The sequence below is a fragment of the Diadema antillarum genome, unplaced genomic scaffold, assembly GCF_040938485.1.
Source record: "Diadema antillarum isolate AM-2024a unplaced genomic scaffold, OU_Dant_1.0 scf00000140, whole genome shotgun sequence".
In the NCBI taxonomy this organism is placed as follows: Eukaryota; Metazoa; Echinodermata; class Echinoidea; order Diadematoida; family Diadematidae; genus Diadema; species Diadema antillarum.
The window spans coordinates 873,707-934,654 of record NW_027271029.1 but is presented as its reverse complement, the minus strand read 5'-3'; the positions used below and the strand labels follow the sequence as shown (position 1 = coordinate 934,654).

The 60,948-nt window shown below is 38.4% G+C and overlaps 2 protein-coding genes across 2 annotated transcripts; one reads left to right on the top strand and one right to left on the bottom strand.

Moving 5' to 3' along the window:
* Positions 1-600: 600 nt before the first annotated feature.
* Positions 601-31,461, bottom strand: LOC139721234 (acid-sensing ion channel 1C-like). Its single transcript, XM_071632556.1, has 14 exons — positions 30,875-31,461; positions 29,768-30,261; positions 17,559-17,584; positions 14,716-15,349; positions 11,731-11,906; positions 10,984-11,087; positions 9,395-9,558; positions 8,410-8,514; positions 7,494-7,608; positions 6,675-6,747; positions 5,829-5,886; positions 5,085-5,161; positions 3,212-3,287; positions 601-2,562 (listed from the first exon to the last, which is right to left on the bottom strand). The coding sequence occupies exons 1-14, from the start codon at positions 30,948-30,950 to the stop codon at positions 2,323-2,325; spliced, it is 2,418 nt and encodes an 805-aa protein (XP_071488657.1). The 5' UTR covers positions 30,951-31,461; the 3' UTR covers positions 601-2,322.
* A 19,319-nt stretch (positions 31,462-50,780) lies between these two features.
* Positions 50,781-53,868, top strand: LOC139721233 (uncharacterized). Its single transcript, XM_071632555.1, has 3 exons — positions 50,781-50,892; positions 52,652-52,782; positions 53,653-53,868. Exons 1-3 carry the CDS (start codon positions 50,781-50,783, stop codon positions 53,866-53,868), a joined length of 459 nt encoding a protein of 152 aa, XP_071488656.1.
* The last annotated feature ends 7,080 nt before the right edge of the window (positions 53,869-60,948 follow it).

The window sequence follows — 60,948 nt, the reverse complement described above, 5'->3', positions numbered from 1 at the left end:
AGACAAGTGGAACGATCCGAGAGACGTGTATATAAACGCAAATACAATGATATATAGGCTTGCTCTATACTTTTTTGTACATCATTCAAGTTTGACATGGAATTTATCAAAGCACCATTGTCACCTTGGATTCTAATACTCGAGTAAGATGAACATACACCTTAGTTGTATTTAAACCTATACACGCGCACAAGGAGAGAGATTCGAGTCTATATATACGGAATGGAGTTTATGAAGAAAATGAATGGATCGTGATTGATATTGCCTTGAATGAATGCAAAGAAAATCCATTTACGAAATAAGTAATGGTTGAGCTCAAGAAAACAACTCCAATAGAATCCGTGTTAAATCTTACACAAGCAGGTTCCTTTCTTCATCGTTAGTCCGCTTTTGTTCCAAATTTTGATTTTAAATAGGTAAATTTTATAAAACAAAAGTTACGCAAATTGAACTGATTCTAGCTTTCAGCAGGGCGACAACTCTGCAGTGACGGGGGGGGGGGACGTAATTTCTGCTCGTAATTTTTGCTGTTTTGAAGCAAATATCACCACACAAGTATAACTTCAGTAACCGGTTTTTTTCCTACTACAATTGTACGAAAGTAAGCGTGCAACATTCTCCTGCTATTTGTTGGATATTACCATGGATCTAGTAGCTCCATGATATTAGTAATGTCAAAAGACTTACGTGTAGATATGTTGCCATAACAAAACAATGAAATCAGTGATTATCATATTAACGACAAAAATCACAATCTCTGACGACTTCGTTAGAGTGTTTGTTGACATCCATTTTTCTATTGAAAATATAATCATAGCAGATGGACTTATATTTCACATAAAGTATTATAAATGCAACTACAGGAACAGGAACATACACTTACAAAATAAAAACATAAATATGTATCAGAAAGTATGGTAACCACGTAATAGTGTTTCAGAGGTTTCATTTCTTTTAGGTCACCACATAAACATCACTTTGCCCTTTGACCTTATAAAATTGATATTAGAATTTGATTTTCCATAATTGTTATTCGTCAAAAGGCATCCTGCATATGAGAGAGTGTTCCTCATCTCTGGTTATACCGTCATCAATATTCTTTCCCACTTTTGATAAATTAAAATGACATTCTATAACACTGCATCATTGATATTCAACATAACCTTTCTTATTTTGTCTAAAACGCCAACTTCTTTCAAGATGAACATTTTCAAACCTTATGCAACGTATAACGTACACTGGTCCATGATTTCGTTCCGTTGTGCATTTCACAAAAAACACGAATTAAACTTCTGTCACGCACGAGCTATAAAAAAAAGAAGAAATGCGAATCTTACACGAGGGAAACATAATGATATTGCTCTCCCTGACTTCTTGTCTGACTTAAGCGCTCTAATAATGATTGTCATCAAGCATTAAAGTATAAGTTAGATTTTTCGTCCTGATATTTCAGCCATTTGCCATAAAGATGTAATGAAATGCCCGGTACGCCTGGTGAAACGCAGTTCTCTTTTAGACTCTCCACTATTTTGTGGAACAAGAAATGTGAGTATCGTATACATGATAATATAACTGACAATCTTCTGCCCAAAAATGCAATCAAGCTGCTATGTTGTAGAACCAGCACTCAGCATCATCATGTTCCGAACGATTACCATGTGTAGCAATTCCTCAATTCTTAGTATATCCGTTCCAAATCTGTATTGCACTTGCATTACACCGAAAAACTGTTGCATCACTTGTATCGCTTTCTTAAAGCACATCAGCCTGCAAGTTCATAGTTAGAGAACTTTAGAGCCATTCAAAGGTAATGCGAGAAAATGTAACTAAGGCTTTGTAATGTAATATGAAATGTAACTTACTGACTTTTAAATGCCGGTGTTTATGGAATCTTGATGCATTTCATTTCGTTATCAATTCTTCTTTTACGTGAAATGATAAAATATTGCATTGTTATATCCGAGTTGTTATAATAAACAGTGATATACCTTTGGCTCTTATATATAATTCTTATTTACAGGATTAATTTCTCTGACTTGTGCAATCTGTCCCTTTCAGCAATAGCGAGTTGTCCTTTTTCATGGTGGTTACAACCTTGTTGCAAATACCACACTACTCACTGCGCGTGCGCACAATTCCTGAAAAGATTCCTCACCAACAGTATCCATTTTGTGTTTACCACAAGGTCATCAGTGTCACCATGTATTTGTTCCAGCAAAGCGAGGAACTCTGAAAGTCTATATGGCGATCATACGCCTTACACAGGACGTCGATAAGTGTCTCTTCAATTCATCACAGATATATATCCCCGATTATTGACGGTCACTGAAATCCTTGTGAGAAGACTACGTTCTTTTCCCCAGAGCCAGCGTTTTTCACGTCCAGCGACATGACGTCATTCCGAGAGGCGCCGCTCCTCTTTTTCAACCGCGGATCCATCATTTTCATGAAGCAGAGTTTAAACAGGTCGTAGACCAGCTCGACGAACTCGAAGATGGTCAAGACGGACACGCCGATCCAAAGCCCGACCTGGCCGCCGAGGTCACTGACCAGGGAATACCACTATTGGGGGGGGGGGGGGGGGATGCGAGAACCGGTTACAGAATACAATAGGTATAGTCATATTTTCACACTATAAAGCTTGTCTGTGTAATTACAGAGAAAGAGAGAAGATGAAAATGATTGAAAGAAGAGATTATTAAGTCATGAAGAAAGAAGGCTTTCGTTATGTGCCCTATGTAGTGCTTACTTTGAGAGATGAATTCTTTGCGGATGAAGGTAACAAAGAAAACATCAAATGATATCTGGTACACCAATCATTTTACAGTTTCAATTGATATATCTTTGATGATATCTTGTTTTTTTCTCTAAGACCCGACTATGATATCCTAAGAGTAAATCATTGTGCCTCTCCCTGGCGTCTTCGCTGGATTGAAGTAGCGTCAGATCACTGCAGTAGCTAACTACAAATAGTGAAATGAATATCCTTCTTCAACGCTTACAACTTCTGAAGTCCGACTCATTTCACTCTTTATGAGGGCTCACATTTCACAAGGAGAGAGCCAAAAAGCCCTCATATCACTTTGAGTTTGCCGAATATCAGTCATATTACACGTTATTTACCGCTAGGTCTTCTCATTAATGATTTCGCAAGTTGCAGCGCGCGAAATCACCAACCGTAATACAGAAAAGGCTCGAGCATTATACTTACGTCGTAAGCTGGCGTCTGGTATATATACTGGAACTGCAGATTGTCGTAGAAAACGCCGACTTTAACCACATTATCTCTGCGGGAATATAATAGTGTAGAAAAACACACAGACGATGATTATGATGGTGCTGATGAAAGTAGAAAGTTGAATAGATATATCTTATATTATATACTACTGATGATGATGAAAATTACGGGGAAAAAACCCAACAAAAACAAAAAAACAGGGCAAGTGCCAAAATGTGTCCCGCCCATTCGCGTAGAAGAAGTATTGTTTTTCTAACTCTCGGAAGTTCATTGACGTCGCCCATGACCATTGACCTTGTGGTGACCTTCAACTCCCCAAGAGACATTTACCTGCCATGTTTGGTCACAAACGGACATATGGATCAAAAGTTATGAGCCATAATCAAACCGCGCCGAAAAAACTTAACATTAAGCCCTAAAAGCTAATTGACCCCTGTCTGTGACCTTTGACCTTGTATGAACTTCAACTTCCCAAGGGACGTCTACCATCCAAGTTTGGTCACAAACGCAAATAGGGATCAAAAGTTATGAGCCATAATCAAAACGCGCCGTAAAAACTTAACATTAAGCCCTAAAAGCTAATTGACCCCCTGTTTGTGACCTTTGACCTTGTGGTGACCTTCAACTCCCCAAGAAACATCTACCAACCAAGTTTGGTCACAAACGGACATCGCATTATACATAAAAAATTATGAGCCATATCAACAATCGAAACACACCGGAAAAACTTAAAAGGATCGTATAGTTTTGGTTGAGACGTAATTTCAGGTTTCTAACATTTGTGTGTGTGTGTGTGTGTGAGATAATAAGACACCTTTATGAAATATGAAAGGGCGTGTAATTCCATGAGGAATTCAACGTTTATTTGATGAAAATTGGTTTTGAAATGGCTGAGATATCCAAAACAGAGCGATTCTGATAAAGTGTGGGACCCACACTTTTTTACGATCACTTTGTTTTACTTTGTTTTTCCAAACCCGATTGTCATCAAATAAACTTTGAATTCCTCTTGGAATGGTATTCTCTGTACTACATGTATTTCACAAGTGTTTTCTTGGTATCTCGCAAAAAGTTAAAAGCCCAACTCTCATCTCCACCAATACTGTACTATCCCTTTAACAATGAGCCCTAAAAGTTTGTTTTACGGGCGGACGGACGACGGACGGACAGACGCCGCATGCGATCTTCAGTCTCCCCTCACCTCCGGTGGACTCGACAAAATACTTGATAAGAAATCCCCACCTGAGCAATATTACAGGGTCTCGAAAATAGCGTTGTATAGTAGTTTTTTAAGGGAGTTTCGCGTGATTATATTTTCAACTATTTCAGAGTGTTGAAAATGTTTGCACTCCATATTATGCTGTTTAGAAAATGACGCCACTTTTTATGACAACATTTCCCAAAGAGTTCATAGTTTGTGAAACGATGTCATAAAAACAATATTGTGATATCAGGCACTGCTTCGACGAACACAGTAGGATTCATCTACTACACGAACATCGCATTCACCACTTCTTGTCTCATTTTCCCCTTCCTCCGTGTATACTAGATTATTTTCTTATTACTGAGAATGTCAACAAATATATTATTATTCTGCCTAATTTCGAGTTCTGTGTGAAACCATGAGCCTCGCGGTGCCTCCACTATTTTGAGTCACCTCTGCCAATAGTTTTAAACCAGAAACTCCAAACGCAGAGAGCATAATTATTGTAGGCCTGTAAGACCGTATCAGTACATAATGATTATGCTCTCATCGATATTCGATGTCGCCATAGTACGACAACCATCATTACACTTTCAAAGCTTTCTCGCATGGGCGTGTACCTCATGGGCCAGCTCTACTCACTCAATAAAATTAGGATCCTGAGTAAGCTGTCTTCTAAGTGAGTCTGATATTTCTGCGATTCCCTCCTTGACTTCGTCCTGGAAGTGAGAAAACATTTAAAAAATGAAATACGACAGACGGTATAAGACCCTTTCCTACAAAATATAACGTTAATGAAGAGTTAAGCAGACTTCTTAATGACATTTTTTTTTTTGATCGAGAAAAGCAGTAAGTAAGCCTCGTGTCAAAGGCAAAATTATGTCGAGAGAGGTAAAGTTGGTTTACAGCATCAAGTTCATTAGGAATCAGTCAAGATGATTTTTTTTTTTCACAACCAATCTTGATTTGAAAGCAAATCTAATTTACAGAGCACATTTCAAATCAAAAGATGCGACACTAGCTTCAACAAACAAACTAAAAAAAAAATGCAACAAAACTTAATCGAAAGCAGTAAACAAGATTTCAACATCACGCCACATAAACTGAGGGGAAAGCAGAATTTACCAACACATTAAAACCAACACAACTTTTATAATGGAATACGTTTCGACAGCACACATGGATTATCTCCTGACATCTGTTTCACGTTTGATCACGCAATTGCCTATTATATTGTACTGTAAAGTAACATCCATGTATGGGCACATCAACAGAAGTAGGCCTACATTCTTACATTATGCATACAAACTACGTCAACTTTAAATTCATATATGACAACATCCGTCTGCAGGTTTTTCAAATAACTAAAAATGTATTAAATCTTACCATATATCCATCGTTGGGCCAGTGAGCTTCGGATATCGTGTAATGATAGTTTTGTTGACTGCATGAATTAGACAGAGGCGGAAGAGAACACAAACATGTTTCAATATGCAAATCTGCAGTATCCACATCGCAGGGATTGATTCGAAATCGGATGTATGTTGGAAAGTCTTACAAATTATGTATAACAACACTTAAAAAAGCTCGAGCACATCATTGTATATAACGAATTATAGATAATAATAAGAATTATAGAACAAAATGGTGATAATAATAATCGTAATTGACCGGCAAATGCGTGTCCTTGTATATTATCTACACTCTTCATAATATGCACAGCGAATGGGACGTTCTGTAAGCGAGACTTGCCTCTATTCTTATTACAGGATTCGACAGTTGCCCTGATTCATTGTTTTTTTTTTCTCTCTAAGATTTAGGTTTATTTGTATAGCAATACTTCTATAATCATAAAACCTTTATTTCAATTTTTAATGCTGATTCCTTTTAACGCTCTTTCATTTTATGTACCGACTTTGTGATTGTATATTGATTGCGCCATAATAGCATGTACCATGTTAGTTTACGAATAAAGCTGAGATATCTGGTCCTGGGGGTGCATGCTTCGGGCAGGATTCGATCCCAGAACCTACACCTTTACACGCCAGTATACTATATACGCGTGTAAAATAAGGACATAGGGCTTCAGCTATAGTGGTGGCAATCTTAGTCACTTGATTGAAATGTGTGTGACTTGGTAATTGTATACTCAGTATATAATATTTTTGACTGCATTTGATTAGCGTCTATGCGTGTCTGCGTAAAATAAGGGCGATGGGTAGACATACTTACCGGCAAGGCATTGTACAGTTGCACGGAATTAAACCCAGGGTATAATTTTCCTCAATCTGATCAACACACTCGTCTGCAAGGCAAAAAGAGGCAAATATTACTACTTTATTATAGAGGATCTAAAAATCAAGCAACGAACTCGACAAGACATCCCAATCAATTTTGCAATCAGGATGCATGACATCTAAAACATAAGTGCTAATTTGCAGACTTATTTACAAGGAATGATGAAAGACAAATGGTGCTATGCATTGATATCCACGGTGAATTTCTTTCTTCAATGATCGAGATACGCAGCTTCTTTTGACTTTATATGTTTGAAGATGAAATCATGGTCGTCTCAAAAAGTAGGAATAACACCATGGCCACAAATCAGATGTTTTGCATGCCCGCCAAAATCGTATGATTCATGTTGACAAGAATCTCTCTTCCGATTTCAGGCTCCCGCAAACAACAACATCAACAACAACAACAACAACAACAATGATAATAATAATAATGATGATGATGATGATGATGATGATAATAATAATAATAGTCATAATATTGATAATAATAATGACAATAATAATTAAAATGATGATGATAATAATAATAATAATGATATTAACAGAATCATGTGTCGGGTTTGCTGCATCCGATTATACTGAAAAGTTGGTAAGATATACCAAGTACATGTACACCATGGCATCGGATGACTATTTTGATTTACCTGCAAATCGAATATGAAAAAACGTAAAGTAAATCGTTATCATCGCAGAAGTGGGTAATCCTTTGTTATTACTTATAGCAACTATGTATTCACACGATGTCTGTTACCTATTCTGGGAATCGAAGTGTTGCACACAGGGATCGAGTTATCGTATCGGTAGCGAGGATCGGCGCATTTACAGTTTTCCAGCACTCCTTTGAAGAAGCAATTCTTCTCACAAGTCTAGAAACAAAGAGAGAGATAGAAGAAAACTATGAATGTTGCTATGGAGACGGGTATGCCTCCGCCATGATGCATGGTTCTCCGAGTAGGTTTAGAATATATCTTGAAATTGTGGGACGACAGTTTCTCATAAGTGACAAAAATTGGCATTTTTTTTTTGTAAACAGGCATTTTTCCAATATTGACATGTATGTCAAAAACGTTTTGAATTTTTACTTTCCTTGAGCTAGGTCTCATCGGAGTGGATGGCAAATTGTTTATGAGTGCAGATATTTAGGGATTTGAACATTTTCGTTAGTTTTATTAAGTTTATTAAGTTTATGCATTGAGTGACCTCAAAGGTATGGAGAAAAGAAGCGATTTCAGCGTTAAATAGTAGATTTTTAGCATTTTCACTCTACCTTTGACCTTTGACGGAAGGACGAACGGACAGACAGAAGGACGGCGGATGGACGGACATCCCGAAAACATAATGCCTCCGTCATGTCCGTCAACACTTCATGGCGGGGGCAATAAAGACAGTATAGGGGATATAGACATTACTCGTGTAAAGAGAAAAAACAACAACAGCAACAATTAATGACAACACCGCAACCACCACCACCACCACAAACAACAACAAAACAACAACAACAGCAAAATGAGGACAGTGATGCAGAATCAAAAAATGCATTCTGTCCGGCGACCTTCAACTTCATATTATTTACTCTCTTTCCAAAATACACCTGGCTTACACGAAAACACAACCGTGACAACTGACTGACCAATATTTCTTGATCAGTATATCGATGGCTCTCTTACCGATCTTGAATAGTCGAGATGGGAAAACTTGTCCCTAAAAATATTGCCTTCTGCGAAGTCTAAGGAGCAGTTCGTGTAAGGATGTCCTAATCTCTCGATGTCCACCTGCACAATAGAGTGTCACATTTTATACATCACTTTATAAATGTCATTTCACGCTATATGACAGAGTATCACGTTTTATACATCAGTTGAAATTCATTTCACACTGTATGATATCATGTAACGCTACTTCCCTATTATGCATTTCCTACTCTATATAGGTCCACCCAATTCAACATCTTATACACTGCTATCAATCTGTGTTTACTCAATATATCTGTGTGAGAGAGATAAGAGTACAACTGGAGGCTGGAGCAAAACAATTTCCATTTTCTGGCAATATCGTGTTGTCTGCACAAACAAACAAACAGAAAAAAGTAAAGAAAGAGAGTTAAAACTGACTAAGAATAAAAATACATATGCGGGCACCTACATGGTATGTATAGTGCTAACGACAATATATCATTGAAAAATATACATGTATGTCTTAAAATGCGGCATATCCATTTATGGATTTTGGGCTAGCCAATAGACTGTTCCAAAAGTACATTGTGTTTGTAATTCTTACTACCGCCCTCACTGATGTGTATCATTTGTATATGGAGGTCAGTGAATGAAACCTAGTAAGACTCTCAAATTCGAGGTTCCCGTATCGAATCCCTCGGGAGCAGCAGCTGTCAGTGTCCGTATAGGTGTCCACAAACTTTGTTTTCATTGTCTATAGTTCTTCAGTGCACATGGCAACTCGGGGCGCAACAATCCCACAGCTAAGCATTTTATGACCACGTAAAACGATAATAATCAGCGCAACACACACACTTTCTAAGAGCATTTCAAAACTTGTATGATGGTTACGCCAACGCTACACCCCACCCCACCCCACCCTACCACGCCCATATCAAAAGGAGAGGAACATGCTATGGGAAGTATGTTTTCAACCTACCAGCGATAGTCCCACCGAAGTGTGGGCCCCTGGCGCCAAATTGATGCCCTGGTCCTCGGGGAAGGGCATCTCATGCTGGTTGTGGATCAAGAGCCGGATGCCCGCCGAGGGTTGGATGGTGGAGATGTACTCTGACTGGTCGATGTACAGCTCCAAAGACAGGCCTAGTAAAGAAATACACCGACAGGTGGCGACATATAGTGAACGCTGGCTTGTCTTTGATAACAAGCTCACAGTAGCCAAAAAGGTTACATGCTATCTATCTATACTGGTATATGCAACCTCTTGCAAAGGGAACTGACACATCATTATTCGAGTTAACGTTAACCAAATCCACCCTCCCTGAAACAAACAAACAAACATGACGATGACAAGATTTAATTCAAATGAAACACAAAATAGCAAACATATCAAACAGTTCTACAAACTGACAATATGGGTGACTTCCAGATTGCAGTGATATCAGCCACAATCATAGAGCGGAATGCATATCATAATTTTGTGTTGATTATAAATACTAATTGCATACAGAATAATGTAGAAGCATTTCATCGGTCAATAATGAATCAGCAAGCTTCTGTCTCCTCATGCTAAATATTACCAACTTTTAAAGTACAATTCAATGTGGATGATTTGTGAACTTCCTTTGTTTTTATTTACATGAAAAGTAATTAATTCACCTTCACTTTGAACAAGACCACAAAGTCATGACTGGAAAGAGGAATCTATCCGAATGTAAAATCAATCTATGTGTCTATTTATTATTATTTTGGTTTTTTTTGCCATGGTGCTTAAAGGGAATGGCTAGTAACCGATCAGTGGGAATCACTGGGAATGCTGAGGGATAATAATTATTCCAATCCTTGTGGGATTCATTTGAGAGTATACATTATATATCTACTGTTGTGTGAAATTTATTTGCTTCAGAATGGTCTCATATTCAAGTAATGTGCAAATTAATGCCCCGTCACTGACCAGGCACGCTAACTTAGAAACATTAAACTGCACATTACTTGAATATGAGACCATTCTGAAGCAAATAATTTTCACACAACAATAGATATATCATGTACTCTTAAATGAATCCCACAAGAATTGGAACAATCATCCCCCAGCATTCCCACTGAATCCCACTGATCAGTTACTAGCCATCCCCTTTAAGGCAATTTGAACCTTCCCATATAGGACACTGACCTTTTAACTAAAACCACGTTCAATTTTGAATACAATCAATACCAAGATTATACTCATACTTGATATGTAAAGAAATGAATATCAAAATTTCAAAGACTACTCTGTGATAGCAAAATAATATGTAAATAAGAATGTGAACACATCAAAATGTCTTTAATCCTCATCCACTGGTTTGTTTGAATTACAAAGATCAAAAATTTTCATGGGGTTAGGATTTTTGCCCGAGCAGGACCTTACTTTGGGGATGAACTCCCAAAATGAATTTAAATGATTTCATCTGAACGTCTTCAGATGTGGAGATAACACTTTATAAGTTCTCATTTATCATCATCACAGATACAACGGAACTATAGTGGGGAAAGAATAACGTATCGAGGCGACTGACGTGTACTCACCATACAACGGTCCAATTTTGGAAACATTTAACACTCTTCCCTTGGAACCCGAGTTGAAAGTGAAACAGTTTCCGTACATGTAGTTGTAAAAGTGCGTGAAATTTCTGCAGGTTTAAGAACATCGGTTAAGAAATACACAATAAGTAGGGTTTTGAGGGCGCAACGAATACTCGATGGGTGATTTTTTTTTTAAAGATCTTGTTTGATATGGGGCAGTAATTTTATGATTTCTTCAAGTCCGAAGAGCGAGTACTGCAAAAGACAAGGAGAACCACAAAGAATCGTGAATACAAATCAAAGAAAGACAAAAGCACGATGAACCATAATATGGTTAAAAAAAAGAAAAACTCTGAAGTACTTGTGATGAGCCTACACTACCTATAATGTTCACTGTCATATTGGTTTCAATAATTGTATTTAGATATTATGGAGTGGTTGTATACATAATAATTGCTGTGAATTGTTTTACTTATCGCCTTTGGGTCTAGATTTCTTCTCTTGGCGAATGCATTAAAAATGCTTCTCGACCGCCCACATAGAAATTTTGGCTCCAGAGTATCGCAGATACTTCACCCTTTGTCATGCCTCGGCTTACAGACTCTCTATAGCCGTCCATGCTCTCATGCGTGTTTCCCATGCGCAAAGTTCTCTTTTATACACTGTCATTATATATTCACGATGTTAATCACATGTCGATGATCGATAAATCGTATATCGATGTATGTTCAAATGGATTCAATTTCTTACTCTGGAAAGCAGGGGAAATTCTGGAAGTAGCAGCTGAGGAGCATATCATCCAGTTTGTGGCCGGTCTCGTTTCGTTGGTCATAGGGCGCGCTGCCGATAATATCGATCGCTTCCTCTAACTTATCGACTCTGTCGTCCTGATCGGTCAGATCCACGTTCTCCCAATCTTGATATTTCTGAAAAGGCAACAATCAAAATGGAAAGGATATCTCAGCATTAGGGGGCGTTATATTGCTTACAACGATAATTACCTGGTGACTCGTTATTAATCAGGTGCATGGTTTGGATAAACATACGTTGCAAAGAGTAAGTAGGCTACATTGCATAACAAAGAGCAGGTTTTCCCTGATAACCCAAAGGAGCAGTTATCTTTTCCTTTGTGCGTGTTGCAATGTATACGTCGTCGTGGCAAGTAGTTGTATTATTCCCATGGTATTATAAGACACACATACAAATTAAGGTCCCATTTTTCGTTGTAGAATATCAAATTGACGACACATTTCAGTCCAAAATTTATTTGTGCTGCCTTAATTAATTTTCCCACCACCACGTATCAACCATCTCAAAAAATCACCAACAAACAAGCAATAAAGTAAAGAAGCAGACGCATATCTCTGCCACAATAAATTCATCAAGTCCTGTCAGAGGAAATATTGCCGATCATGCGGAAACATAACTCATGTAACAGTGGCGTGAGTGATTAGAAGTATTGCCGGTTAATAGGAATGCAGAAAATCTACCGAATCAGGACGGAACGGTCATATGACAAAAGGGAATGAAAATTGCATAATAGTTTACAACCAAAACACCGAACATTGGCAAGATCGTTATCACGGAGATAGTGTGTTGTGTATAGCGCCATGGACACAATGCTCTCATAGCGACATTATCATGTTACTCTCGGCCTGTTGACTATCTACTAACAGAGACACATGCGAAGGCTCGTGTTTACATCAAAGACTGCATCGAGCCAGGGATCGGTGTCTGGCGAAACCACCTCCCTGATCGTGCCCAGCACCACGAGGTGTGGATATTTGACCGAGTATTGTTGACAGGCGTCAAGTTCTCTTTTCATCCTTTGTGTCATCGGTTAACTTGCCAGACGTTGTTCAGTTCATCTGTCTATCACAAAGTCTCATTTCATTCTTTCTTATTGCTTTGCTTTCCAAGTGAAAGCAATATAAATAGTTGAAAAGGGGAAGAGAAAGACTTTTCTGCTTATTATGCGAAACACTGTAGTGCGACACCCAGAAAAAAAATGAAAATGAAAAATATATTCAAATGATCCCGAAATAGATCGGACCTCGACTGAATACACACAAAGAGCGCACTACATGATTCTTCACTCCACCACTTGAGAGATGAGAGTGTTATGTGATTTTGTTGGTGACGTGGTTTGGAATGGAGAGAACCAATACGTACCAAGGCGTTCCATGCTCCGGTATTATTAACTCATAATTAAAGATGGCGACACGGAACTTGACTTTACACCGCGAGACGTAAAGCCTTGTCATTTTTTTTCATTTGTTTCGTTTGATGGTAATTATGATGAACATCAGCTATAACATGGCGCCATTTGTCTTTTAAGAACTTTCGAATTCTTTTATTAACGTCATCAAACTCAAACTGGTGTATAGCCATGAAGAAAATCGGTTCAAACGTAATGCTAATGGATATTGATTTCAGTAAATAGGCCATGGCAATCTGGATGTACTCAGGGTTACATAGTAGCAACGTCCAATGACGTCAGCTAAAGCTGACAATACAAATTTGCATTTTTGATACATTAATTTGGTTGGCTCATAAATTTTGAACACTTAATCCTGGGCATAATGAAGTGAAGTGTGTTTTTATTGCTCCCCACTGTTTGTCAAGCATGGCTACACTCAACTAGGTGAAATGGTCGCGGTGTGTCGACAATGTTACCATCAACAAGATTAAAATAATCCTCTACAACAGTGCATCAAAAAAAAAAAGTCGCCAAATGTTTCACATGGAAGTAGATGTGTATTCATACATAAACACACAAATGTACAACAAATGATAAGTATACATGCTATATTTAGACAAGAAAGCATTTTGTGACCAACATACGATCCAACTCTAACAAGTCTACATTTCACAAACATGACCAAGTGTCCAATCGTACTCTGTAATATTCCTATCACTATCCGAAGCTACGTCAGTTGCGTTTAGCACGCAGTTTGTTAATTTTTTAGGGGTGAAGTTTCGCTCAAATGATTTGAAATATCTTTAAATAGTAAAATCAGACAGTTAATTTAGAGGTTTTCTTTCGAAGGTTGTCAGTGGAATTGTGGCATGTCAGTTTGCCATTTTTCATCGTCACGTTTGTGTTTACGTTTCAATTCAAACTTAATCCCAGTCCGTGGAACCGAAGGAAATTGCAACCGGTACGGTATCCTATATGTTGGAATTGCTGTTAACAATTCTGGGCCCCATTTCATTAAAAAAAAGTGATATCATAGCAACTCTTGTTGGAATGAAAATTGTCATGGTAACTACAAGAATTCAGCTTCCTGATTGGCTGTTGCTATGGGAAGTTGCCATTCCAGCAAGAGTTGCTATCCTAACATCTTTTATGAAATGGGTCTTTGATGTTTGCTAATTTCGAAACTCGGATTTCTAAGCGTCTTTCATTGAAATGGAACACTTGATTATCGTTGCATTTAGACCACGGGTGATGCACTACACATGCAGAGCTGAAATCTGTCTTCAAAATTGACATACATTCCTATGCACTTTGATCATTATTTTTTTTTACAACGTGGCTCCGGTGAGTTGATCTATTTGAAGTAGCATTCCCAGACGAAAAACTCGTCTCTATTTCACATTTCGACTAACTAAACCTAAACTTCAACCCAAGTTGAACCCAAAAGGGGGAAAATGACAGAACAGAACTATATGTATACAACACAGATAATAACATAGATGTTGCACGTTTGAGTCATGTTTCCCTTTAATCACCTCGGCACGCATCGACAAAGATTGTCTGGTTGATGAATTATTCGATCTTCCTTCCAAGTCTTGCGTTGAACTGGCTGTTTCGGCAGGCCAAATGTCGTCGCGATTGAGGCCATATTCGGTCAGCTCATCGAGTTTTGATGCCATAATGGGATTCAGGTTGCAGACCGTGATGGCGGGGAAGTCGAGGTGCCGAAGTCGGACAAAGTCGGTGTTGATGTTCACATCGTGCTTGAAGTAAGCGATGAGTAGCGTCGTGAATTGCCAGAGAACCACGCAAAGGCCGGCTAGAAAGATGGCAAGCCAGAGGCCACGTCGATAAGGATTCGTCGCTCGATATATGTTGGGAAGACCGTGCGCGCCGATGGCGCCAATTCGTGAGCCAACGACAAACAGAATCTCCTGTTCGTCTCCCCGATCACTAGTGATCGTTTGGCGATCTTTCGCTTCGTCAAACTGTGACGATATAACGCCTCCGCGTGTATCGGGGCTTTTCGCTCTCGAGCTCTTCAGGTAATCGAGCACACGAAATCCTCCGAGATGTTTGGTAGATCCCCGCGACGAATCAGACCAGGCCACTTTCTTGATCTTCGTTTGTTTATTCTTTGTAGCCATGGCCGTCTCAGTGTTCGGCAAGCTGGTGTGAAAACAATTGAATGGGCGGGCTTTAAAACACTGATAGCTGTATATCAAAATGTTGTCTTTCAACCATGTCAGCAATGCCAGACGTCGCGCAAAGCTGATGACTCCTGAAATCAGGTCAATATCCTTCACCAGTGGTCACCATGTCACCACAAAATGATTCTCATCAAAGTCTGAAATTTATTAACCGCAGATTTCAAATACATTTTTTTAAACAAAATATCATTACACCTCTATCTTCCAAAAGTTCCACCATTTGCATCAAATAAGTAGCGTCGAAACATGAACTCGGTTATGTCTGGTTATAGTCAGCATGAAAACAAAATTACACAATCGGCGTTGTGTTAGCGCACCTTGAGATCCTTAGACGTTGGTCATATTGGACTGATTTTGTCCTTTCGTTAGAGCTAAATCAATACCTAAAAATGTTCGTGTTGATGATCCGGAATGGCGCCAGAGAACCAATCTGTGAAGGCAGCTGTGCTTGCATCGTCACCGAGAACAGAGACTGTTATTTATGCAATCGCTAATCACTAAAGCGGTTGTTATCACCAGGAGTAGTTGGGGCTTCGTATAATACTTATGACGTTCGGATGTGCATTGTTCATCGATGATAGTGGCAGGATTAGTGTCATCAGGCCACACTGAGATTCTTGCGAGTCCTTGGAGCAGCTATTGACAGGTTTAATGAATCGCCAGGCACTCATTCACTCGCTAACTCGTCGACAGTCGCAAACAGCGCGGTATTAACCCTTCCAAAGACTCGACGATACAGCATTCCCAGGGAGCTGTCATTTCCCGTCTAGGTTTACTTCATATCCGGCAAGACCAATGTCATAGCGGCATTCATATTTACTGAAACCTTTGTTTAACACCTACAAACAACTTCGTCCTGATGTCGTTTAAAGTGACAGTTATGCAGTATTTAGTTAACAGGTTTGATTGATGAGGCCACAACATTCTACCTGCCGCACAGTCACCTGCTGCCAGCGAGCATGCGCCAGATCACGGAGTGATAGGCCTATCACTTTCTTCCACACCACTAGGCATTACCTGTCAGCAAATTGATAGGTCTATGCGCTTTTAATGATGGACACAATAAGTATACCATTACGCCGCCATTTCTGCTTTTGGTTTTAACTCTGGTTGCTGTGGTGATCACTAACTGCATGGCCCCGACAGCATTTCCGTTGTTTCCTCACTTTCCTCAAATCCTCTCGCGTGTATATGCCATTTTCTACCTCCTCCATTCCTTCTTCGTCTGTCGCTCTTTCCTCCAATCTATAACCCCCCCCCCCCCATCTCTCTCATTTTCTTATTGGATAGCATTGTCATCTTTTATTATGAGACACAACAGCTGTTCTTGTGTTATCCGTATAGATGACGGTGGTTTTTTTTTTTCACTATGTATGCCCCACCCTTTAGGTACACTCAATACGTCTTACGTTTCAGTCGCCTCATATAGCGCAGAAATTTTTATGTAATCGCGACCACTGTCAACCACGAGTGAAGCGTTCCCAAAATTATGAGTTTTTCCTTTTCTTCAAAAAAAAAATGTCAGTATGATGTTGTAGTTTACAAGCTACTTATATTTACAACAGCATATGTCTTATGACACATCTCCTGCCACAATTAACTACTACTTGTATTCTTTGATGTATACTTTAGCAATAAATCATAACATTCAATAGTAGTTATGGAGTAATGAAATAAGACATTAAAGTATTGCATTGTATCAAGGTAGGATGCCTTAAAGGGATGGTGTAATTTTGGTTGAGATGGGGCTTCGGGTTTCCAACTTCTTTGTGAGACAATGAGAAACCTCTTCTGAAATATTACAGAGCATACAATTCTAAAAGGAAATCAACGTTTATTTAATGAGAACCGGCTTTAGAACGGTTGACATATCCAAAAACAAAGAGGTCCTATTAAAAGGTGGGACCCACCTTTTATCAGGACCACTCTGTTTTACTTTCTTTGGAATATCTCAACCATTTAGAACCCTTTTTTTAATCAAGTGAATTTGAAATTCCTCTTAGAATTGTATGCATTGTAATATTTCATAAATAGTTTCTAATTATCTCGCATAAAGTTGAAATCTGAAGCCCCCATCTCAACCACAACTAGACAATTCCTTTAAAACTTACTGACGAGCCACTAGAATCATTTCGTCTCTCCATCCGTATATTATAATCCCTCCTGACCGTTGTCTCTTGTCTCCCCTCTCCCTCTTTTGTTAGAAATAAAAGAAAGAAAATGAAAAAGAAAATCGAGAGGCGAGTGCGCCCCAATCTAATTTTGTAAAGGCGCCTCCCCTTCACGAAATTCCTGGATCCGCCCCTGTTTTACATGTCTCATAACAACATCCATTCCCTTTCCCCCGCTACGTGAATATGTGATCTCATCATCCACGTCAGCTCATGTGAAATTGAAACATTCCTCAAAAGCCATTTTCCACATTATCAAAAGCGAAGCCCAATCCTTCGTGAAGATGAATCGATCAATGTTGACAGGTATAATAGATGATCTGGGTGTGACGCACGATAGCATTTCGGAACAAAATTAAGTGGATGATGGGATTAGCCATCGAGTTGGCAACAGAATATGTTGTACTATCTTACTATAATGGAAGCCGTGTTATTTTCTATCCCAAAAGATACACAATAGTAAACTACTCTAGTGATTATCTACCGCCCGCAATTACTCTTTTATTTTCGTCCTTACCTGCTAAAATTGAATCGCTTTTCTTAAAAATTCTTGAAACACTATAAAGATATATATCATAGTCATTAATTAATTACACCCCCAATAGCAATTGGTTATAGTACTCTCGAAGTATATTCAGTCCTACTGTATTCAAGACCGTGTATAGAGACTTCAACGGCTGTGAGAACAATTGGTTGTGGCTTGAATAATGTAAACTTTATCACTATTATAGCTTCAGACATTGAACAAAATAATGCATAAAAAAACAGGTCTCAAAGCAGAATAATGTTTAAACATTGATGCCCTGAAGCAAAAACACACGCCAGTATATGAAAACGAACGCACACACTGACATGCATACGAAGGCCTACATCATTATTGTCTCCATCTCTCTACAAGAATTCCTTTTACCGTCGAAAAATTCTGTAATGAGTTTTATGACCGCAAGCTGTTGAACATAAAATATGGCATAATTGTCTTTAAATGAAAAGTGAAAAAAAAAACTTCATAAGTTTCAGCTTTCATTTAAAATCTCTCTTTACGGTCCCATGGAAATCATGACACATTTTAGGGAATATCAGACTATTAGAATCGCATGATTGATCCTGTCAGAATTAATCTACTCATCGGCGTTGCACCCCCGCCGTATCGCTTCAAAAACAAATCGGTGGTAAGAGGAACCCTCCTTGTGTGGGAGTGCTTCTAATCAAACTCGAGTAATGACCAGTGCTTAGTGACTGTTGGTAACGAAAACAAGACCTAATATTTCAAATTTCGTCTACGAGTCGATCAGCCCACTCGAAGATAAATTGGCTAATGCGAACATTATTATAATCAATCCAGTCCAGTTTCTCCCAAAGTTTATCTAATGTCTCAAGCCGCGTATAAAGTGACGAGCGTAATGAACGTGTCAAACGTCATAATGACCTTCTTGCAAGCCCACTATACCATTCTATTTTCGGATGTATGTGAACCAACCTTCTCTTTTTCTCCTCATCCCTACATGCTTTCTATCACCTTTATTTTGTCTCATCTCATTCGTTGCCCCTCTTGAAAAGTCGGGCTCTTTCGCACAGGTGTCTAACAATATTTTTGGTTTCTTATAATAATGCCCACGGGCACAACGTATGCTACTGTGTCAACACGGTCCACATCAAACAATGATGATAACAATGTTGACGAACATAAGACGTGTAATGGAGGAAACGATCGGTAACAACATTTGAATATTACAATAATAACAATGATCTGATTTTGTAATATATGTATATATGTAGGACCTATATGTATACGGTTTAATCCTTGGTCACATGATACTGTATTATATATATATATATATATATATATATATATATATATATATATGCATATATATGTTTATATCTATATAAGTGTCGAATTTGCAAATAATGATAATATTACAAATCATATTCTTTGAACTCAATGAACGGTCATGTGTTTACGCCGAAACCATCTGTTTTGTTTGTTTGTTTGTTTGTTTGTTTTTCTAGTATGGCAGTGACTTTGAAATCATGAATATATTTTTATCTTGAACAAATATAAATGCCCAAAGCAGGATAACGCCTACGATACTGAGACTCAGTAAAGTATATATCAAACATGACAGTTAATGCCTACTCTTGCAGACGAAGTGGCGTCTAGCTCATATGACGGTTTTCCTACTCGACTACGGTTTAATGAAGGTAATATGACAGTCCAGGCATGGTGTGTGTCCTGTGCTGAGAGGACGGGTAATTAGCAAAAATAAGGAATGGGGTTCCGTTTTGGGCGCAAACTCCGTTTTTTTTTTCAGAATTGAGGTTTGGGAGATTCGACCGTGATAATCATCTGCCATACCTCTAAATTAGTGCAGATTTGGTTTCTCTCCGGTATCAGAGTAACAGGTGTAATATCCGTAGATCGCTGGTAAGAGCATCTCAAACACCGCATTTAAGTTGTTAGCTTTATGATTTCTGAGCACACTCCGCCATGGCCGTACTGGTTAGCGATGTCGGCGCGCATCACTGGCTGGTCTTGCCTCCACGGCGCACCCTGTCATCTCGGAGAACAATTAATCTTGTCAAGCCTTCTTGCATTTTTGTCCAATAATCCACCTTTTATATACATAGGACGAAGCCGATTGTTTGCGAACGTCAGCCTCTTGACGGCTGAGATCACTTTGAATTGTCGTTCATCGGCACTCTGATTGAGAATCGGGGCGTGTTATGTCTTGTTTGTTTTTTGTTTCGTTTTAAAGTGTCCCGCGACCACTTTGGAGAGATGACACGTCGCCTGCATTTTCGATTGCTCTTCTTGTTGCTATGGCGGGATGATGTCGTATTTAATGTAACAAACGCTCGTTATCAATGTTTACAAAACTTCATCTCCACTAAAAGCCAGCAGTGGACCTTGAGCAGAAGTTTGGATCAACACGCTCCGCCTTTCAGCCATAAAGATTGAATATTTCTCCGATTTTCCAGTGGCCTAGCGGATGTGCCGTAGAGCAGCAAAGAAGAAGAAGAAAAAGAAATAATCAACAATTCCCAATCATCTTTAAAATAAAAGAGCATTTGGACTATTTCTGCAGATTTCCGTCAAATTTCGTCCAAATAAGACAGCTGGTATCTTTACTGAATGCAATCAGCAGTGAGACATGATCTTACTCAGGACATTTCCTTTGAAGGACAAGTTCATCTTCATATACCTGTGAATTGAGATAATGCGGTTATATTAGTAGACCGCATCAATGAAAGTTTGACCAAGTTCTAAATTTTTGAAGTTTCAGTGCTGTATTCGCTTGTTGAGAAGACTAATACAACTTACTGTGATGCCACAAAACCCCTCATGTGTAGAAGGATGATAAAGAAAATATAATGAAAATTCAACATACACTAACCCCTTTTCTCGCATAGTAAAAAGAGCATTTGACTTGCCTTTTCAGAAGGAAGGGGGAATGATATTACGTATTACCCTTAACATACGTCCGTAATAAGTCAAGGAAATTAGTATTTCCCCCCCCCCCCAAAAAAAAAGAAATCTTGATGAAATAAAATCCGTATATTTGCCTTATATCGTTCCACGCATGTGACATCATGCACTGTAGTAGTCTTCTCATCCAGGAATGACTGCGCAGAAATTCATAACTATTGATCGAATTGGCGGATTTTCCTCAAGCTTTCACTGATGTGTTCTACCAATATTGCTACATTCATTCAATCCACATGTCTATGAAAGTGAGCTAGTCCATTCATTTCTTTGAATTGTTGGGACATTTTGCTCGTTGTCTTGAGTTCGCAGGGTGCGTGTGCTCATGCCATTTTCAACTTCACTCTGAAATAGTTATTAGCGGTTATTCGATAAGACATTGGACACATTACTTTCCCAGTCCCAATACACTATTGAGAGAAAGAAAAAACAACTTCTCGATGTTATTTGATTTTGACCAGGAAGTGAATAATGTAACGTGGAATCATCGATTGTGTCAAACAGAGTGCACATTACACGCTACAATTCGCCAATTCTCTCTTCACGACGCCCATAAAACGCCCTATTATTATGAGGTCTCCAATTAGGTACGATGTCCGTACGATGTCTGTCTGCTCATCATTCTTCCGCGTCAACGATACTAAGACGAAACCGTGAAAAAAATGCCACCATTTGCATTTCACTTTTTCTTTTGTCCTGCACGCCCTGATTTGCACACAATGATTTCCTGGCATCTCTGGATTGCGTTATTTATGAATTTATCTATAAATCATGTATTATGATGTAACGTTGATGCTGCATATTCCTGTAGTATAGTAGTGACAATGATGATGATAATCATAATCATAATCATAATCATAATGATGCTAACAATTATCACAATCATTATCATAACAAACGATGATAATGATAACAATAACACAAATCAATATCCAATTCAGCCTAAATATAGGCTTTCCTGTTTCTCTCAACAGATAAAGGCAGATCTATGATTTTTTTTTTGCAAGAGACGGAAATCAACAACAGAAATGACAAATCAAACAAGCAAATATGAATATCAATAGATAATCCTAAGAGAAAGCATACAAAATAAATTCTTGATTCTACATCGCACCGCGTGTTTTACTTTAAGATACTCGATTGCTTGGCACAGTTATATTTTTCGGTATTTTCTTCAAAATGTTATGGTTTCTAGAACTTACCTGACAGTCATCGCCAGCATTCTGTTCTTAACAGATCAATCTCTATTCCTACAAAATATCCAGCTTTCACATTTCACCAGTGAAGCCATTATCATAGTGTATAGGCCTACTTATAATTTCATCTCTTCATTCACTTTGCCGGTTACTTTGTCACTGAACTAACATATTGGCACGAAAAACTTGTAGCGTTTTGAGATCGAAATTAGTTTCGCAACATTCTAAAACATAGCAGGCAACTTTTTTAATTTTCACTATTATTCATATCGTTATTAGGGTGTGACTTAAAGGTGTGATATAAAATAAGAATGTTGTAGAGTATTTTTCACATGACGCTCTCAGGGGTGATTCACTATCTTTCTGCATTCATTAACATTCAGAGACTTTTGTTCGGTAGGGACCTTACCCTATATATACCCTCCAGCGTTCCTATAAAACTTAATTTACCAGTAATGCATTTTCCTTTCATGAAAGTGCTTTTGAATTCCTGATAATTTTTTTTTCTATACAGCTTAGACCTCACTCAGGGCATCAAATCCTCCATAACCCGGCTCGCGGTAGGCCTACCTGATGGCATTGGTGTGGGCTTACGATTTAATTGTGGGAATTCTGAATAGCACTATACGGGCACTGAGGGATTGACCTGATTATATAGACCGTCTTGTAATAATCATTATCATATTGTGAATCTTTATCGTTACATTATCACTATCATTTTCATCATGATATGATTTCCCTCTGTGGGATAACCAAAGCATGAGAGAGAGAGAGAGAGAGAGAGAGAGAGAGAGAGATACAGACAGACAGACAAACAGACAGACAGAGACAGAGTGAGACAGAGACGTGAGAGAGGGAGAGAGAGAGAGAGTGTGGGAGGAAAGACAGAAAAGCAAGAGGAAGATGCGGAAGAGAAAGAATATAAAAGAAATACATTGTAAGCGAGAGGGAGAAGAAAAGAAGACAGTGGAGGATAAACAGGTGGAGATAAATAGATTGACAATAAGATAGATAAATAAAGAGAGAGAGAAAGTGGGAGAGATGGAGGGACGGAGAGAGAGGGGGAGGGAGGGTGGGGATGAGGAGAGGATGAGGATGAGAGAGAGAGAGAGGAAGGGAGAGATGTAAACATTGGAAACGGGTGTCCCATTGGCGACTGAAATAGGAATATAGCGTTCGGTGTGCACTCCTGGCAATTTGGCGCCAAAATCCTGGCAATTTATGGCGCCAATGTCATTGCGCACAGGAGTTATTATACTGACTACATTAATGCCAGGTTGCATGACGTACCCTTGAGTGCGTTGATTGGGTTATAGTTGATGGATTGTGGTGTCCATGACAGCGCGTCCGAACCTGATTTCTAATTTCCCCTTGCCATACAGTCCCATTAAGTCATTATTTACAATGCATTAACTCCCGGTCTTTGCGCCAAAAGGGAGGGAAAAAAAAGTGTGAGAAAAAAAAAAGCGCTTGAACGTAAAATTTTACTAGGCCTATACACGCCTGTTAGCCGTTGTCACAAGAAATGATTGATGTAATTATGAAAGGGATTGGCGATACAAGTGCCAGTGATGATTAACCTATAACATGCCTATTTCTGATAATGACAATAGTAATAATGACAATGATAAAAATAATGATAAATAAATAGATAAAAATAATGGTAACTATAACGGTGATAAGAATAATGATACAATCTCAACAGTGGTATATTAAGGCTAGAAATGATACAAACATGAAAAAAAAAACACAGTGCCTTGACCGCTTTCACCTTAGTATGAAGGCTTGTTAAAGCTTTTAGTGTCAATTCAACTACAGACGAAAAAGAGATGTTCCCCGTCGGTCGATATGTCGTCCTTTTATCAATCTCTGTGTGCTATATAGGAACGTCCACACTATCGCATACAGTCTCAAGGTGTGACGATAATGCCCGGGTGTGGTTTGATTATTTAATTAGTATGTATACCACCAAATTCACGACCCCACGACATCTTTTGTGAAGGCTCTACAAAGGTTTTCTAAGGCGAACTCCTTTGTCACGTGTAAGGTGTTCTCTCCTTCGATCGTGATGGGGAAAACGATAAGTTTTGAATACATTTAAATCTGGTTACAAAAAAAAACCTCTCTTTTATAATTATAGCCAAACTCATTGAGGTCAAGAGTATAATCTTTTATTCTTTATGATTCAAGACATCCCGTATTTTGTTATTGTCATTATGTGTTTTGTTTTGTCTTGTCTTGTCTTGTCCTGTTCTTACGTTTTACTTCAATTTGAACACACTATAGATAATTGAAATTGAACGAATGATTTTAGGTCAGCTATAAATAAGGGACATCTCCTTTCTGGCTGCTACCTTCCATAGCTTACAGGTATCTGTTAAACCTATGTATGTGTAATTGTCAATCTATTTCTGTTGTATTTTTTCCTTTTCACTGTATTATTGATATGTTTGTAATCGTATCCGAATATTGATGTATGTATTGTTTTTTTAATATGTTCCTTGCTTTGGTGAAATAAAGAAACTAAAAACTTGAAGTTGTCTTTATTATTTTCTTTTCTTCCTTCTAAGCAGGTTTTTGTAAGTTTAGCAGAAGCACTGTTTTTGTAGGTGGTGTTACATAACGGCAAATTCATTAGCATTAGATTCTATTTAATGCTTGCTAGTAATTATAGAGGAGATTTGCGCTTTCATTCCACTGCTGCCTTAACGAACGTGTCTTTATCGCTGTGGCACATTTCCCTCGTCAGTCAAATGTCAGTTAGATAAAAAATAATTGTAGCGTTGGCAGCACATATAGATCGTCATTACAATGAAGTACATCGTCTATAACCTGCCTTGATACACTCTAACTATAGCTATAGCGCTTATTGAAATAGTCAAGTGCTGATTATCTTTAGCATTTTTATTTTGCAGCAAGGCATTGTACTCAAGCGTCAACTCACGCTGCGGACTGAGATTGACTAATTCCGTCGGATGATTTCCACAAACAATCATTCATTTACACATAAACGCAGGAACAATTTGACCACGGATTCTTAATTAAGAAACCATCATGAAGCTCATTTTTTCATATTTGCTGCGAATCTAGTAATTCGTCGCCACTCTGACATCGCGTGCGCGAGATCGGTTTATTGCCGCGCTAATGCGAGGGCAAATATTTGCGCGTGCCGCGTTTCATGTGAAAACTGACGAATACAAAAATTTAAATGATATTCGAGTCGTGCATCCAATTCGATGAAAATTCTCCGGTAAACCCCAGTCTGAGCTTACTTTGCATGTGAAACTCATATCAGACTGTCAGACGATTATGTTTTATTTACATAGAAAAATCATCCCTTAGAATTCAACAATTGGTTAGAAAAGAAGCAAAGTCGATATGGTTCAGACGGACCTGGTTAAGAACCTAAAAAAAAAATTGTGGACAGTATTTAGATAAATTATTTGTAACTGTAAAAGTTAAACATGATTTACGCTTTAATTAAACTAAGTTTTGTAAACAAAGACAAATGTGTAATCTTTGTTCGTTAAGCAATGCTTGTTTTGTCTATTTCTTAGACTTTTGAAGGACTTTGAAATGCGGAGGGCCTGTATGAATTCATAGATGTAAATGTATTTATTTGTTGGTTAGCTTGCTTGTGTTCGTTCTCGAGACTGTCATTCAAATTCATCTATCTAAAGCATCTGACCAAATCGAAGAACCCAAATAAAAGACTGGTGAATTTTTAATGGGAAACTTTATTGTATGATACCTTAATTGATTTGAAAGTGATGTCATATAAGGCCAAAAGAAAAAGAAAAAAAGAAGTAAATCAATATCCCGCATCCCGCTGATTTCGAAGTATTTTTTTTTCATAAATTTGAGCAGGGGTGTGATCAATCACAAGCAATCTCGCTGCCGACTGCTGTCGAAAGATTAACCTAAATTGCTGCGGTACAGTTATCAGATATTTGTAAATCTTACAACATTGCAACATCACGAACTCTAACCGCGGTACAGCACACGGTGTTTGGGCATGTATGCCGTTTGTTTGTCGTTTGTCGTCATACGGGCCTGACTCTGATATTCCTAACGGGATACTGGCACCCGCCATTGATCCATCACGACGGTGATTACATTGAAGCATGAAATGGAGTCAGATGACGTCAGATGTCAGATGACTGAAACACTGTCCTTTAATTCGGTCAAGAAATTAAGTGAAATTTTCTTTACCGTATGTACAGAACCACAAAGTATTGCCTAATATAAAACCATTTTCCACATAGCAGGAGAAAGAAAATTTGTTTAACAATAGAGAAGCATTGTTTTTGAAATATCATAAATTGATTTGTTAGGTGGTTTACGCCTTATCCCTTTGGGTTAATATGTTCCCCTTTGACTTGCGATCTGGTTCATCTCAGATGTAAGATGGTGGTCTTTCATACAGTGGAGATAGTAGCCAATACTTCACCATAGTTGAAGGAATGAACATGTGGCTTATATCAGTTGCTAGTGCATGATTATGATTGATAGCATGAAATCATATTTTTCATACACTCAAGTGCAGATTCTGCTGTATCAATCGCCTATGTTACAAACAATCTTTTTTTTTTTCGTCTTCTTCACGCAGAGGTTTGAATGTATTTTTATGCTTTTGCAGCCGCAAGCCCTGTTTAACATTTACATAATTATTATAGACCACGAATGAAAATGGAATTTCAGAATGAATTCGTCTCCCTCTATCGTATACCCCATGAAGGTGCCGTTTCCTGGGTTGACACTCACATCAAAATCCTTGGCACATTTCTATTTTATATTTTTACTTTCTTTGTACCGGTGCCAATCAGTTCTTCATTCCATCCACGAAAACCCCGGAGAAACATCAACTGATATAATTCTACCTTACCCTAAAAACGGTGAACAGAGAAGCCATACATATAGATCATGAAGATCAAACCTGAGATTACATGTGTAAGCTCTTTTTAGCGAACTTTGTATATAGAGCGGTGAACCACATTTGAACAGATGGGAGCAGACGTATGAAGTGTTAAATACGTGATATAGTGACTACTTAAATGCTGCCCACTCTTCGAACCTTAAAGGGATGGTGTCGTATTGGCTAAGGTGAGAATTCAGCATTTACCTTTTTGCGAGATATTTAGAAACCAGTTTATGAAATGTTAAGAAGTCTACAATTCTAAGAAGAATTCAAAATTTATTTGATGAAATTTGGTTTTGAAATGGCTGAGATATCCAAAGACATAGTAAAACAAACGATCCCCATAAAAGGAAATAAATGAATTTGGTAATTCGCCTCTCCCTCATTAATCCTGTCCGTGTCAACGTGTCAAAAAAATAATGTGGTGTGCAGAGAGTTAACATGCTAACGAAATCATTGTGCGATGTCATTAAAGGGGCCCTGCTATGAAACGGACTGAAGTCTCCACTATACAGTCAACTTCTGCCGGTGCTTTCGACTCATCGGACGATTATGATGCAGTTTTGATCGTAATATCACTCAAATAATCATGGAGCTACAACGAAGCTCCATGCTCAAATGAACAATGACGAATCGCTAACTCTGCTCCACGAAAGAAACAGTCTATTGAGACTACCTAATAAGCAGTGATTAACATTAAATGCCTACCCCCCCCCCCCTCCCCGTCGAAGGTCATTCCTGATGGGTGTTTGTTACGACATGGACCTACGACGTAAGTCCATGGTTACGAGTAGCTGGAATTGTACGCCATTTTGCTTCTACCAGTCCTGTCCGGTAAAGATGAAACAAACGTTCCCACAATATATCAATCGTCTGAATCATTCGTATAGGCTGACTCATAATCATTTACAGCATGTAGGATATTTGACTTTGATTGATATAGGTTCTGGCCATCGAAGTTGCAAACACGAGATAGTTATATAAGTGATACCTTATAAAACAAACAAACAAACAAACAACTAGCGATGTACCCATTGCAAACAAACGGAAGTGACCTCGTATATAAGAGGCAGGCATGCACTCACTTAAATAATGATGGGTGCCCACACTCAGAGGTAGTGTATCATTCAGGGTGTCCTGGCGTCACTTGGCAACCCATTTGCCTGCTCGTCCGTTTCATTACGTTTTGATGTAATGTCGACTTGTCGCTTTCTCTTTCTCTTTAACTTTGGACCGTACGGTCGTGCAGCAAAGAATCAAAATTGTATTTTCAGAAACTAATTTGATCGACACCTTAAGAAAGTAAGCATAGCATTCAAATCAATGAATTTTGGCGTCGAATAGTATTTTGTTTTAATTGCAACTGATTGATAAATTGCCCTTTATCGACGCCAATAATCACTGATAATTCATTGTTTCAGAAGTAGCCATAATACATGATGGAAAAAAACAAACAAACGTGGGCATTCATACTCGGGTTAGACTCGAACCAGCGAATTCCTGAATACTATTGCTAGACAAGACGATACACGACGCCTGTCTGGCAATCAGAATATTTTTGGTCCGAGTTTAACCGATCGAGAAAAAGTTGAAGTCTTCAAGGTATGGGATTTTACACTGTTCAAAAAAAAAATCTATCTTCCTCATTGTCATGCTGATGCAGAAGAAACCCTTCAAAAGACTCAAGGGATGTTACCATGGCGACAGATGCCTTCCAGTCCATCTTCCACCACCTTCCCGCCTTCGAATATGAGATGAACCTTAAGCTCCATCTGCTTATTAATAATAGCGTGCGACTCAGTTTTGTTTTCCCTCGCTTAAAGAAGCATTGCTTATAATCATATGTGGGGGTTTTCGGGGAGGGGGGAGGGGGGGCAACAATTGCAGAAACACCACTTCGCAGGATAGTTTCTGACAAAAACAAATGCGTGGGTACTCTCGCAGACAATTCACTTGAAAGAGATAATCATTCTCAGACTTTGGTTCGTGCTCTATCATCCTGTCTATGTTTGCAAAGTGAACTGAAAATTGTTGATGTTTCGATTTAGTTGTCATTTGTCTTTCAGTATTCAAAGAAATTAATGTGGTCTTCGGGCTTAGATTGGCTTGTTGTCGTTTTCTTTCCAGTGTAAATCTTGAAATCTCGAAATGTTTCATTATATATAATAATAAGGTCACAGCAAGCAGGGAAGTGGACTTAAAGACCCAAAATTAAATGCTTACAACATGTTTGACTGTTGTAAATGATGAGTACCCGTCAGTAGATGCTCCACTGAAGAAGACACTTGTAAGACAAAAGTTATGAACTTTTGATCAAGGTTCTAAAAAGCGACTAAAATATTGTTATTACAAGTGACTCGCCTGGTGCCTGCCATAATAGATATATCGTTACGCAAATACATATGCGTATACATACAAGAATACACATATAATACAGTATATAATATGATTATATCTGTGTGTGTGTGAATGAACATGTGTATGAAGTATGAACTTGTGAATGTGTGTGTCCCTATCACATATTTACAGACACCAAAACAATGGCCACATGTCTGTTGCGATTCGACAACAGACAGACAAACAAACAAAAATAGTGATAAAAACTCACCATTCTTGTCGCTGCTACAGTAGGACCTGCTGGCATCGGTGGCGTTGCCACAGTTTGGTCCTCGACCAGCAGTCGCTCCAGCTCACTGGAAAATGTGCTCAAGCTCGAGTTCGTGATTGGGTTCATGTTGCAGATGGTGATGGCTGGCATGTCGATAGTCGATTCGTACTGGATGTCGAGGTTGACGACGACGTCGTAGTCATAGTACTTTTTGATAATGGTCACACCTTGCCAGAGGAAGAAACCGACGCCGCCCAGGAAGAGCACAGCCCAAAGAATACGACGGTGGGGTGACTTGGCGCGGATGATGTTCGGGATGCCGTGAGCGCCCGTGTTCTCGAGTGTCGACCCGATCATGAGATACGCATTGAGCTCGTCTTCGTCGACGCCTTCGTTGGCGGCTGCAGTGCTCAGAACCCTTTTCCGATTCTGAGACATTGTCGCATTGCTCTTACGGTATGTCACTTCCGAGTCCTTTTTCAGCCCCGACATCTCTGCATGAAGAAAAAAAAATAACAGATACTATTAAAATCAACCGTCATGTTGTATTACATGTCTTCCAGATGATGCTATAAACATTATAATCCCAGGATTGATAAGCTATCATTTGTAAAAGGAATAAAACATATAAATTATGAGAAACATAATAAGATAAATCATTTTCTTCTCCCACAGTAAAATCACAATATATACAGGAACAAGGGACGTCGTTTTTCTCCATAGCATATGAGGAGCGCGGATACAATTTGAACCGAGACTTTCAAGATTTCCATTACGTTGGGTTACACATTTTCCTAATTCAGTATAATGATATATGGTTACACTTATGTCTACGGTGTGTAGCTGTAGCTGAAGCAAAGCCGCAGACTGCTAGCTTGAACATACAGTCAGACAATGTATTAATTACAAAAAACCCGACATTTTACGGTGACAAGTACATTCTTTATGTATCAGGAAAGAAACGTTCTCTGATAGAAAATCGATAAGTCATTTTAGTCACACAATAATTTCACAGAAGAATATACAGTTTTAGTTTGTCTGATTCTTGTGAATGATATTCTGCAGGAAATGGCATCTACTTCCACGATGTCGGCCACACTAACTTACTCTCGACGGTTGAGACACCCGATGACTCCGCGGACCAAGCCGCGCCGGCAGAATCGGTCGGAACGATGGCTGGCATTTCGGGACAGAGATTCTCACAATTAAAAGCACGACCAATATAGACTTGACAGACTAATAACTCCCTAAGTAAACAAGCCGGCTGCAATCAGCAGGTCCAATCTACTACTCCCATTTCTGTTGGAGCACCCATCCAATCGCCCATTAAAACCATATGTGTCGCTGCTCCAACTATCTAAGTCATTTCTGACGAGAAAAAAAAAATCAAGTCAATTTACTGATTGAGTATTGAAGGAAATTAATCGGGCCACCATTAATGTGCGTCTCCATTAAAAAGGTAAGATCAAAGAAGATGTTGTAATCACATGATGAACGTCCGCACTTGACTAGGTGATGAGAAAAGTGAAAAGACTACTGGTCGATGCGACTACGATTTAAATGCTCAATGGGTGGTCCTGCTTTGACATCCACAACATTACAAACTCATTGCTTTTTCTTTGTGTCCCCTAAATCTTCAATTTCTGTTTTCCTCGGCAGAGTCGGGAGCTTGCTCGTTGTGTCAGGAGTCAGGGTATCAATCATACGGATAAACTCCAGTCTAGAACAGTAATCGAACATTAATCTTCATAATCAGCGACAGGAGGGTAAAATGCCATGTTCAGTCGTCACAATCGCAAGAGATCGGCACTCCCGCGGTAGAAGCGACACTGTTAATCCAACGCATGCAGTCTCGCTTCCATTCACTCGCCAGAAAATCCGATGGAAACGGAAACCAATCCGATCTAGCTCGCAATTGCGTCTCTGTAGGCACCTAGTAATAACTAGTGTGAAAATGTCAGTGTTCCTGCCCGTATAGCTCGTAGTTGCTACTGTAGTTATTTCTAACCAGTGTTAAATGTCAGTGGCTGTATGGTTTCCGCGATGGTCGCTGATGAATGAAATCAATACTGGCGTAAACAATGATATCATTTTGGTCAGCCGGTTCAAATGATTTAAGGGGGGGGGGGGAAGGGTCACAGATGTAGGCCTAAATTATTGACGATGTTTACGTCATTATCATGTTTATGGATGCTTACAATGGAATGTATACTGTACTCTAATGCATCGAAAGTATCTATAACTGTGTGTATGTATGTATGTATGTGTGTGTGTGTGTGTGTGTGTGTGTGTGCGCGCGTCCGTGTTTGTGTATGTATAATGTATGATAATGATGGAAGAGCTGGTCAGGAAAAGGAAAACATAGGAGCGGAAACACCAGCGCACCCCCTGTCCGGTTGGCCCCTACTAAGGGGTGTTGGACAGTATATACGAAGAAGAAGGAAATACCTGCAAAGTTACGGTCAAACCAAACTCTTCAATAGCTTTAAAATAAGCAGAGTCAACGGTCTATCGTGACAACGGTCTATCACGACTGTGTCGCAAGGAGTTCGCAGGAGACACTAGTGGCGGTCACATCAGCTATATACAGTCATTGGCTGTCCTTTGTTCGGGGTGGGGCAAGATATCATGACCCAGAGGTGGCGTCACAATAAACTACCAACGAGACGTGCGTTCATGTATAGAATAATGCTCCTTTGGGTGGCGGGATATACTGGGCGGTTGGGAAACAATCCAAACAGATGCTTGTGTACGTCGAGCTTCGTCAAACTTCTGACTATTGAACGTGCAACTTTTCTCTCTCGTCACTTGCCAGGATTCGTATACGCCACTAATTGTCAGAATTCGTAGCTCAGACCACACCACGCAGCTTATTTCAGACTAAGTACTGGTAGTTTGTGACGGAGGTGCATGGCAATAGGAAAGGGAGAGAAGAAAGATAGCAAATCTCTCGCTCTTTCACCCTTTGCCTATGATTATCCGATAATTTTGAATGTAACCCTATTCAGGTCAAAGAGTCTTTGTATGAAGGCTTTTAAATCAGAGGTTTTTCAAGAAAACCTAGCTTACAATGGGTGTCCAGCCGCATGGGTCCAGTTACCGTCATCCTACGGCCTATGTTATTGTAGTGATTCGTGAAGGTTCTCGGACACATTCTAAAGAAAATCGATTTTTTTTTTTTATACACGCACACGTTGATTGCTGACCAGCACTGATTACTCATTATGAGGGACATGAAAAATCTGGTCTTCAGGCGCAAAAGAGACGTGAGCAGTAGAGTCCAAACGGCGCAACAATAGCCTTTGTATCTTTATGTATAGTTTTCAGACAATACATCAATTAGAGTGCGTAGAGTAGGCTCGCCTAATCAATGCTCAAGAGCAAACTTGCCACATTCTAAGTAAACCACTTTGAGAGTAACCATCAATTGAAGTATATTACGTCATCTTAATCATTTATGATAAGGTGGATACAACGCGGTGGTGTATAGCCTACTCTAGGATGCCGGAGCAGTATGCAGAAGTGATTTTTCTCTCGAACCAATTCATTAGACGCGTAATCAATATCAACTGTGAGTGGACTGAAAAGTTTAATGGTCAATCTGATGGCGGGTCAAAAATTTAAAAGTCGAATCGCAAGCGCTAAACTATACCGTGCGTTCCAGTTAATTACATGTGATAGCACGGTCATTACATCTACGTGTGTGTGTGTGTGTGTGTGTGTGTGTGTGTGTGTGTGTGTGTAAAATACTCCGCTGTAAAGACACATTTGCGAGGACCCATCTCGCATAAGCAAAAGTTACACACCATAGTGTGAATCGAACGGTTCTGGTTTACTTTAGGTCACGTGGGATTACGTCATGAAATTTCACTTCTTTATGTATTACTTTAAATGTTTAAATCGCAGTGTAGATAACGAAAGTAGGATAGCGACATGTGCAAGGTGAAAAAAAAACCCCGAACGATGGAATAGCTAAGATCAGATAAGATACGCTACATTTACTGCAGAAAAACAACAATACTCCATGAAAGTAAAGTAATGCTATGACGGTGATAATGACGACGTTGGACACACTATCACAACAAAATTTGACCTATATTTCCCATTGAAAAAAAAAATAAGCGAGTTTTTTTTTTTTTCTCTGTACCGGGATAATTCTGTGTTGCTGAAACTAAATCCTCAGAGTGTCCATGTAAGGTCACACAAGTGAGTCCGCCCTATCTATCTCCCGTGTTGAGTCCACATAGAGATGGTAAATCAGAAACTAGGAAATGATATCATCTGTATGTCTGTATGCGCTTATTATTATTTATCATAAATCGAATGCTAATATCGATTCGATAATACCACTGTTGTTTTCCCAAAACCACGTACCATTTTTTTTAAAGAAAAAGTGCATTATACTTAGCTTCTTAAGCTCTTTAATGATCTCCCTTAAATAAGCCTTAGGACAACATATCACTAATGATATCAAATTATCTATTAAAGGAACACAGAAAATAGCTGTATAATTGCAACGATTTATATTCAAGTGCTAATGTTTAGTCAGTCATTCCGTTTGTTTGTCCACCATTTTGAAACCTCTTAATCCATTTGTATTGTGACACAATGATTGCCCATATTTCAAATCTTTGTATTTTATCTGTATGACTTTTCTTCAGTTCCTCTTTTTGATTTCTTTCGTTCATTGTATATACCTTTTTATGTTACATGTTTCTGTTTATATCTTATTTATTGTTACTCTGTTTGTAAACACAATGTATTCATTTTCACGGCCTTGCTGAAAACCAGCTAACAGCTGAAAGCAGCCTTTTCTCTGTGATGAAAGTCAATCAATCAATCAATGGCTTATAATGAGTGGGTATAGTGAGAAAAATCTCTATGATTATTCCATTATATCATTGTAATATGCATAGTCATAAGTTGTATATGTAATGTCTACAATGTGTGCATTAAAGTATAGGCCTGTACTAAGCACGTTCACGCGCAAACACGAACACACACACGCACACACACACATACGCACACACTTATACACACATTGGATGTAATGTTTCAAGAACAAACCTTTTTTTAACGTAATAAGTATCCTAGCATTGCTTTCCCACAGCCTGGAATAGTCTGCATGCACTGTTATGTCAGATGTATAGTGTTCCACACTTGGTAATGTGTGAAGACTCATGAAAACACACCCATCCTTTAATGCAGAAAGTCTTACACGTTTGGTACTATAGAACTCATGCATGCATGGTGCAAACGTATATTGCTATGATGCCATTAACACGCACAAATACTGGATTGTTGTTGTTTTTTGCCCCTTGTAACTTAATAATCTTTCAGGTGAAGATCACATTTTTGAGTTTACTTTTTGCTCTTGTATAAGGGATCATCTCCTTTGCCTTAGAATGAAATTTGCGGCAACATCACGTTATACAACATTCTTATGCTCAAAGGCACTCTCATTAGATAAGTCAATCTTTTTCGTTTGTCATTATTTTGTGTAGTAAACATTACTTGTGGGTACATGGCATTCCCCTCTTATCTACGAAGAGTCGGGCATTTCGTATAAATGATATTATTCTATAATTTGATATTGTGCAAAGTAAGATCCCACTGCGGTTTTTGAGGATAATTGATAATATTTGTTTCATGAATAATGCACAATGTATGATGGTATTTTATCCTTGTGTAATTACATAATTTCGCTTATATGAAATATGAAACATTTTATTCAGCGTCATCAGCAACTTTAGACAAACAGAATCAGATCCAGACAACTCAATACGTGTTATGGCCGTATATACATTTTCACTCTTGTAATACAGTTAAAGAAAAATCACAGGGCTTTGATCAACATTAATCGACGCTTTTAACTAACACTCTGATTAGCACAACCAATTACCTCAGTGCCCTATACGTGCTCCATTAATCACCGTTAATAATCACCGCAGCCTGTGACGCGTGCGCTTTATAGCGACTAATTTTGATGAAATGACGAAAACTGCCGTTTTCGCCGCATGATAAACGGATATGAGCAGATAGAGCTGATTCATCGCAAACCACTGGAAAGACGAGCTAATATATAAATTCATGGAAATAACACGCTCACAATCACTCGTGCAGAAAATAAGCACAAAAACAACAAAACAAGTAATCACGACATTGCGAAAACTAATACCAATCTGAAACACATGTTGTAGTAATCACTGCTACCTTGCTATCTTAAATGTTTTCCTTTTTTTTAAAGCACACAAAAGGAGATCGTCTTACCTATATGCCGGGCAGACACGATGTCATTCAAGTCAGTTATAGACATTCGAGACCCTCTCATCATTCAAATAGAAAAACAAAATGGTAACTGAAACTCTAAAAAGACTCCTTTTATTCTCGCCCTCTCCTCGGAATACGATTATGACACTTTCCAACGGTGGTTTATTCACACCATGAGGACGACGGCTTCAAAGCGTAGAAACGTTGTTTTATATGGTAATAACCATTCTGTGGCCTGTCGCATACTGCAGGGGCAAAAACTCCGTGAATGAATAGGCCTAATATAAATCAAGTGATGGGTTATTGGTTAATGCACTCTCGCGTTGGTCCTTTCTGCGTTTTGTGGAACCCAGCAGGGATTGTAGTGGAAGCGGTTAATGAGTGACCGGTATCTTTGGAGATCCAGTAATGACCTCAGCAATAATGCAGTGCGTTTTCTGGCCGCCTGCTCTCGTGAGCTAAAAACACAGGAGATTTCATTACTTCTTATACTGCCCGGACCAGCGTGAAATGGAAAGATAAATGGCCCCTATTGTAGCACAAAACGTTTAATCTCAACTACAAATTGCGCCCGAGGGGACGAATGCCGAATGTAAACAATCAGACGCAATCATTACTGCACAAAGGCCTATCACCAATGTCACCCTGAATACACAGAGGCATGTCAGCGGCAGGTATACCAATGCAATGTTTTGACTTTGATTCCTTGTGCCATTCGTAAACCTGATATTACTGTCGGAGTTAATGATAATAGTCGTATAATTGAGATACTATCTAGTACACCAGTAATGCTGTCAGTGGTAGAAGTAAAATTTGTGGCGACTGTACTATATGCTCTGACAAAATAATTTCATGAAAGTTTCCTTTCTGCTTTCTGTGTGATTGAAATCACAGGAACCACATCTAACTGTCGTACTATTTTTTAGTGGATATAACCTCCATAAAAAGGAAGATGAAACTTAGATATATAATAAAATGTGGATTGAGTGAAATGCAGCAACTTTGGTAGCACACATTAAGCTACTGAAAGTTTGATGAAAATCGGTCAATCGACTGTACCCCATCTAACGGTGTTACTAAACTTTTCAGTGGATATAATTTAATCTTGTTAAAAAGGGAGATGAAACTTAGGTTGTGTAATAAAATGTGGATTGAGTGAATGCAGCAACATTGGTAACAAACATTACTGAAAGTTTGAGAAAAGGAGGGCAATCAACTTTACAAACTTTCAAAGTTTTTGCGCCGCCATCGCTGGATGAGAAGAATACATTTTGTGACGTCAAGTACAGACAAAGATGAAGAAAAATAAATGTATGTAAAGATTCGACATATTTTCACTTCTCAGGCATAATGAAAGAGCTCTGGACTTACCTCTTTGAGAAAGCAGTGGAATGATATCATTCTTAGCAAATGTTAGTAACAAGTCAAAGGAATGTATACTTTTTACTTTAAAATGGAAATTTAGTACAATTCATTTTATATTTCCTTTATATCGTTTTTCGTACATGTCACGAACTGTAATAATTGCCTCATCTATAGCAATATCAGCACCGAAATTTTAATGCAGAACGGATTATCCAATTTTCGTCAAATTTTCACTGATATCTTATGCTAATATTACTCCGTTTACTCAATACACAGGTATAGATAGGTATATATAGGGTAGCATGCGCGAAGAAGACATTCGTCACAGTCACACACCTTGACACATAATTTATTGTACCACGTGTGCACAGGTGATGTTCGTTATTCCCAAAGTCCCTTATAGTCTATTATAATTGCATTCCAAAACCCGAAATTCCGTATCTGTAGATATCATTATTCCGCAAATAAAAAGGGTTCGCTATTCTGAACATAATGTGTATCGTTATTGCGAAGGGTCGTTCTTCCAAAAATTCGTTAATCCTGAAGATGAAAATAGGGTTCGTTATTTCGAAAGTTCGTCAATCCGAAAATGAAAAGAAGGTGCATGCGCACTAACGAATCTTCGGAATAACAAACCTTATTTGCTTTTCGGATTAGCAAATCTTCGGAATAACGAGCCTTATTTCATTCTAGAAATTAAGAACCTTGGGATTAACAACAAAATCTTCGGAATAGCGACCCTTTGGGATAACGAACTGTAACTGTGCATAAACAACAGGCAGCATCGCGTCGCCATCTATATAAAAGCACTTGTTTTCACTCTAAAGGGTGTTAACAATAAGAAAACTGCAGAGATCTGCTTATGGTCAATTGTCAATCTATGTTGTAGTACCTGCATTTTCTTCTGACTCGAAGGTGTTCTGTGTAGGAAGCAAACGAAACAATGAAACTAATTTACGTAATGAGATTTGAGTTAATTTTATAAGAGCATATTTTTATCTACCAAAAGCAAAAAGCGCGCGATAATCAATGGAAAGCTACGCTGCAACTTCCCAAGGTCTTGATGTCATATTGATGTAGAATGAAGACAGCAATATCAAACAAACGCACAAACGCACACTTTTTGAACAAACAAACACACTGAATACAAACAAACGCACATAATGCAAACACAGCAACGAACGATATTTGAGATGAAATTGTATAAGTCAAGGTCCTTTAACTTGTTTAAAGCCATCAGTCACTGCCTGCGTGGAACCATGTGCGTGAGAGAAAAGTACCATAAGTTTGTTTTTTTTTTCTTGAGCCAATCCAATGTTTGCAGATTTCCCACATGGTTTCTGTTACATCAGTCTGTTATCTCTGTTCAGACCTCCCATGTCTGAGCACATATTTGTAGAGTATCAGCAACAGCTTAATACACTTACGACACTCCCTTGTTGGTAGAAATTGAATAAGAATCAGCAAGCATTACGTCTGTTACAGTCAAGTCAAACGCCGCGAGTAGGATGCATGATTAAGTGTATAGAGCGCGATGGCTCGGGATACTAGTAGATGTTAGTAACAGCAAGATCATTAATTCGCTTTTACCATTGGCAATAATCAGTACTTTACAAAATGTCACTATGTTGCTTTAAAACAGTTCGCGTGAGACAGGTTTAAAAGCGTCTCTTCTTTATTAAAGGAAAGATAAACCCCAAGAGCAATGTAGATTGAGTGAAAGCAGCAACATTAGTAGAACACATCAGTGAAAGTTTGAAGAAAATCGGACAATCGATGCAAAAGTTATGAATTTTTAAAGTTTTGGTGTTGGAACCGCTGGACGAGGAGACTACTAGAGGTTATGACGTATGAGTAGACAACAATACGAAGAAAATATAAAGAAAATTCTACAAAAATCCATTTTTCATGAAAATTACAAATTCCATCAACTTGATATTGACATTATGTTAAGGGTAGCAATTATTCCCCCTGCTTTCTGAAAGCGGTTGGTCCATTGCTCTTTCATAATTCTAGAAAAGTGAATTTTTGTTGAATTTCCTTTATATTTTCTTTGTATTGTTGTCCACTCATACGTCATATCCTCTAGTAGTTTCCTAATCCAGCGGTTCCAACACCAAAACTTTAAAAATTCATAACTTTTGCATCGATTGTCCAATTTTCCTCAAACTTTCACTGATGCGTTCTACTAATGTTGCTGCTTTCACTCAATCCACATTGCTCTTTGGGCTTACCTTCCCTTTAAGTCTATACATCATTGTGGATAAATGCTTTGTAATATGTCATTTCATATCGTGACACGAGGAAGAACAGCCGTGTTGGCTGAATTATGTGCCGTGCAGAAATAAATGAAATGAAATTAAATTAAATCACATGGGATCTTTACAGCAAATGGTTACCATGGCAACCTAAACACTTGCCGACTTGTCAAACAACGTCCTTAATACCTCGCAAAATGATTTCACTTCGTAGCAGTTTTATCATGATATGGACAGTGCATAGGTCGTCACCGTATACGACAGGAACAACCCCAAGGTTGGAGCATTGATACCGAATTACGATGTGACCCTGTATCACACAACCTTGAAAAAGTCACCAGATAAACATTTTTAGTTAAGAGCGGATACTAACAAAATAGACTTTCCAAACATATCTATAATGGAAAGAAAGTACACGCTCTGGAAAAGTGTTTATTGAGAAAAGAGGCTTAAAAGTTTGGGGTCTGGTCAAGTGTGTAATTTCACCCAGCTGTGCTCTCTGCAATGAATGGAATAAAGAATAGGATATAAAACTATATAACCACTATGAAGGGATTTTTAGACTAAACAGAAAGTTTGCACATCATTAAAAGCCCATTCTATTCATGACCGTTAACTTCCAACGCAAGGAGTATCATGCTTTCAAACGTTATAGAGTTGAAAGGGAATAGTGTTTTAAGGTACGTCAGACCGAAACAAAGTATTCTAGAATAAAAATGCAAAAAGCAACTTCCCATTTGTTTCATGATTCAAAACTTACGATATATATTAAAGAAGATTTGCTCTTTCAGAAAGCGTACAAAACTAAAATTTGGCTAGGTTTGCCCTTTTCACCTGTTTTGAGTCCTCACGGAAAATAAGGACGTGTGGCTTTTTGTTGGTTTTGTGATGCACAGTCGCAACAAATCGTAGCACACATTCTTGTTATATCAATTTCAATTTTCAATTTTGGTTTTATCATAAAAACACCAAGTAAAAGCCCGAAAACTAACCGTATTTGGTTTACATCAAACTTGATGACAAAATGAATAATTCAACTTTACATAGCAGGGAGACACAAAGGAAAATAAAACAAACGAACACTTTACACAACAACTGATTCATATTGAACCCCCCCCCCCCCAAAAAAAAAAAAGCCACATCTTTAATTACATTATCATAAAAACTGATACTACCCATTCTAACAACAAAGACAAAACATTAGCAGAATGGAGTGAAATACATTTAATCTAGTGCTCCTTTTTTGACATAATTATAACGTCTGCGTTATCCCGTGAAAGAATAATAGATGTAACTGAATTTCTCCGTCGTATTTGACAATTGGTGACGACAGTAAATTTGTTAGAATTAAAGATAAAGATTAGAGAGAAACTATAGACACATGAAAGATTATGGAATGAAAATATCATCACAGGAAAAGGAGTGCCTCCAGAACTTTTTGAAAGGATTTAGAGGGGACAAAGATGCATAACAGAAACCAGTTGATTCTGCTTGATTTCTTGTTGCCGGATTTAAATTCAGTTATGGCTTACAATTCCTATCGACAGACCACTGGCGTAGCCAGGGGGGGGGGGGGGGGGGGGGCGATGGGGGCGGTCGCCCCCCCTAAGATTTGGACCGGGGATTTGGGAGGCGGAAAAAAAAATGCGTGTATACTGTATGCATGCACATAAAGCGGGTCTCCTTTGCAACCTTTCATCAAATAAGATATTTTTTTTTGAATATTTCACTCAAAGTGTGCACCAGATCGTTGAATTTCAATTCAAAATATGCAAAATCTCTCGTGCTTGGGAGGGGGTATCCCCCTCCCAAACCCTCCCCCTCTGTGCCTCTTTCCCTAGCTAAGTATACACTTTTTAGATTTACAAAAAATTCTGAATAATTCTGAGTGCACAAGACTTACCACTTATATTCCGAAAACTGAAGGTTCCCTCATGTATAAGGGGAATTTCCCCTTTTAATCGACCCTTTCCTCCCTCAGCCCCCCCCCCCATCAGTTTTTTTTTTTTTTTTTTTTTTGGTGATTTCCCAAATGTTGAGTCCATCAAATATGCGTATACGAGATATCTCAATTTCAACCTTAAAAAGATAAAAGCTCCATCGGAAGGGAAGGGTGGAGATAACACTCGCCCACGCCTTCTCCCTGCTCGCCCCCCCCCCCCCACCCCGCCATGCAAAGAAGTAGACGGTGGCTATACCCAGATCGCTTTATTTCAATTCTAAAAACGCAAAAGCTCCGCGAGCGGGAGGAGGAATCCCCCTTCCCTTAAGCTCTACCTCACTAGACTTTATACATACGCACAGATGGTGCACATTCGGAATAAGAGCTAAATTTCGTGATTTTAACACTTCGATGAAAAAGTATTGCACCAAAAATTTGCACCAGATCGCTGAATTTCAGGTCTGAAAACGCAAAATCACCTTCGTGTGGGAGGGGATATGCCCCTATCTACACCCTCGTGTGCATGCTTTTTCTGTTTGATTGCTGAACAGACAGCGTTCATGATATTCAGTGTAAGAATTAATACAAGAAGACTAGTGTATTTAAATCATACCATTTTATAGGCAATTGTTCAATAATAATCTACACTAAAATATACTGCAACCTTAAACAAGTGGGACTGTTTCAACTCTTTAAAACACGCAAAAACATGCATTAAATTGCACCATTTGCAACATCAAAATGCAAAAAGTTCTCACCGTGGGAGGGGGGACACCCCCCTCCCACACCCTCCCCTACCCCCTCGCTCGCTCCGCTCGCTCGGGTTCAGTCGCGTTCATTATTCAGTGAAAAGAATTAATACAAGAAGTGTATCTAAATTATACCATTTTATAGGCAAATTGTTCAATAATAATCTGTACTAAAATATACTGCTACCTTAAACAAGTGGGACTGTTTCACGTCGATAAAACGCGCAAAAACATGCATCAAATTGCACTATTTGCAACATCAAAATGCAAAAAGTTCTTACCGTGGGAGGGGGGATACCCCCCTCCCACACCCTCCCCTACCCCCTCGCTCGCTCCGCTCGCTCGGGTTCAGTCGCGTTCATAATATTCAGTGAAAAGAATTAATACAAGAAGTGTATCTAAATTATACCATTTTATAGGCAAATTGTTCAATAATAATCTACACTAAAATAAACTGCTACCATAAACAAGTGGGACTGTTTCACGTCGATAAAACGCGCAAAAACATGCATCAAACTGCACTATTTGCATCATCAAAATGCAAAAAGTTCTTACTGTGGGAGGGGGGATACCCCCCTCCCACACCCTCCCCTACCCCCTCTTGCTCCGCTCGCTCGGGTTCAGTCGCGTTCATAATATTCAGTGAAAAGAATTAATACAAGAAGTGTATCTAAATTATATCATTTTATAGGCAAATTGTTCAATAATAATCTACATCAAAATAAACTGCTACCATAAACAAGTGGGACTGTTTCACGTCGATAAAACGCGCAAAAACATGCATCAAATTGCACCATTTGCAACATCAAAATGCAAAAAGTTCTTACTGTGGGAGGGGGACACCCCCCTCCCACACCCTCCCCTACCCCCTCTCTCGCTCCGCTCGCTCGGGTTCAGTCGCGTTCATAATATTCAGTGAAAAGAATTAATACAAGAAGTGTGTCTAAATTATACCATTTTATAGGCAAATTGTTCAATGATAATCTACATCAAAATAAACTGCTATACCATAAACAAGTGGGACTGTTTCACGTCGATAAAACGCGCAAAAACATGCATCAAATTGCACCATTTGCAACATCAAAATGCAAAAAGTTCTTACTGTGGGAGGGGGGACACCCCCCTCCCACACGCTCTCCTCCCCCCTCGCTCACTCCGCTCGCTCGGGTTCAGTCGCATTCATGATATTCAGTGAAAAGAATTAATACAAGAAGTGTATCTAAATTATACCATTTTATAGGCAAATTGTTCAATAATAACCTACATCAAAATAAACTGCTACCATAAACAAGTGGGACTGTTTCACGTCGATAAAACGCGCAAAAACATGCATCAAATTGCACCATTTACAACATCCAAATGCAAAAAGTTCTTACCGTGGGAGGGGGGACACCCCCCTCCCAAACCCTCCCCCCCCCCCCCTCGCTCGCTCCGCTCGCTCGGGCTCGGTCGCTTCGCTCCCTCGCAGATTAACCGCCCCCCCCTAAGATGAAATCCTGGCTACGCCGTTGCGACAGACGTCTGCAGTAACCATTTGATAGTGATAGTAAATGAATCTTTGGTTACCAAACGTGATGAACATCTCCCAGAAACTATAGATCTTTGAAAGGAAAGAACCGCAAGGTCTATGATAATCATGGGCTATACTCCGGTATTTCGTATTATCACGACTGATAAAAGGGCTGGCAAATGAATCATTAAGTCTACATATTGTGGAGAAATCCAGTGGCGGATCCAGAGGGCGCAACGGGCGCGCGCCCCTCTTAATTTTTTTTTTTTGTTTAGACAAAAGAAATAAAAAGAATAAAATGGGGGGGGGGGGGGTGGCGCGTGTGCCCCCTTTAATTTTGTAAAGGCGCCTCTCCTGTACGGAATTCCTGGATCCGTCCCTGAAATCCATCATGTTTCTTATATTGATATTGTAATGGATTGTTACTCAAATGATCTACACGAAATTGCGTAACCAGTATTTCTATCTTCTGAACACAATTTCACAGGACAGTAACTGTTGTTAGAAATCAATCAATCAATGAGTTTTGTAAAGAAATAGGTAGATAACAAATTACTGTTTAGCACTGTTTAGTGCTGTGAGTTACGTTATTAAACATTCATCGAGATTGAAACATATTCTTGATAATGTCAGTTTGAATGCACTCTATGCAAAATGTATTTTTGTGTACTTTTGTATAAATGTTTCGGAACGAGCAAAGAATGATAAAAGTAATGAAATACTTACAGATTTAACATTGATTTATATAGTCCCTGCTGGCCGATGAAAATTTCCCTACCGATTTTCGGTCACACAGATCTCAGGTGCATGCTCTCTCGAGGAAACGCCGTGGCCGTAGCAGAAGGTGTTTTCTCACAGTGTGACCTTCAAAGCTCAGTGATACGTTCTACTGTCATGTCCAATGCCTTCCGGAAGATAACGCAAATATACCACGAATTCAAGACCTAATACGGCACGTATGTGCACCCTTTTCTGAATCAGCCCCAGTACACTGCTACAGGAGATGTTTTGCGGCGAGTAAATCATTAATGAAACGCCCTCAACGTAACATATTATGCAGACATCGTTAATCGGAGCGTGAAATGAGGATGTCAAGCTCAATCATTGGACAAAATGATAGAGTAAATAGAGTAAGAAGTAAGTGCTAATGTGACCGTTTGTCGAAGCCAGTAACGTGTGTCATATTAATCATTATGCAATTTCCCTTTTGTTCATGCACTTTCTTTCATGTTCGAATGGTGTTATTTGATATGACAATGCAATATAGTGCGATATTTTTTCGGGGGGATCAATATTTACTGAGTAAAGTGCGAGTTTGGTCTATTTTCTTTTTCTTTGTGTTTCCGCGCTGTAAAGTTGAATTAATTATTTTGTTGTCAGATTTGATGCAAACCAAATGAATATACAGTTAGTCCTCGGACTTTTATTTTGGAATTGAATTGAATTAGAGGAGGGGGGGGGGGTAGACAGAACTATAGTGATTGATTAAGAGTTTGTCGATTATTTTGTTTGCCTCTCATGAAAAGCAACGAAATTCAGCCCATCGAAAATTCATCTTTAGTTCAGAAAATACCCATTTGGCGTCCTCATACTGACAGTGCGGGAAACGCCACCACCGATGTGTTACTCGCATCCTTGTCTATAAAGCACTTTATGTTGGCCTTTTCGGTGACTTGAAAAGCAAGGAAAGGGATTCAAGAGTCACGACATCCAACCCTGTACTTTCGCTGCAGCCTCCAGAAATATTAATCAAGCACGTTCCCATGTGACTTCTAAATAATTATGACCTGAACTATTGGATTAAACTCGCTCCTGTCGTGATCTCTGCAAAGGTGGCGACGGATGCCCACGAATACCGACAATAGAAAAGTTACACAGAGCCGAAAGTGAGTTATACGATGAAACAAAGAAAACGAAAACATGACGAGTGAAATTTCTTCACTATTAATCATGTACATGATGAATAATGTCATTAGGTAATGTCATTCCCATTACGGTCTTTTATTTATTTATTCATTTTTTTTTGACCTGCCTTACTAATTGCCGAATATGTATGCGCGAGTGTGTTGCGCGTGATCCGCGAATAATTTGCTTTTCCTGTTGGTTATAAGGTCGGTCAGTATGAATGGTTCCAAATTGAAATACATGTATAAAACGTTCAATATCAATGTATAGCTTCATGAAGTTTCATGAAAGCTTCGAATAGCCTACACAATATTTATTGTAAAGACATGGAAAGAAATAAAACTTTCCAGAACTTTTTTTAATCACAAAGTGAAAGTTTTCCTGCGTATGGAACGAAATCTGCCAAATAATGTTAAATGATATCATAGTTTCGCCTATCCCGGAAACTGCGACTCTGCCCAGTCCAAGCGCGGATGTTTGCAAGTTCATTTAGCGTTCAAAATAAGTAAATGTATATGAAGCATTATTATGAGTATATATATGACATTGCTGTGTGTAAACACTTCAAGGGGAAGGGAATTTCTTCTGAGAGCTCCATTCTGAGAGAAGAAGAAAGTAAATAATCTTTTCCAGGATAATATTCATTTTATCTGTCTGATGAGAAAGTGATTGAGTTCAATTCTTAGCAAGTGGCAATACATTTCAATGTCCTCGTGTCTTTTTTTTTTTCAAATCTCTTAAGCGGCTGTAATATTCAAACAGTTAAGGTTTTCTCTTTTGTACTACGATTTATGGCATCGGTAAGTAATTGAGTGTACATTAATGTTTCGTTAATATAACACTGATGTTATTCATATAAATTGTATATCAATGTTCACAGTTTATTTGTTTTCATACAGACTATACAATTTTCTTCTTATAACTATATATTCATGTACTTGTATATAATCAAAAGTATAGGGTCATGAGGAAAACCTCTTTTACTCATGTCACTCTAATGTTATACACTTCACAAATGACAGAACAAATAAACGAATGCATGAATATATATATATATATATACATAATATATGTATATACATAAACATATACATATACATATTACATATACATATACATATACATACACAATATATACACATACATATACATATATATACAAATATACATATACCAAAAAAGAAATCCTGATAAAATTTATAGTTCAATGACTGCGGTATTCCCTGCTGATCTGATACGAATATCAGTTCTGTCAAGCATATTCCCATATACCAATTATGATATCAATACAGAGTTATGAGTGCTCCTCCATGGGGGAAAATAATGTGCTGCATTACTGTAATTTGATCATACCGGTCATTATCTCACGAACGCCTCATCGCTTTCATTTCAATCATAAACTTTAAACCTGATATCCCTTTCGTCTCATTGATGATGGAAAGCACTGCATGCGTCGAAGCTCTTCCATATCATTTTTTCTTCAAAGTATAATCTCTGTAATCTGATTCAAAATCATCGAACCTTTTATCGACAAGATTGTAACGCTGCCTCTTGAATTAAAAAAGCAGATACATTATAACTGATTAAAGCCTGGTATATCGAGAGTGAAAAGTCAGTGAACATACACATTGACATTATCAGTTTCATATTGTTCAGACGTTGAAACATATCATTCTATTATGAATATCATGACTGCAAAATACAAGACAATGTAATAGAAATTTTTAAATGCAGTTATAGTGATGCAATCCAGAAGATGACAATTCCATTGAGGGAATTGGAGTATTTTTTTTTCATTATGCCACTGTATTCCTGACAAAGGTTATCGTGCTAAGTATGATTATCAATTGATGTATAAGAATTGGACTTTTGTCTGTTCTGCTGGAAAATCAAATACAATCGAATTATTAAATAGAAAAAACACCAAAACATAAATCCGCCAAATGCATGTCGAGTAAAGAACTTCATCCGCAGATGGCGCTTGTTATATCCACTTGAATGTCCCTGCCTGCATGGTCAAATTCAGCTAAGACAACGCACGGATTGTTATAAATAAGCAGAGAGAAATTGATCAGGGATATAGGGAACTTCATTACTAGTGCGTTGGTATCGTAATGGTATATGAAAATTTGACATCGCTAATGGGAAAAATGTACCATTATATAGCTAATACCGTATAAGTATCAACGTACAATCCCTATATCCTAGTATCGTCATTGATGAGCAAATGGTGGCCTGTACCGTAATCCAAAACAATTTCGAAGGCCTTTGCCATAATGCTGATATGGCTCTGAGATCATTTTTTTCTTTTTCGGCTGTCCCAACCCAATTATCAACCGATTTAATTCATGCATTTATTGTAAATCATATAAAAAGGCTCCTGACCTATACTGCTGAAAATCAAGTTTAAATTTAACTTGTCGAAGACAAAACGACATGATAGAGACCCCTCTGGAATAGAGACCCGGCCATGTGAACAAAACCATCATTGGCATAACAGAGATGAAGTGCCCGTGTCGAAATATATACTAAATGTATATACATAAAGCGAGTTTTTGATTATTTTATCCGCATCTCATCTGCTTACTCTTCTATAACTGCAATTTTACAGGACACTTTTTATCCCGTATGACGTAAGATTTTCTGGACACCCTGGCGTCCTAAACCAATCATGAGATTAATTCCCCTTTTCTTCTTGCTGTTATTTCGGCGGTGATTTTGATGCTGTTACTCACTCGCACATAGAGCCCCAACCGACATCCATTACTCAAAACTAGACGGCGATTGCTCGTAATGAATTCATCAGATGATGAAGCAAAGTAATTGATGTGATGTGATGAGGACCGGTTTATAGCGTTTCTGCCGTCGCTGCAATCAATGCGAAGTGAGGCGTAATTATCATAGGCATATACCTAACATTACCTGCTAAGCGCACTTAGCTATTCATGTTGATTTAAGCCCATACACAACATCTCCTTGTCACCCAGGCATGATTATGACACCTCAAAATGATGACGTTAAGATATTGTATACATGGACTCTTTGGAGAACAGTGCTCGATTAAGAATCGAACCGAAGACCAGCCCGGCGTGTTAGAATGCGACAAAGCATATCCTAAAGCTAATCAAGTAGTGCTGTTGTTTTTATTGCCTTTTGTTCTGTATACCGAGATGAAATAACAAGGTTCTTAACAAAAACAATAGATATTCCTTCGGCCAAAAGTCTGATCTATTTACGTTGGACTGGCGCTGCATGAGACAACGACCTGTGAGGCCTGTTGGTGATGTGTACTCTTTTTTTTTTGAGGGGGGGGGGGCATGGGAGGGGTAATGCTCTATATTCCAGTATTTGAACTTAATTACGTGACTGCTATCAATTTGTGATATAGGTTAGGCTATAGAAGAATGGCTCAGAAAAAAAGACCAGGCCCTAATCAGGCCTACATCTCAGTGATGCACTAAACTGAAAAGAGCAGGCCTAGTATTCAATCAGTGCTGTGACAAAAAAAAAGAAGAAGAAGAAAGCAAAATCAATCTACATGTCAGCACGCAAAAGAAAAAGATGGGCCCTAGCAAATAGGCCTAGATTGCCATTGTTATTGTTGTTGCTCTTTTTCTTGGGGGGGGGGGGGAGTGTCTAATCTTATTACCGGTAGAGGCCTACATTACTGAACACACTTCCCGAGTGATTACAGGGAGACATCAATGGCCCATTTGTCCTCAGATATTTTGTCAGTCGCTACATAAATTGTCACCGTTTCATTCTCTATTGATGGTGCATTGCTCAAAGAAAGAAAGTCGAACAGCTTGTACAAACTTTTAATACAAATATATAGGCCCTAATATAGATTAAATATTTTTGATAATAAAAAATCAAAACATCTGAAGCATAGGCCTACACACATACACCCTGTACATACAAGGGAAACGCATGACCACTGAATATAACTGAGAAGAAGGGGAATGAACTAGAGCTTTTCATTTCACTAAGTTCATATCTTCATCTGATATGAATCGGCATGTCGAAATAAACCTCGCGCTGGTTTTTCCCGATGCATTCAGTTTGCGATACGCCTACATTTCATTACGTGTTCGGTGATGAGCTTCCAATATACATGTTTTTTCTAATGCTCTACGAAATAATAATAAACATGTTTGCCCCCCCCCCCCCCGCCTGCAGACGGGCCTAAAATAAACCCCCATTCTGCGCCCCTTGTCGATGTGCGATTCTCGCTCTCGTGCATCAGACACCTTGCGTATTGTGTTTGGTACATGCTGCGGAGGTCGATCTAGAATGCATGCTGATGACGACGATGGTTGCAAAATACCGCACAGTAGCTCTCAGTGTGTGTGTGTGTGCATGGTGCATATATATGAGTACTGCTGTGCGCCTTTACGTGCACGTGTGCGTATGGGAACGATGTGCTGTGGCCCTATGAAAGGTTGCGCGACGTGTGTAAAACGGGTCGATGTATGCAGTAATAAACTCGCCTAAAGCTACAAGAATGTTATGAAGACCTTGATGATGCTGTACAAGACATCGCTCTTTTACAGCTTTTTCATCGCTACCATATAATTTGTGTGGAATGCCTCTAGCACAGGTAAGGTACAGACTTCATTTCTCGTACAATGTGTAACGTTAAATCTAGCAGATTTAACCAACAAGTAAGTTACAAGTTAGTCCGCTCGGACTACGGTGCTTCTTGTCTTGCTTAGGAAATATTCGACATCTTACAAGAAGTAGAATCCTCTTCAGAAAATTCATCATCATAAAGAGAGTTCAGGCCCAGGGTACAGTTTTGTATGTAGAATCTGAAACACGTTTGTTAGAGAGAGGGAGAGAAAGTAAGAGAGCAATAAAACATTGTTTAAATACGTAGACACTCTAGTCTATCTATAATTATGACAACAGACTGGGAATCTAATCTTTCATATTTTTGTTTTGTGATGCTCGCCTTTTCTTGTATGTCTTAGATGACTAAGTAAGATGGCCGCCTAGCAGAAAGAACACGCTCATGATGACTGCGCTTTTTATCATGCTGATTGTGTGGCTACGGCTTTCAAGAGCCAATGCAGATTCAGTTGATGGATCTGAAGCAACGGCATACCTAGAGACTGGGAGTGACAGTAAGAAAACATGCATGAAACTTCGTAAATTATTCACATTTACAATACTAGGCACACATTCAGATATAACTCATAACTCAATGAACTGTAGTAGACCCCTGCCCTAGTCTAGAGACCAAATGCTAACATTCAGTTAATGATGATGATCATCATCATATCAATAATGATAATAATGATAAATAATGAAAATAACACTTGTGTCTCGTGCTTGATACTTGTGTTTCTAAGTGCAATAATATGCAAAAATATTAGTAGGATAAGAGGATAGATCTATTAAAACCTAATTTAAGGCATAATTTACCATTTGCAGATGAGACGAAAAACCCAGCATTAGTGCTTCAAAATAGCTCTAGAAGTCTCCCTAATCAATGTTAAGTATTGTTAAATTTACATTGTATATACAAAATGTAAACAATAATCAAAATTGAAATTAAAATGATTCCAGGCTAAACCCTCTACACAGTTATGGTTCATTGAGAAAACAGTGATATATATTCTACTAGGCTTTATTGCAAACTTTTTATATGGTAACGTTAGGATGCAGTAGCGGATGCGGGGGGGGGGGGGGGGGGGGGGGAGGGCGCTAGAGGCACACCCCCCCCCCTTTAAAACCGGAAGTGGCACCAGAAATATTAGTTGCGCCCCCTCCCCCTTTACAGAATTTCTGGATGTTTTGTGGTACAACTGACCTACACATGCATCAAATGTGATATCTTGAACATCTTTTAAATCACTGCTCCCATGGTAAACAGGACCTTTAAGACTCTTGAATGGCTCTCAATGAATCTTTCTGCAGTGCTTGAGCTTTGTTGACACGTTCTTGTCTCGTCTCATCTCGTTTGTACTACACCAACCGACGCTGTACACTTTGCACACTTACTGAACTTTAAAATTGTATTTCAGACAAACAAGAATTAAAAGTACATCAATTTTATTTGCACATTTCATTTTAATCCTTATTGGTTGGAATGATGTTGTGATTCAAGGGTTGGTTTAGTCTGGTTACTGGTCCAGTTCTGGCATTTCGTTTGAGATGATTTATATTTGATGGGATTAAAATATGAGTTTCTTAGTAAGTTAGTGTTAGCCTGGCAATAGCACGGCATCTTTGGAGGGAGTCCCACGTTAGATCTTCCAGCATGGCTTTGACCTGCCATAAACAAGAATTCTGATATTCTTTGTAGCTTTATGTTTTGGAGCAACTGTCCCTGTACCAAATACTAAATATAAGCAATCTCAGATTACTAGGAAAGTGTGAATAGAGCCTTGAAGTTGCTTGCATATATGTCTTTCATTTTCATGACTGGATGTGGATGCCAACACATTGTCAAGGGAAGGCAGTAAGAATTGCTTGCAGTGATTTCACTTGGGTAACTATAACTTATCAAAAAGCTGCAGGCTCAAATTGATATTTGTTTAAATTTGGAAATAGAAGTATTTCTACATTAATCTAAATTGATTTGGCTAACCAAAAGGGTGTTACTGTTAGACTGAGAGACCTTGTACCATGCCCCCCCCCCCAAAAAAAAAACCCAACAAAACAAAACAAAATGAGCATCATGATGCAATTATTAAGAATAATATGACTCATACACAGACCATATTTTTGATCACAGGTCTTCTATCTATGTGAGGGATATTTACCAGATTAGCACCTCATTGTTATAACTTTACTGACTCTGTTCATTGTAACAGCAAGCAGACAGAGTACAAGTGACAATGGCATTTCTCCCAAGTTTCTTCCATGCCTCATTTTCAGATGCATCCTACAATTTCTCCTGCTACGAGTGTCGTGGGACTGTTGGGGAGGTGACTAACTGTGGGGAGAGTCTAACCATGGAGGAAGACATTGTCCAGATTGCCACAGTCCCATGCAATCACGTTTGTACGGTAAATTGCTCACAATCTCTTCCATACTTTAGATGACTTGATAGCCAGTATCAAAGGTCATACAGTGCAAAATGTCGTATATTACTGTTTTATGTATTTTTGCAATGTTTCTCTGCTGGGCTAATTTCTTTGAACTTCAAAAATTTGTAACTTTTAAGATGAGAGTATTTTTGTACATATTTGATATTGTATTTTGATAACAGAGCAAATTATCCAGTCATTTCAGTCAGGTAAGTAACATAACATGTTTTGAGACTCACACTTACTAGGTACATGCTTTCACCTCTAAAGTTTCCTAACATCAGCATCAGAACTGTATTTAGGATGAGAAATGGGTGTACAGTCAACCTCGCCTATTAAAGTTGAATCTATATGCACAGCAGAAATAGCTTCAACTTAGAGAAAAATTTGACGTATGTGGGATTAAAACCAATAAAATATAAAGAGAAGAGGACTTGACAAGACCTTTGACTTGGGCGATTATTCGACTTATGCGAGGTCGACTTAAGCAAGGTTAATTGTATATTCATATCTTAAGCAGATATGCCAAGCATTGCCATTTCTAAAACTTCAGATTTCTTGACATTTTAGTGACTTGTGCAGTGCTTCAATTAAGACTCACATACTGTAACTCAAATTGATAATGTAGAGGTTCTCAAAATTATGAATGGATGAATCACTAACTTGACCTGGGAACTGGAAAATTTAATCACAGAGGAGGTTTCCAAAACTAATCCATTGTTAATACTAGTATCTCCATGGATGTGTTGTTTCAGCAAAACAAAGAAACAAATGAAAACAAATCGTAATTTTGTGTCCCAACAAATTCTTAGACTAAATTCAGATTCTCTTTTGGTGAATATCAAACAGAAAGCAGTCAGCTACAAGATAGACCAGAAGATTTATGTCACTCGGAACTGCTCACAGTCATGCGATCCAGGCTGTGCCATGGCGGCAGGGACTGGCACTTGTTGGTACTGCTGCACCAGCGAACTGTGCAATGGTGCCAGTGCGATTGCGAGCTGGGACGGCAGCTTCCTGCTAATAGGAATGTGGTCGATGTCAAAGGCATACCAGCTCTTCTAGGGTCGCAAGCATCTTCGGAGCTCAGTTGTGACATGGTCGCCCTCGTAAACACACCAGCTAATACCTTTCCCAGCAAACTGATCTCCAATGTAATGCTGCTGATGTAGTCACTCTAAGCCAGCTGATCAACAGCCTTTATCCTTCTGGACTATACCTCACTGTGATGACATAGCCATTCAACTTACGATATGCTGATCCAGCAAAGGTGAAATGCTTTCTAAAGTTATGTTGTTCCTGTACAGTTACTGAAAATTGTATTCCAGAATTTTGTATCAATTTCCATTTGTACCAGCACTTTTGTAGTAAACTACAAGTACATTGTATTACCCGTTTTTTACATCATGTAGGTCAAGATAGTTAACTTGACTTAGGATCGTAATGATTTAACAAGAATGTGAGTGTGATGTTTGTAAAAATGTTGATGATAAAAATTACTAATCATTGTAAACCTGGTATTTCCTTTACAATTACTCTTGAAGCTTAGTTTTCATGGCTAAGTCAGAAGCATGAAACGATACTTTTAAACTTGCAATTTAGAAAGAAAAAGAAAAAGATATAGCCTAGTAATTGTGTATTACAATGGCATGTTACCTTACCATTTGGCTAGTTCAAGTAAGATTAAATTCCATCCATTTGTACAAAACTGAAATATTGAACACCAAAATGCATTCAGATTCCTTTTGTTTCCATGAACATGCTCAAAAGAAGAAGAAAGAAGCTAAATGTTATGTTTATGACAGATGTGGATTTATAGTATATACTACAGATATTTCCTTGGTATGTGTGTGCATGAAGGACTGGCAGTTTGTTGATACTAAGGTTTTCTTAATACAAATGTAAACCTTGTCCCTCTTCCAATTTTTTGGTCAAGTTTTACATAGTGTTGATGTGTTGTATCATACCATAAACTATCTTTCTGCAAATATAGTCATGTTTCAAAGAGGGAAAACATGGTAATCGGTGTAAATAACAAATTGTGGTACTCTAGTTCAAAGTTCACCAAACCTTATTCCGATGGAATGCCATTATCTTTGCTCATGTTTCCACCAAAACTTATTACAATACAACTAACCATAATTGTTCTAATTGTTCTTTGGGGTTGGAGACTCAAATACCAAGATTTTGTGATCTTTATAATGAGGCACATAATATTGTTTTTGTCTGTAAATGGAAACTAGCTTTGGCAGGACATGTAAGAAAATGTGTCCGCTGGTGGAGCTGTTTGTTAGAACTTGCACTCAGTGTACTTGATTAGTGGACCTCCTGTAATCTGCATACGTGGTTGGGAACACTTTCATGGTTTCTTTGAAAAGAATGAAATTTGAAAGTTGTGTAACACTTAGATGTTATCAGTATGTCTGCTTTTCATTGAAACTCTTACAATTCAGTTTGTGTGACTTCACATATCAAAGTTAACTTGAAAATATGGAAGTGGAATTGCAGTTACATCTGTCTTTCAGGTTGATTAGCAGTAAGAATTTCTTTTTTTTTTTAGTCCATGTAACACAGTGTCAAGTTTAAACAACCAGATTCAATTTCCAAATGGACATTTTTCCATAAGATGTGAAAGTTCACAGGGCCCATTATTCCACTGACAGCCTTTCTGTATTGTAATCTGCCCTCTTGTTATATTGTAGCTTTCGTTGTCTTTACAAGGTGACTGGCACAGATGAAATGTACCCTTGTATCCTCATATACCAAATGTTTACATGCCACATACATGTACATTATGGGCAAGTTATGAAGACAACCTTACAAAGTTTTGTTGTATTGTCTTTGAGGTAGGATTAATGAATATGGCGGATCTGTGAACTTACTGTTTATGAAGGGGGGGGGGGGGGGAAGATTTCACTATTGGTCGTCAAAGTACATGTACTGACAGAACGTTGTTCCCATTGCCCACAACTCCAAAACTTGTCTTTTTCTGGTTTGTGCGTGCCATATATCACATCTGCATGTTTTACTATCTTGTTCTACATGTGTGAGAGGTATGATGCATTAACCTACTTGGATTGCCCAATTCACTAAAAAGGTCCTTTGTATTGAAATGCACTTCAATCTCTCAAATTTTATACAGCCCTTAAAAAGAAGAAAAAAGAATCATAGAATAGCATTGGAAAGGAAAGACACTGTAGTACTGTATTCAAGTACACTTTGAATGTTGCATGTTGCATTTGCACTCTGTCCACTATGAAAAACAGTCAGGCCTTGTCCATATTTCAAAAATACACGCTGCATAGATAGATATTATTACTGTTATGTGTCCTTTCCAGAACCAAAGCAACATTGTAACCACACTTACTTTAATCAACCAAGCGGGTAGTGTTCAAAATGTACATATCTTACCACTAGTGCTTTCCAATGTGTGATGTCTAAACAGAACTAGATAACTATTGTGTTACTTAATAGCAGAGTTGCAAAGTACATGCACATAAAAGGTTTCATGTTATACAATATACAGTATACTATTGTATTTGCAATTTCCTTGAAAGAAATGGTTTATGACCTGCCACGAGGTACAGTATTGAGAAGGTGTTGTTCTTATATGGTCATAAAGACAGAGTAGATTTCTTCCTCCATCTGAGCTGAGCACTGTTAAAAGAAATGATTGTGTGTATTTTAATTGTGCAAGAGCCAAAATTCCCAAAATTAAAATACAGTGTATGCATGTTAAGGTTCCTGTCTACACTATATGCACTGAATGCCAGTGGCAATTCGCAAAAATTTCACTCTGCAAAAATATCTTGCTTTGCAGTATCATGTGCATTTTTTCACGTCACCACCCAAGTGTTGAAGGCAATATGCTATTTTCTATTTTGTCTTTTTTTTTTAAAAGGGCATTTCTGTTACTCTAACATAAACAAGTTTGCCATTTTACGTGTCCATACAGTATAGTATCGCAGTTGATATACAAACATTCAAATGATTATCACTTTTTCACCATGAATGAATTCAACATCAACATAAAATTCACTAGTATACCTTTCCCCACTCCCCTTTTTTTTCCCACTGTGGTGTGTTTCTTCAGTATGATAACTTGGACATCAAATTATACACTTTCATAAAAAAAACACACACCAAAATAAATTTGCACGCATTCTTTTATTTACTGGCATGAAAGTGTCCTAAGGACACATGGTAAGGGCGAAAAAAAAAAACGAAGGAAAAGATAAGAAAAAAATCTGGCATGCAATATCTAATCTTGCACAAGATCTGAGCAACATATCAGTTCATGGTTAAATAGACTTTAAATGCATCAACACGTGTACATGTATATTATCCAAGTCCACAAAGTCTTTCCAATACATTTTTATGCAATAAAGGTTGGACAGACTGAAGATGAACTTGTCCAGTTGTCCAAGCTTTAATCTTACACAAATATCCAATTTTACAAATTTCTCTACATAAGACAGAATAGCAAGATTTACAGCAACACCTGTATGGGAAAACCAAAAAGAGGGATCAAAACACTGAACTGATAATACTGTGTGTGCAATAATTTAAAAAAAGACATGACATTTTGTATGAGCCCAGGTTTTATGGATAGCTGCTATAATGACAGGTAATTCAATCTTTATAAATTTTGTAACTACAATTTGTATTCTAATTTCTTAGTAGAAAAGGAAGAGAAAGAAATATGTACTGTATGTCATAGATAATTATAATCTTTGTTAAAAATGCAATAAATCTAGCAGAAATCATGACGTAGCTCCATATTGGATACAGTGCGCTCCCGTTATAACGAAATGCTTGGGACCGGCAGTTTTCTTTCGTTATAACGAAATTTCGTTATAACCGAGCAAATACAATATATAACGAAAACAAGGAAACCACATATTCTGTTTGCTAAATACTCATCATACATTGGAAAGCTATGTGAAATGTGATGGAATAAGTTACTGTATTACAATAATAAACGCAAGGTCCCCTCAGAAACTGTGCGTGACACAAGGAGCAAACACACGGAGTGATGTGAATCGTTCACCCATGCAGAGACACTATAAATGCTTGTGCCGCTATGTATTTTCGAAAGCAATTCGCATTTCGTTATAACGGAACACATTTCTTTTGTTTTTCTTTGTCTGTGGTGCTCGGAAAAGACTTTGTTATAACGGAAATTTCGCTATAACCGTGTTCGTTATAAGCGAATTTTGTACCATAGACTTTAATGGTGATAATTTTGGGAGCAGAAGATTTACTTCGTTATAACGAAATTTCGTTATAACCATGTTCGTTGTAACGGGAGTGCACTGAACTTGCATATCATCTGCTGAGAATGAGAAGGGCGTTAAGTTGTCTTGAACACTGGGTTTAGTGGCAACTTAACGCCCTTACCATTCTCAACCAACGATATTGACTTGCTTCTGATAAAAAACCTACAAATCAATGTGCACTCACCATGCAATAACAGTGTATGCTTAACTTGTCTAAGTATTGACTACCAAAAAAAAAAAAGCAAAAATGAAAATAAAAGAGAAATACCAGTGGTATGGTACCAGGTACTTGACTAATTGTACATGATATAATCTAATCACTTCATCGAAAACAGCACAAAATTAGAACTTGCAGCAAGAAAGTGTCCAATTAGAAGTTCTTTGTAATTCAGCCACAATGCATCATAATACGTGTACATGTATGTGTGAGTGAAAGCCCTTGCCACTGTGGTTCAATCATATTTTTGTTATTCTGTAAAGACTTGCTTCAGATGGTGTCGACATACCCTGACTCTTTAGGAAGACTGCTTACCTTTCCCAGCACTAAGCCCCACCACTGAAAAAGAAACAAGGCAAGTGCAAAAATGTGTCTCGCCCATTCACGTAGAAGAAATTGTTTTTCTAACTCCCAGAAGCTCAATGATCCCGTCTGTGACCTTTGGCCTTATGGTGACCTTCAATTCCCCAAGAGACATTTACCAGCCAAGTTTAATCACAAACGGGACATATGAATCAAAAGTTCTGGGCCATAATCAAAACGCGCCGCAAAAAATTAAATTGGGCCCTAAAAATTGGTTGACCCCTGCCTGTGACCTTTGACCTTATGGTGACCTTCAACTCCCCAAGGGACATTTACCATCCAAGTTTGGTCACAAACAGACATATGAATCAAAAGTTCTGGGCCATAATCAAAACGCGCCGCAAAAAATTAAATTGGGCCCTAAAAATTGGTTGACCCCTGCCTGTGACCTTTGACCTTATGGTGACCTTCAACTCCCCAAGGGACATTTACCATCCAAGTTTGGTCACAAACAGACATATGAATCAAAAGTTCTGGGCCATAATCAAAACGCGCCGCAAAAAATTAAATTGGGCCCTAAAAATTGGTTGACCCCTGCCTGTGACCTTTGACCTTATGGTGACCTTCAACTCCCCAAGGGAAATTTACCATCCAAGTTTGGTCACAAACAGACATATGGATCAAGTTTTGAGCCATAATCAAAACGTGCCGTAAAAACTTAACATTGGGCTCTAAAAGTTTGTTGACCCCTGTCCGTGACCTTTGACCTTGTGGTGACCTTCAAATCTCCAAGGGACATCTACCATCCAAGTTTGGTCACAAACGGATGTATACATCAAAAGTTATGAGCCATATTCGAAACGTGCTGTAAAAACTTCATATTGGGCCCTAAAGTTCATTGACCACTTCCGGTGACCTTTGACCTTGAGGTGACCTTCTTGTTTGGTAAAATGTTTACCTTGGTAACTTTGTATAACCACTCTTCTCTCCAAGTTTGATTGAAATTGAAGTCCTCAGTAGAGAGTTATTCAAGTTCTTGTAGCGTTACAGACAAAAGACGGACGGACAGACGCCACAGGCAATCCCTAAGTCTCCTTTTTGGCTTGCACCTCCGGTGGGCTCAACAAAAACCAAACATGATACCCAGGAAAAAGCGGCTGCTAAAATGTTCGCTTTATTCACACCATTCCCAGCAATGCAAATGCTGAGTAGACTATAAGTCCATTGAGCTCACCAAGCATGAACAAATATAATGTACCCCCTCATGATGATGATGTCATGGTGATTACATAATCAACCAGCTCTGTTAGTGAAATTTGGGGGGCATTCCCAAGTCATTCATTTAACATACTGCAAAAGTGGAGATTTTGTGGTGTGGAAATATTCACGCATTTCGCGTGAACAGAAAGTAGCGGGAAACTAAATGCACGCAAATATTTTTGCTTGTTATATGCACCACTATTGAACTTGATTCTGCGGAATCTAAAAATGTAAAATTCATGTCATCGGGCTAAGAGCGAAAATTTTCATGAAAATATCCACTTTTACAGTATATGTTATTGCTTGATTCATTTTATCCCCCCAGAAATTATGAGACAAAACACAGTGGTTGTTAATACTTGAGCTCCAGTGAACCTATGACACAATCATTTGAAAAGAAAAAAAAATATGGGAGCGCTAAATTTCTACTGTAGCACAAAATACAATTTGTATGCCATTAATGCATGCATGCACACTCTGCAAGTTGAATTCAGTGAAATTTGAATAAGTGCACTGAAAAACTCAGAACTTTTGTTCTACCCCACAAAGGCGGACTTATCAATGACACTATGCATAGTTTAAAGCATAACTACAGCTGCTAAGATGGAAAAAATTCAAACTGTATGCATAGTCGTTGAATTAAGGCACTTATTTCAGATATTAAACACTGATGCAAATGTTTTAATACATGTATACAATATCAGAAAGCTTCTATTTCTTTGTAAGTGTAAGTATGCAAGAGCAAGTACTGTGCATTTTCCCTCACATCTTTACATGTATTGTCATTCTTAATGAATGCACATAACTGTAAGGCACTTCATGCTACTGTATTTGAGGCACTTGCACTTTGAAGGCTTTTTCTTTGTGTCTTCTCACATACTGGTAAAGGGCCTTATCTCTCTGTTAAATAGATGGACCGCAGTTTTGTCACATTTTCAACATCTGAGTATTTCAGAGAGCATCCAACTTTACCACAGGCAAATCTTTGAGTGTGAGACAGATTCCTGCACAACTATAAAAATATACTCCAGAACATGCTCATTAACTTTTCAGAAAATTCATAAATTAAGGACTTAGTTCAGCAAT

Bases quoted from the DNA above. Each gene is read 5' to 3' on its own strand.
- LOC139721233 (XM_071632555.1), top strand. From the start codon at position 50,781: ATGATGACTGCGCTTTTTATCATGCTGATTGTGTGGCTACGGCTTTCA. The intron at 50,893-52,651 runs GTAAGAAAACAT...CCTCATTTTCAG, and splicing joins CCTAGAGACTGGGAGTGACA to ATGCATCCTACAATTTCTCC. The intron at 52,783-53,652 runs GTAAATTGCTCA...AATATCAAACAG, and splicing joins CATGCAATCACGTTTGTACG to AAAGCAGTCAGCTACAAGAT.
- LOC139721234 (XM_071632556.1), bottom strand. From the start codon at position 30,950: ATGCCAGCCATCGTTCCGACCGATTCTGCCGGCGCGGCTTGGTCCGCG. The intron at 15,350-17,558 runs GTCAGGAGGGAT...TTTTCACACCAG, and splicing joins AGGGGAGACAAGAGACAACG to CTTGCCGAACACTGAGACGG. The intron at 11,088-11,730 runs GTAAGAAATTGA...TTAAACCTGCAG, and splicing joins AATTTCCCCTGCTTTCCAGA to AAATTTCACGCACTTTTACA.